The sequence below is a fragment of the Cyrtonyx montezumae genome, unplaced genomic scaffold (genome assembly GCF_038088225.1).
Source record: "Cyrtonyx montezumae isolate F1298 unplaced genomic scaffold, pur_monq_1.0 scaffold_59, whole genome shotgun sequence".
Lineage (NCBI taxonomy): Eukaryota > Metazoa > Chordata > Aves > Galliformes > Odontophoridae > Cyrtonyx > Cyrtonyx montezumae.
The window spans coordinates 150,994-220,569 of record NW_027072066.1 but is presented as its reverse complement, the minus strand read 5'-3'; the positions used below and the strand labels follow the sequence as shown (position 1 = coordinate 220,569).

The 69,576-nt window shown below is 54.3% G+C and overlaps 3 protein-coding genes across 3 annotated transcripts; all 3 read left to right on the top strand.

The window, feature by feature from the left end:
• The first annotated feature begins 13,300 nt into the window (after positions 1–13,300).
• Positions 13,301–21,750, top strand: LOC136056841 (uncharacterized). Its single transcript, XM_065749205.1, has 5 exons — positions 13,301–13,310; positions 13,427–13,518; positions 13,599–13,787; positions 14,612–14,697; positions 21,561–21,750. Exons 1-5 carry the CDS (start codon positions 13,301–13,303, stop codon positions 21,748–21,750), a joined length of 567 nt encoding a protein of 188 aa, XP_065605277.1.
• Positions 21,751–35,204: 13,454 nt separating this feature from the next.
• On the top strand, positions 35,205–43,988 carry LOC136056840 (uncharacterized). The gene is made up of 5 exons (XM_065749204.1): positions 35,205–35,214; positions 36,143–36,231; positions 36,312–36,500; positions 36,841–36,995; positions 43,799–43,988. The coding sequence occupies exons 1-5, from the start codon at positions 35,205–35,207 to the stop codon at positions 43,986–43,988; spliced, it is 633 nt and encodes a 210-aa protein (XP_065605276.1).
• Positions 43,989–57,577: 13,589 nt separating this feature from the next.
• Positions 57,578–66,568, top strand: LOC136056839 (14-3-3 protein zeta/delta-like). Its single transcript, XM_065749203.1, has 6 exons — positions 57,578–57,587; positions 58,457–58,545; positions 58,626–58,814; positions 58,895–59,083; positions 59,424–59,578; positions 66,379–66,568. The coding sequence occupies exons 1-6, from the start codon at positions 57,578–57,580 to the stop codon at positions 66,566–66,568; spliced, it is 822 nt and encodes a 273-aa protein (XP_065605275.1).
• The last annotated feature ends 3,008 nt before the right edge of the window (positions 66,569–69,576 follow it).

Below are 69,576 nucleotides of genomic sequence, written 5' to 3'. Positions count from 1 at the left end.
CAATGAATCAAACACGAAGAGGGAGAGTGTGGGAGCTGGTGGACTCTTGAAGGAAGGAACCTTAAAGCCCGCCCAGCTACTACCTGGTTTTCTGTGGAACTGAGGCATCCACGCAGCCCGGGCCCTAGCACACAGGTCACGCACAGATACAGAATGAAGAGCAGAGCTCTTCCACGGAGCTGAAGCTGGAGAAACGTCCAGTGTTTCCCCCTATTAGGAACAGTCTTTGGTGAAACTCGCGTCCAAGGGGGGTTCCAGAACCTTCTGTGTGCCTCCACGTCGGCTTCGTGCCGCATCACAGTGGCATCTAGAGACTTCTCCGAGCTTTGAACTTCTCTGAGCCTCGACGAGATCCGAATCTCACAGGTCCAGCAGGGCATCCACCAGGGCACACTGGGAATCCCACGGCCAGGGTGGGGGAAAGGCATTGTGACATCACAGGGCAGGGCGTGACATCATAAAGCACAGGGCAGCTTCCCCCAGCACAGACGCTTGGGGCAGCCGCTCCATCGGGTGCTCACTGCTGGAGCTCTGCTCTGGGTGACAGCCACTCGCGTGTTGACAATCTTGGCAAGAGAACAGGGCGAAGATCCACCTGCCTCTCTTAGAGCTCACCATCGTGGGCATGTTTCTGTTTTCTCTAGAGGCCCCTGACTCAGTCAGGATGGATCTGGAGATGGTAATCAGAATCCTCCTCGAGGTCCTTATGTGCTGTGTCCTTTCCTCCCTGCTGAGGCCTGGTTGCATCCGCCTCTACGGAAGAGTATGCCGACTACGGGGTCAGGTGAGCGAGTGAGATGCATCGCGCAGGGAGCGTAGTGCAGGGTAGGGTGTGGAGCAGGCAACCACAAAGGCCTTGTCCGTAAAGTGTTGCAAGGCAAGCAGACTCGCAGAGCTCCATTAGCTCTCCCCAGGGAGGGGAGGAGAAGGCAGTGGAGGGGAGAAGACGGGAGAGGAGGATAGGGGAGGGAGGAGGAGGAGAGGGAGGGGAGAGGAGGGAAGGGGAGGAGAGGGGAGGGGAAGGGACGGGAGGAGAGGATCAGGGAGGGGAGGGGATGGGAATAGAGGGTATGGAAATGGAGGGGAGGGGAGGGGATTGAAGAGGGAGGGGAGCGGAGGGGAGGATGGGGAGGGGAAGGGAGCGGAGGATGGGGAGGGGAGGGGAGGGGAACGGAGGGAGGATAGGTGAGGGGAGGGGAATGGAGGGGAGGATAGGGGAGGAGAGGGGAGGAGAGGGGAGGGGCAGGGAGAAGAGGTTAGGGGAGGAGGGGAGGGAAGGGGAGGGGAGTAGAGGGAATGGAGGGAAGGACAGGGGAGGGGAGGGGAATGGAGGGGAGGATAGGGGAGGGGAGGGGAATGGAGAGGAGGATAGGGGAGGGGAGGGGAGAGGAATGGAGGGGAGGATAGGGGAGGGGAGGAAAGGGGAGGGAAAGGGAGTGGAGGGGAGAGGAGGGGAGGGGAGGGGGAGGATGGGGAGGGGAAGGAAGAGGAGGGGGAGGGAAGAGGGAGGGGAGGGGAGGATGGGGCGGGGAGGGCATCTGGCTCTGCTGCAGCAGTGCAGCTGCCACCGTTGTTCACAGCTGCTGCAACTGGCACCAGCACGCTGTGGAGCTGGCAGCAGGAGTGCCTGAGACCCCCAGGAGGTGCCTGAGCACGCCCCCGGGGAGAGCTCTGCAACCAGCAGTCCGGTGCTGCTTGCTGACCAGAACTTGGACCAGCAGCACGTCTGTCCAGCCCCAGGCTCTGTCAGGGGCTGCAGGGCGGGATGACACCGGGTACCACTCACAGACACGAGACAGACATGGCTGCTCAGTGCAGAGGGCACAGGCTGCACTGTGTGAGTTCAATGACTGCAGCCACATGTGCCCTGCCCAGCCACTCCTGCTCACAGACCACACCTTCTTCATGCAGGAGGAGAAGAGTGAAGCCTATGAGGAAAAGCAGAAAGAGCTGCACGGGGCCAAGGAGCAGAGCCAGCAGGAGGTGAGCATGGCCCTAGCATTCCCTCTAGGTATCTGTGCTAAGCATGCGTGTCTCTCATCACCCCTCTGTGCCACTGGCAGATCTGCTCCCTCCAGGAGAGGGTGCAACAGCTGATCAGCCAAGCTGAGCACTGGGAGCAGTTGCACCAGGAGAGTGAGCAAACTCTGAGTACGTGCAGACAGGAGCTGGATGTTTGCAATGTGGAGCTGGCTTTCTTCAGACAAAATAGGCAGCAGCTTCTCTCAGAAATGAAGCAGAGCCGGCAGGAGGTGAGCATGGCCCAAGCCTTCCCAGTAGGCACCTGTGCCAAGCGTGCGTGTCTCTCATCACCCCTCTGTGCCACTGGCAGATCTGCTCTCTCCAGGAGAGGGTGCAACAGCTGAGCAGCCAAGCTGAGCACTGGGAGCAGTTGCAGTTTGACACACTGGAATCTCAGGCTGCACAAGAAAAGGAGCTGGCTTTGCTCAGACAAGATAAACAGCAGCTCCGCTCAGAAATGGAGCAGGGCCGGCAGGAGGTGAGCATGGCCCAAGCCTTCCCACTAGGCTCCTGTGCCAAGCGTGCGTGTCTCTCATCACCCCTCTGTGTCACTCGCAGATCTGCTCTCTCCAGGAGAGGGTGCAACAGCTGAGCAGCCAAGCTGAGCACTGGGAGCAGTTCCAGTTTGTCACACTGGAATCTCAGGCTGCACAAGAAAAGGAGCTGGCTTTGCTCAGACAAGATAAACAGAAGCTCTGCTCAGAAATGAAGCAGAGCCGGCAGGAGGTGAGCATGGCCCAAGCCTTCCCACTAGGCTCCTGTGCTAAGTGTGCCTGTCTCTCATCACCCCTCTGTGTCACTGGCAGATATGCTGCCTGCAGGAGAGGGTGCAACAGCCGAGCAGCCATGCTGAGCACTGGGAGCAGTTGCAGTTTGACCCACTGGAATCTCAGGCTGCACAAGAAAAGGAGCTGGCTTTGCTCAGACAAGATAAACAGCAGCTCCGCTCAGAAATGGAGCAGGGCCGGCAGGAGGTGAGCATGGCCCAAGCCTTCCCACTAGGCTCCTGTGCTAAGTGTGCCTGTCTCTCATCGCCCCTCTATTCCACTCGCAGATCCGCTCCCTCCAGGAGGAGCTGCTACAGCTGCGAGCCATGCTCAGCAGTGGCAGCAGTAGCACCGGGAGAGCGAGCAAACCCAGGTTGCGTGTGAAGTGGAGCTGTCTGTTTTCACGGTGGAGCTGTCTTTCTTCACGCACGTGCTCGGGAAGGTCTGCGAGCAGCAGCAGGACGCAAACAGAACGAGAACCAAAGACAGCCCAAGGGTAGAAGGAGCACAACCTGAGCCGCAGGCACCGCTGGAGGAGGTGATCTGACTGCCTGAAACTCACCTAGAGGATGAGAAGAGTGACAGAGCACAGGAAGTGTGAAAGGCACTTGCAACTTTCCTTATAATAAAATCAAATTAAAAAAAAACAAACTAATAAAAATATAAAAAATAAATAGAAATAAAAAATAAAAGGAGCTCCTCTCATCTCATTTCTCACCACTGCCACCTCAGTGCTCCTTTCCAATTTCTGAGACCCCGTTCCGTAGTTCCAGTGCCCCACTCTCTCACCCCAAACCGCCCCGCTTTTTGTCCCAGCTCTCCCAATCCCCTGTTCCCGGAGCTCCCTTCTCCCACTGCACTGCTCCGCACTCCCACCCCGGCTCTCTCCTTTCCGTCACCCCGGAGCTCTCTCCCCATCCCTATAACCCGATCCCCATTCCCAGCTCTCCCGCTGTGGCTCTCCCCGTTCCCTATTCCCGGTGCTATCCTCTCTCACTCCAGATTCCTCCTTCTTCTTCTTTGCTGCCTCCCATCGCTTCTCTACCCCACCCCGCCCTCAGTTCCCCCCTCTCCCACCTCAAACCTCCCCTCTTTCCATCCCGGCTCTCCCCATTCCCTACTCCCTGAGCTCGTTTCTGCCACATCCCGCTTTTCCCCTCTCCTCCGCCCCAAATCTCCCCTCTGTCCGTCCCAGACCTCTTTCTTTCTGCCTTCCCGACTCCTATTTATTGCTAAAGAAACTATCATGTGCATAAGGAGCACAACAGCACTATTTCACAAAGATCAGCAACAAAATGGAATGGAATACGATTGGGAAGGTTCACTGTTTACTGCCACACCACCGCCATCTGCTTTTGGAGCTGTGGGCCGACATCACAGAGTAGGAGGCATTACTTTCAGAGCAGCCTTCAAAATTATAGCTGATGTTTCTTGTGTGAAAGATGATAGTAAACCAACCATTTGGACACAACCGAGCAAAGAATTAAATCAAATCTAGAAATAAATGCTTTTCTGTTATTTATTTTCTTATTTGTTTATTTATTCATATGGTTTGTGGGTTGTTTTTTTTTTTTTTGCAAATGAGTAAAAAAAGATCGAGGAAGAGCAGATAAGTTCATAAGTTCATAAGTTCATAAGTTCATAAGGTTGGAAAGGACCTATAAGATCATCTAGTCCAACCATCCTCCTATCACTATCTCTACCCAACTACTAAATTAAGTCCTTTAGCACCTCATCTAAACGCTTCTTGAACAGCGCTAGGGATGGTGCCTCACCCACCTCCCTAGGCAGGCCATCCCAGTGCCTGACCACTCTTTCAGAAAAGAAATGTTTCCTCAGGTCTAATCTAAATCTTCCCTGGTGCAACTTGTGGCCATTCCCTCTCGTCCTGTCATTACTTATCAGGAAGAAGAGGCCTACCCCCTCCTCACCACAACCCCCCTTCAGGAAGTGGTAGAGTGCAATAAGGTCTCCTCTGAGCCTCCTCTTCTCCAGACTGAACAATCCCAGCTCCCTCAGCCGCTCCTCATAAGACTTGTGCTCCAGGCCCCTCACCAGTTTTGTTGCCCTTCTCTGAACACGCTCCAGGGCCTCAATGTCCTTCTTGTAGTGAGGGGCCCAAAACTGAACACAGTACTCGAGGTGCGGCCGTACCAGAGCTGAGTACAGGGGGATGATCACCTCCCTGCTCCTGCTGGCTACACTATTTCTAATACAGGCCAGGATGCTGTTGGCCTTCTTGGCCACCTGGGCACACTGCCGGCTCATGTTGAGCCGAGCATCAACCAACACCCCCAGGTCCTTTTCCTCTCTACATTCTTCAAGCCATTCTGCCCCAAGCCTATAGCATTGCATGGGGTTATTGTGGCCAAAGTGCAGGACCCGGCACTTGGTCTTATTGAACCTCATCCCATTTTGCTCAGCCCAGCTGTTCAGCCTATCCAAATCCCTCTGAAGGGCCTCCCTACCCTCAGGCAGTTTGACACATCCTCCCAGCTTTGTGTCATCTGCAAACTTACTGAGCGTACACTCAATTCCCTCGTCTAGGTCATCAATAAAGATATTAAACAAGATGGGCCCCAATACCGACCCTTGGGGGACACCACTCGTAACAGGACGCCAGCTGGACTTAAATCCATTAACCACTACCCTCTGGGCACGGCCCTCCAGCCAGTTCTCCACGCAGAGAAGAGTGAACCTGTCCACACCACAGGCTGCCAGTTTCCTCAGGAGAATACTGTGGGAGACCGTGTCAAAGGCCTTGCTGAAGTCCAGGTAGACTACATCAACAGCCTTTCCCTCATCTACCTGTCTGGTCACCCAGTCATAGAAGGAGATGAGGTTGGACAAGCACGACCTGCCCCTGGTGAACCCGTGCTGGCTGGGTCTGATCCCTTTATTGCCATGCACGTGTCGTGTGATCTCCCTCAATATCATCTGTTCCATAACTTTCCCTGATACCGAGGTCAGGCTGACAGGCCTGTAGTTCCCCGGGTCTTCCTTACGGCCTTTCTTGAAGATGGGAGTCACATCGGCAAGCCTCCAATCTTGTGGGACCTCTCCAGATAACCAGGAATGCTTCGGTACAGCACTTCTGGCACTCTCCCACAGATCTCAGCATGCAGGAGATGGTTTATTAACTGTGCTGTAAATAAGGCAGAGCATCACTCCCCGTCCCCACGTTTTCCCACCTCTCTCTCCCCTTTCCCTCCCCCCACCTTCACTGCACATTCCCACCTTCCCCTTTTCCCCGGATCCCACATCCCACCTTCCCGCACTCTCCATTACCCCACATGCCACCTTCCCTTTACCCCATTACTCCCACCCCACCCCACCCCACCCCGCGCTTTCCCTTTGCCCTCCATAACCCCTCACCTCATGGCTCATTGCGCTCATGGTCAGCGGTGCGCTGCTCCGCGCAGCGTCCATATGCTGCTATGGAAACGGACGCGCCGCAAGGCGCATGCGCCAGCAGCCCGAACCCGCGAATGCGCGCAAGCAGCGGACTGAAAGCCGCGCATGCGTAAAGGCGGCTATCCAAACGCGCATGCGCGCACGGTGCGACCCGACTTCTGCGCGTGCGCAGAGGCCGACTTCAGCCGCACAGTGCACGGTGGGGGCCGCGCACTTTGCGGCTCGGGGCGGGTGTTTGCGCCGCCGTTGTTGCGCTGCTGTCCGCCCGGCGCTGTGCTCGGCTCAGCGCTGTGCGGGGAGGCTGCGGGGCACTGCGTCCCGAGAGCCTGGGAGCGGTGCGCCGTTCTCAGCGGAGCTGTCCGAGCGCTGATTGTATGTCACGTGGTGCTTTACGTCCGCAAAGCCGCCAATTTGGAGCACTGCAGCACTCCGGAACAGTTGCAGCCAGTTGTGTTTTCTTTCGGCCCGCCCTACTCCTTCCGGCCCTCTCATTGGTTCCGCCTGCTGCCCGTTACGCGCACACCCCGCCCACCATGACCATTCTTCCGGTAGAGCCTTGCCGCCGTGATTGGCCGCCCGCGCGTATCCGCCCTCTGGTGCCTGCAGAGCCGACTGGCTACAGTGGCTGTCACTCAAAGACCGAGAGGCGGGACGAACGAAGCCACGGTTGCTCTCTATTGGTGCTCCCGTCCGAATGACGTGCTCGTGCGCTGTCCGGGCGGTGATGCCGGTCCCGCCATGCCGAGTGAGGGCAGTCCGGGCAAGGGGCTCACGGCGGTGAGACGTCGCTCGGAGCGACCCGCAGAGGACGGGGTGATTGTCACGTGACCCGGCCTGGGGGCTCCCGGAGCGTCCCAAGTACCCCCAGGGACTGACCCCAGGGATGGTGGAAATCCAGGACGAAGGTTCACTTTTCTCATTCCCCTGTACTGCAGCAAAGGGGAGAGGTTTTGTGAAGGGCACGGCGGCGGTGGATTCATTTTGTAAAGATTGCAGACCTCAGTTCCCTTCCTGCATCCAAATTGGAATGAGACGCGGGTGCCTGGACATGCTCTAGGGGCCCCACGGAGCTGGGAAGGGAGGAAAATGGGGCTCTCTCCCCCTCCTCCCTTTTGTTCCCCTCCCTCAGAACGTGGCTGCCCCCCATTGTCCCACACGTGTGCTGGGCAAGACCTCAGAGAGCGGCTCACCAGGGCAGAGCAGAGGGGGAGGTCCCCTCCTTCAACCTGCTGGCCACGCTCTCCTTCATGCACCCCGGGATCCCATTGTGCTCCGGTTTTAGGGCACCTCTCCCATACTCCAGGACCTCTCAGAGGTGACAGAGCAGCTCAGCAATCAGCTCTGGACTTAACTCCATTCACCGCTACCCGCTGGGAACGACCCTCCAGCCAGTTCTTCACCCAGAGAAGAGTGAACTTGTCCACACCACGGGCTGCCAGTTTCCTCAGGAGAATACTGTGGGAGACCGTGTCAAAGGCCTTGCTGAAGTCCAGGTAGACTACATCAACAGCCTTTCCCTCATCTACCAGGTCACCCAGTCATAGAAGGAGATGAGGTTGGACAAGCACGACCTGCCCTTTGTGAACCCGTGCTGGCTGGGCCTGATCTCCTGGTTGCCATGCACGTGCCGTGTGATCTCCCTCAAGATCATCTGCTCCATAACTTTCCCTGATACCGAGGTCAGGCCGACAGGCCTGTAGTTCCCCGGGTCTTCCTTACGGCCTTTCTTGTAGATGGGAGTCACATCGGCAAGCCTCCAATCTTGTGGGACCTCTCCAGATAACCAGGAATGCTGACAGATGGTAGAAAGCGGCTTGGCAATCACCTCTGCCAGCTCCCTCAGCACCACTGGGTGGATCCCATCTGGCCCCATGGACTTGTGGCAGTTCAGATGGAGGAGCATGTCTCTGACGGTCTCTGCTTGGATCACATGGGGTGTACTATGCGCTCCGTCCCGGACTTCCAGGTCAGGGCGAAAAGTACCCTGAGGATAACTGCTCTGTCTATTAAAGACAGATGTGAAGAAGGCATTGAGAACCTCAGCCTTTTCCTTATCCTCCGTGATTACAGTCCCTGCCTCATCAATTAAAGGAGAGAAATTCTCCCTAGTTCTTCTCTTGCTGTTAATATATTTGTAAAAGGATTGTCTGCTCTCCTTTACTGCAGTAGCCAGTCTAAGTTCGAGCTGGGCTTTTACATTTCTAACTTCCTGGCTGCAAATCTTGGCCAGTTCTCTGTAGTCTCCCCAAGTAGCCTATCCTATCTTTCAAAGGACATACACTCTTCTTTTCTCTCAGAGTCTCAACAAAAGTTCATCCACACCGGTCTTTTTCCCCTCCAGCTCAACTTACGGGACTCAGGGACAGCCAGCTCCTGTGCCTTGAAGATTTCCATCTTGAGGAGCATCCAGGCTTCCTGGACCCCTTTACCCCTCAGGAGCGAGTCCCAGGGGACCCTTGCAACAAGTGTCCTGAACAGGTCAAAGTCTGCCCTCCGGAAGTCCAAGGTAGCAGTTTTGCTAGTCACCCTCTTGACGTCACCCAGAATAGCAAACTCCACCATTTCATGGTCACTCTGGCCGAGACAATCTCCAACCTTCACATCTCCTACTGGTCCTTCCCTGTTAGTGAAGAGCAGGTCTAGCAAGGCATCTCCCCTGGTAGGTTCTTGCACCAGCTGTGTCAGGAAGCAATCCTCCACACACTCGAGAAATCTCACGGACTGCTTCCTCTGCACAGTATTATATTTCCAGCATATATCAGGGAAGTTGAAGTCCCCCATGAGAACGAGTGCTGGCCATCGTGCAACATCTACTAGTTGCTTGTAGAACACCTCATCTATCTCTTCATCCTGACTAGGCGGTCTAAAACAGACCCTCACCACGATGTCACCCCTACAGACCATCCCCCTGATCCTTATCCATAGACACTCTACTTTGTCATTTCCAACCTCAAGCTCTTCAACATCAAAACACTCTTTGATATAGAGAGCTATGCCACCACCCTTTCTTCCCTGTCTGTCCCTTCTGAAGAGCTTGCAGCCATCAATCCCAGTACTCCAGTTGTGGGAGGGGTCCCACCGTGTTTCTGTAATAGCCACAAGGTCATGGTTAGCCTGCCTCACAATGGCTTCGAGCTCTTCTTGTTTATTGCCCACGCTGCGTGCGTTGGTGTAGATGCACTTCAGCTGAGACATCTGCCTCACCCCTTCCTCCAGCACAGCCCCCCTGGACTCTTTACTGGTGAGCCCTGTTTTATCCCCTTCCCCCGTCACAGCTAGTTTCAAGCTCTCTCAATGAGTCCAGCTAGCTCCTGTGCTAGGATTCGTTTCCCCCTTTGAGACAGGGGCATTCTATCAACAGATAACAGGCCAGGAGTCGAGTAAACTGCCCCATGGTCAAAAAACCCCAAGTGTCTGTCTCTACACCAGCCTCTCAGCCAATGATTCATCACCTGTGTTTTCCTAGCCCATTCCGTGCCCTTCACCGCCCCAGAAGGTACGGAAGCAAACACCACTTGTGCTCCCACCCCTTGAACTAATCGCCCTAAGCCCCTGAAATCTCTTTTCATAGTTTGCAGGCTTCTCTGACTTATTTCATCGCTGTCTGCCCGAACTATGAGTAACGGATAGTAGTCAGTGGGGCGTATCAAATCCGGGAGTCTTCTAGCTATGTCCCTGATCCGGGCCCCAGGGAGACAGCACACTTCCCTACGGTTTGGGTTCGGTCTGCAAATGGGGCCCTCAGTTCCCTTGAGAAGGGAGTATGCTACTCTGTATTGTACTATGAAATTCTTAATTCTCCTGATCGTGCCTGCAGGTTGGCAAAAGCAGCTTTCGATGATGCTATTGCAGAACTGGATACGCCGAGTGAAGAAAGCTATAAGGACTCTATACTTATCATGCAGTTGTTACGTGATAACCTGACACTATGGACTTCAGACATGCAGGGTGATGGTGAAGAACAGAATAAAGAAGCGCTGCAGGATGTGGAAGATGAAAACCAGTGAGACACAAAGGCCAATAAGAGAACCCATCTTTGACCACCCTTCCCCTCCCCACAAAAACCCTCAGTGTCACTCTGAGAACCACCAAATCTGACTTACATTGGGTCTCAGAATTTAGGTTCCTGCCCTGTTGGGTTTCTTTCTTTCTTTATTTTTTTTTACACAGTTTAAAAGTTCTTTTCTTTCGCCCACTACCATCATCTTCCTTTCTTTCTTGGCAGCAGCAGTCTCAATGCGCGGAGTCGACCGCCTTGCCATTGGTGACCTCCTGGGGGAATCTTCCTGCACCTCCCCCTTTATCTCCCCTTCAACGTCCAGTGCTGCAAAGCTATTGCTTAGGGGGACCTGGGGACACGAGGTAGGCAGAGAGGGAGATTGCCCACGGTACCGAGCTGGGACTCTCTGCCAGCCCTCCCCATCCCTCAGATACCCCCCCTCTGTCCCATGGGGACAGGTCAGAGAGTCCACCACCAATTGTGGGGGATCTCCCCGGCGCCTTTCTCTCTGGCACTCGAGGGAGCTGCTCCACCAGTCAATCTCCCGCTCGCAGTCCCCGATGGCCCTCAGTCCCTCCACCTCCTCTTTCAGCTCTGTCACCGTGCTAAGCAGATCTTCCACCTGCTCACACCTCACACAGGAGAACTTTCCTTTGGCATCGACTCAGCAGTGGGTGCTCGCTGCCGTCTCTCCTTCAGCGTTAGCGTAAGGCCTTTGCTTTATCAGACACTCTCCCTTGCTCATTTTATTTGATTAATTAGCTTTATTTCCAACCATAGCATGGGAGGCATTACCTTCAGAGCAGCCCTCAGAACTACAGCTGCTGTTTCTTGTGTGTAAGGGGATAGTAAAACCTACCATTTGGACACAACCGAGCAAAGAATTAAATCAAATCCAGAAAGAAAAGTTGTGCTGTTATTTATATTCTTATTTATTTATTTATTTAGGGTTGGTTTCTTTGTTTTGCTTTTTTTTTTATCGCAAAGGAGTGAAACAGATCAAGTCAAAATGGAGGAAGTGAAGATGCTTTGGTACAGCACTTCTGGCACTCTCCCACAGATCTCTGCATGCAGGAGAGTTTAACTCAGCTGGAAATAAGCCGGAGCATCACTCCCGCATTTTCCCACCTCTGCCCTTAACCCCCCACCTTCCCTGCACGTTCCCTCCTTCCCCTTTGCCCCGGATCCCGCATCGCAACGGCAGCGGCAACGATCCGAGGAGGAGAACTCACTTCTGAAATAAGACACCGAATGCCAAAGAATACGGTATAACACCATTTAATTGGAATCGAAGCCAATGAATCAAACACGAAGAGGGAGAGTGTGGGAGCTGGTGGACTCTTGAAGGAAGGAACCTTAAAGCCCGCCCAGCTACTACCTGGTTTTCTGTGGAACTGAGGCATCCACGCAGCCCGGGCCCTAGCACACAGGTCACGCACAGATACAGAATGAAGAGCAGAGCTCTTCCACGGAGCTGAAGCTGGAGAAACGTCCAGTGTTTCCCCCTATTAGGAACAGTCTTTGGTGAAACTCGCGTCCAAGGGGGGTTCCAGAACCTTCTGTGTGCCTCCACGTCGGCTTCGTGCCGCATCACAGTGGCATCTAGAGACTTCTCCGAGCTTTGAACTTCTCTGAGCCTCGACGAGATCCGAATCTCACAGGTCCAGCAGGGCATCCACCAGGGCACACTGGGAATCCCACGGCCAGGGTGGGGGAAAGGCATTGTGACATCACAGGGCAGGGCGTGACATCATAAAGCACAGGGCAGCTTCCCCCAGCACAGACGCTTGGGGCAGCCGCTCCATCGGGTGCTCACTGCTGGAGCTCTGCTCTGGGTGACAGCCACTCGCGTGTTGACAATCTTGGCAAGAGAACAGGGCGAAGATCCACCTGCCTCTCTTAGAGCTCACCATCGTGGGCATGTTTCTGTTTTCTCTAGAGGCCCCTGACTCAGTCAGGATGGATCTGGAGATGGTAATCAGAATCCTCCTCGAGGTCCTTATGTGCTGTGTCCTTTCCTCCCTGCTGAGGCCTGGTTGCATCCGCCTCTACGGAAGAGTATGCCGACTACGGGGTCAGGTGAGCGAGTGAGATGCATCGCGCAGGGAGCGTAGTGCAGGGTAGGGTGTGGAGCAGGCAACCACAAAGGCCTTGTCCGTAAAGTGTTGCAAGGCAAGCAGACTCGCAGAGCTCCATTAGCTCTCCCCAGGGAGGGGAGGAGAAGGCAGTGGAGGGGAGAAGACGGGAGAGGAGGATAGGGGAGGGAGGAGGAGGAGAGGGGAGGGGAGAGGAGGGAAGGGGAGGAGAGGGGAGGGGAAGGGACGGGAGGAGAGGATCAGGGAGGGGAGGGGATGGGAATAGAGGGTATGGAAATGGAGGGGAGGGGAGGGGATTGAAGAGGGAGGGGAGCGGAGGGGAGGATGGGGAGGGGAAGGGAGCGGAGGATGGGGAGGGGAGGGGAGGGGAATGGAGGGGAGGATAGGTGAGGGGAGGGGAATGGAGGGGAGGATAGGGGAGGAGAGGGGAGGAGAGGGGAGGGGCAGGGAGAAGAGGTTAGGGGAGGAGGGGAGGGAAGGGGAGGGGAGTAGAGGGGAATGGAGGGAAGGACAGGGGAGGGGAGGGGAATGGAGGGGAGGATAGGGGAGGGGAGGGGAATGGAGAGGAGGATAGGGGAGGGGAGGGGAGAGGAATGGAGGGGAGGATAGGGGAGGGGAGGAAAGGGGAGGGAAAGGGAGTGGAGGGGAGAGGAGGGGAGGGGAGGGGAGGATGGGGAGGGGAAGGAAGAGGAGGGGAGGGAAGAGGGAGGAGAGGGGAGGAAGGGGAGGGGAGGGAAGAGGGAGGGGAGGGGAGGATGGGGCGGGGAGGGCATCCGGCTCTGCTGCAGCAGTGCAGCTGCCACCGTTGTTCACAGCTGCTGCAACTGGCACCAGCACGCTGTGGAGCTGGGCAGCAGGAGTGCCTGAGACCCCCAGGAGGTGCCTGAGCACGCCCCCGGGGAGAGCTCTGCAACCAGCAGTCCGGTGCTGCTTGCTGACCAGAACCTGGACCAGCAGCACGTCTGTCCAGCCCCAGGCTCTGTCAGGGGCTGCAGGGCGGGATGACACCGGGTACCACTCACAGACACGAGACAGACATGGCTGCTCAGTGCAGAGGGCACAGGCTGCACTGTGTGAGTTCAATGACTGCAGCCACATGTGCCCTGCCCATCCACTCCTGCTCACAGACCACACCTTCTTCATGCAGGAGGAGAAGAGTGAAGCCTATGAGGAAAAGCAGAAAGAGCTGCACGGGGCCAAGGAGCAGAGCCAGCAGGAGGTGAGCATGGCCCTAGACTTCCCTCTAGGTATCTGTGCTAAGCATGCGTGTCTCTCATCACCCCTCTGTGCCACTGGCAGATCTGCTCCCTCCAGGAGAGGGTGCAACAGCTGAGCAGCCAAGCTGAGCACTGGGAGCAGTTGCACCAGGAGAGTGAGCAAACTCTGAGTACGTGCAGACAGGAGCTGGATGTTTGCAATGTGGAGATGGCTTTCTTCAGACAAAATAGGCAGCAGCTTCTCTCAGAAATGAAGCAGAGCCGGCAGGAGGTGAGCATGGCCCAAGCCTTCCCAGTAGGCACCTGTGCCAAGCGTGCGTGTCTCTCATCACCCCTCTGTGCCACTGGCAGATCTGCTCTCTCCAGGAGAGGGTGCAACAGCTGAGCAGCCAAGCTGAGCACTGGGAGCAGTTGCAGTTTGACACACTGGAATCTCAGGCTGCACAAGAAAAGGAGCTGGCTTTGCTCAGACAAGATAAACAGCAGCTCCGCTCAGAAATGGAGCAGGGCCGGCAGGAGGTGAGCATGGCCCAAGCCTTCCCTCTAGGCTCCTGTGCTAAGTGTGCCTGTCTCTCATCGCCCCTCTATTCCACTCGCAGATCCGCTCCCTCCAGGACAGGGTGCAACAGCTGAGCAGCCAAGCTGAGCACTGGGAGCAGTTCCAGTTTGTCACACTGGAATCTCAGGCTGCACAAGAAAAGGAGCTGGCTTTGCTCAGACAAGATAAACAGCAGCTCTGCTCAGAAATGAAGCAGAGCCAGCAGGAGGTGAGCATGGCTCAAGCCTTCCCACTAGGCTCCTGTGCTAAGTGTGCCTGTCTCTCATCACCCCTCTGTGTCACTGGCAGATATGCTCCCTGCAGGAGAGGGTGCAACAGCTGAGCAGCCATGCTGAGCACTGGGAGCAGTTGCAGTTTGACCCACTGGAATCTCAGGCTGCACAAGAAAAGGAGCTGGCTTTGCTCAGACAAGATAAACAGCAGCTCCGCTCAGAAATGGAGCAGGGCCGGCAGGAGGTGAGCATGGCCCAAGCCTTCCCACTAGGCTCCTGTGCTAAGTGTGCCTGTCTCTCATCTCCCCTCTATTCCACTCGCAGATCCGCTCCCTCCAGGAGGAGCTGCTACAGCTGCGAGCCATGCTCAGCAGTGGCAGCAGTAGCACCGGGAGAGCGAGCAAACCCAGGTTGCGTGTGAAGTGGAGCTGTCTGTTTTCACGGTGGAGCTGTCTTTCTTCACGCACGTGCTCGGGAAGGTCTGCGAGCAGCAGCAGGACGCAAACAGAACGAGAACCAAAGACAGCCCAAGGGTAGAAGGAGCACAACCTGAGCCGCAGGCACCGCTGGAGGAGGTGATCTGACTGCCTGAAACTCACCTAGAGGATGAGAAGAGTGACAGAGCACAGGAAGTGTGAAAGGCACTTGCAACTTTCCTTATAATAAAATCAAATTAAAAAACAAACTAATAAAAATATTAAAAATAAATAGAAATAAAAAATAAAAGGAGCTCCTCTCATCTCATTTCTCACCACTGCCACCTCAGTGCTCCTTTCCAATTTCTGAGACCCCGTTCCGTAGTTCCAGTGCCTCACTCTCTCACCCCAAACCGCCCCGCTTTTTGTCCCAGCTCTCCCAGTCCCCTGTTCCCGGAGCTCCCTTCTCCCACTGCACTGCTCTGCTCTCCCACCCCGGCTCTCCCCTTTCCGTCACCCTGGAGCTCTCTCCCCATCCCTATAACCCGATCCCCATTCCCAGCTCTCCCGCTGTGGCTCTCCCCGTTCCCTATTCCCGGTGCTATCCTCTCTCACTCCAGATTCCTCCTTCTTCCTCTTTGCTGCCTCCCATCGCTTCTCTACCCCACCCCGCCCTCAGTTCCCCCCTCTCCCACCACAAACCTCCCCTCTTTCCATCCCGGCTCTCCCCATTCCCTACTCCCTGAGCTTTTTTCTGCCACATCCCGCTTTTCCCCTCTCCTCCGCCCCAAATCTCCCCTCTGTCCGTCCCAGACCTCTTTCTTTCTGCCTTCCCGACTCCTATTTATTGCTAAAGAAACTATCATGTGCATAAGGAGCACAACAGCACTATTTCACAAAGATCAGCAACAAAATGGAATGGAATACGATTGGGAAGGTTCACTGTTTACTGCCACACCACCGCCATCTGCTTTTGGAGCTGTGGGCCGACATCACAGAGTAGGAGGCATTACTTTCAGAGCAGCCTTCAAAATTATAGCTGATGTTTCTTGTGTGAAAGATGATAGTAAACCAACCATTTGGACACAACCGAGCAAAGAATTAAATCAAATCTAGAAATAAATGCTTTTCTGTTATTTATTTTCTTATTTGTTTATTTATTCATATGGTTTGTGGGTTGTTTTTTTTTTTTTTGCAAATGAGTAAAAAAAGATTGAGGAAGAGCAGATAAGTTCATAAGTTCATAAGTTCATAAGTTCATAAGTTCATAAGGTTGGAAAGGACCTATAAGATCATCTAGTCCAACCATCCTCCTATCACTATCTCTACCCAACTACTAAATTAAGTCCTTTAGCACCTCATCTAAACGCTTCTTGAACAGCGCTAGGGATGGTGCCTCACCCACCTCCCTAGGCAGGCCATTCCAGTGCCTGACCACTCTTTCAGAAAAGAAATGCTTCCTCAGGTCTAATCTAAATCTTCCCTGGTGCAACTTGTGGCCATTCCCTCTCGTCCTGTCATTACTTATCAGGAAGAAGAGGCCTACCCCCTCCTCACCACAACCCCCCTTCAGGAAGTGGTAGAGTGCAATAAGGTCTCCTCTGAGCCTCCTCTTCTCCAGACTGAACAATCCCAGCTCCCTCAGCCGCTCCTCATAAGACTTGTGCTCCAGGCCCCTCACCAGTTTTGTTGCCCTTCTCTGAACACGCTCCAGGGCCTCAATGTCCTTCTTGTAGTGAGGGGCCCAAAACTGAACACAGTACTCGAGGTGCGGCCGTACCAGAGCTGAGTACAGGGGGATGATCACCTCCCTGCTCCTGCTGGCTACACTATTTCTAATACAGGCCAGGATGCTGTTGGCCTTCTTGGCCACCTGGGCACACTGCCGGCTCATGTTGAGCCGAGCATCAACCAACACCCCCAGGTCCTTTTCCTCTCTACATTCTTCAAGCCATTCTGCCCCAAGCCTATAGCATTGCATGGGGTTATTGTGGCCAAAGTGCAGGACCCGGCACTTGGTCTTATTGAACCTCATCCCATTTTGCTCAGCCCAGCTGTTCAGCCTATCCAAATCCCTCTGAAGGGCCTCCCTACCCTCAGGCAGTTTGACACATCCTCCCAGCTTTGTGTCATCTGCAAACTTACTGAGCGTACACTCAATTCCCTCGTCTAGGTCATCAATAAAGATATTAAACAAGATGGGCCCCAATACCGACCCTTGGGGGACACCACTCGTAACAGGACGCCAGCTGGACTTAAATCCATTAACCACTACCCTCTGGGCACGGCCCTCCAGCCAGTTCTCCACGCAGAGAAGAGTGAACCTGTCCACACCACAGGCTGCCAGTTTCCTCAGGAGAATACTGTGGGAGACCGTGTCAAAGGCCTTGCTGAAGTCCAGGTAGACTACATCAACAGCCTTTCCCTCATCTACCTGTCTGGTCACCCAGTCATAGAAGGAGATGAGGTTGGACAAGCACGACCTGCCCCTGGTGAACCCGTGCTGGCTGGGTCTGATCCCTTTATTGCCATGCACGTGTCGTGTGATCTCCCTCAATATCATCTGTTCCATAACTTTCCCTGATACCGAGGTCAGGCTGACAGGCCTGTAGTTCCCCGGGTCTTCCTTACGGCCTTTCTTGAAGATGGGAGTCACATCGGCAAGCCTCCAATCTTGTGGGACCTCTCCAGATAACCAGGAATGCTTCGGTACAGCACTTCTGGCACTCTCCCACAGATCTCAGCATGCAGGAGATGGTTTATTAACTGTGCTGTAAATAAGGCAGAGCATCACTCCCCGTCCCCACGTTTTCCCACCTCTCTCTCCCCTTTCCCTCCCCCCACCTTCACTGCACATTCCCACCTTCCCCTTTTCCCCGGATCCCACATCCCACCTTCCCGCACTCTCCATTACCCCACATGCCACCTTCCCTTTACCCCATTACTCCCACCCCACCCCACCCCACCCCGCGCTTTCCCTTTGCCCTCCATAACCCCTCACCTCATGGCTCATTGCGCTCATGGTCAGCGGTGCGCTGCTCCGCGCAGCGTCCATATGCTGCTATGGAAACGGACGCGCCGCAAGGCGCATGCGCCAGCAGCCCGAACCCGCGAATGCGCGCAAGCAGCGGACTGAAAGCCGCGCATGCGTAAAGGCGGCTATCCAAACGCGCATGCGCGCACGGTGCGACCCGACTTCTGCGCGTGCGCAGAGGCCGACTTCAGCCGCACAGTGCACGGTGGGGGCCGCGCACTTTGCGGCTCGGGGCGGGTGTTTGCGCCGCCGTTGTTGCGCTGCTGTCCGCCCGGCGCTGTGCTCGGCTCAGCGCTGTGCGGGGAGGCTGCGGGGCACTGCGTCCCGAGAGCCTGGGAGCGGTGCGCCGTTCTCAGCGGAGCTGTCCGAGCGCTGATTGTATGTCACGTGGTGCTTTACGTCCGCAAAGCCGCCAATTTGGAGCACTGCAGCACTCAGGAACAGTTGTAGCCAGTTGTGTTTTCTTTCGGCCCGCCCTACTCCTTCCGGCCCTCTCATTGGTTCCGCCTGCTGCCCGTTACGCGCACACCCCGCCCACCATGACCATTCTTCCGGTAGAGCCTTGCCGCCGTGATTGGCCGCCCGCGCGTATCCGCCCTCTGGTGCCTGCAGAGCCGACTGGCTACAGTGGCTGTCACTCAAAGACCGAGAGGCGGGACGAACGAAGCCACGGTTGCTCTCTATTGGTGCTCCCGTCCGAATGACGTGCTCGTGCGCTGTCCGGGCGGTGATGCCGGTCCCGCCATGCCGAGTGAGGGCAGTCCGGGCAAGGGGCTCACGGCGGTGTGACGTCGCTCGGAGCGACCCGCAGAGGACGGGGTGATTGTCACGTGACCCGGCCTGGGGGCTCCCGGAGCGTCCCAGGTACCCCCAGGGACTGACCCCAGGGATGGTGGAAATCCAGGACGAAGGTTCACTTTTCTCATTCCCCTGTACTGCAGCAAAGGGGAGAGGTTTTGTGAAGGGCACGGCGGCGGTGGATTCATTTTGTAAAGATTGCAGACCTCAGTTCCCTTCCTGCATCCAAATTGGAATGAGACGCGGGTGCCTGGACATGCTCTAGGGGCCCCACGGAGCTGGGAAGGGAGGAAAATGGGGCTCTCTCCCCCTCCTCCCTTTTGTTCCCCTCCCTCAGAACGTGGCTGCCCCCCATTGTCCCACACGTGTGCTGGGCAAGACCTCAGAGAGCGGCTCACCAGGGCAGAGCAGAGGGGGAGGTCCCCTCCTTCAACCTGCTGGCCACGCTCTCCTTCATGCACCCCGGGATCCCATTGTGCTCCGGTTTTAGGGCACCTCTCCCATACTCCAGGACCTCTCAGAGGTGACAGAGCAGCTCAGCAATCAGCTCTGGACTTAACTCCATTCTCCGCTACCCGCTGGGAACGACCCTCCAGCCAGTTCTTCACCCAGAGAAGAGTGAACTTGTCCACACCACGGGCTGCCAGTTTCCTCAGGAGAATACTGTGGGAGACCGTGTCAAAGGCCTTGCTGAAGTCCAGGTAGACTACATCAACAGCCTTTCCCTCATCTACCAGGTCACCCAGTCATAGAAGGAGATGAGGTTGGACAAGCACGACCTGCCCTTTGTGAGCCCGTGCTGGCTGGGCCTGATCTCCTGGTTGCCATGCACGTGCCGTGTGATCTCCCTCAAGATCATCTGCTCCATAACTTTCCCTGATACCGAGGTCAGGCTGACAGGCCTGTAGTTCCCCGGGTCTTCCTTACGGCCTTTCTTGTAGATGGGAGTCACATCGGCAAGCCTCCAATCTTGTGGGACCTCTCCAGATAACCAGGAATGCTGACAGATGGTAGAAAGCGGCTTGGCAATCACCTCTGCCAGCTCCCTCAGCACCACTGGGTGGATCCCATCTGGCCCCATGGACTTGTGGCAGTTCAGATGGAGGAGCATGTCTCTGACGGTCTCTGCTTGGATCACATGGGGTGTACTATGCGCTCCGTCCCAGACTTCCAGGTCAGGGCGAAAAGTACCCTGAGGATAACTGCTCTGTCTATTAAAGACAGATGTGAAGAAGGCATTGAGAACCTCAGCCTTTTCCTTATCCTCCGTGATTACAGTCCCTGCCTCATCAATTAAAGGAGAGAAATTCTCCCTAGTTCTTCTCTTGCTGTTAATATATTTGTAAAAGGATTGTCTGCTCTCCTTTACTGCAGTAGCCAGTCTAAGTTCGAGCTGGGCTTTTACATTTCTAACTTCCTGGCTGCAAATCTTGGCCAGTTCTCTGTAGTCTCCCCAAGTAGCCTATCCTATCTTTCAAAGGACATACACTCTTCTTTTCTCTCAGAGTCTCAACAAAAGTTCATCCACACCGGTCTTTTTCCCCTCCAGCTCAACTTACGGGACTCAGGGACAGCCAGCTCCTGTGCCTTGAAGATTTCCATCTTGAGGAGCATCCAGGCTTCCTGGACCCCTTTACCCCTCAGGAGCGAGTCCCAGGGGACCCTTGCAACAAGTGTCCTGAACAGGTCAAAGTCTGCCCTCCGGAAGTCCAAGGTAGCAGTTTTGCTAGTCACCCTCTTGACGTCACCCAGAATAGCAAACTCCACCATTTCATGGTCACTCTGGCCGAGACAATCTCCAACCTTCACATCTCCTACTGGTCCTTCCCTGTTAGTGAAGAGCAGGTCTAGCAAGGCATCTCCCCTGGTAGGTTCTTGCACCAGCTGTGTCAGGAAGCAATCCTCCACACACTCGAGAAATCTCACGGACTGCTTCCTCTGCACAGTATTATATTTCCAGCATATATCAGGGAAGTTGAAGTCCCCCATGAGAACGAGTGCTGGCCATCGTGCAACATCTACTAGTTGCTTGTAGAACACCTCATCTATCTCTTCATCCTGACTAGGCGGTCTAAAACAGACCCTCACCACGATGTCACCCCTACAGACCATCCCCCTGATCCTTATCCATAGACACTCTACTTTGTCATTTCCAACCTCAAGCTCTTCAACATCAAAACACTCTTTGATATAGAGAGCTATGCCACCACCCTTTCTTCCCTGTCTGTCCCTTCTGAAGAGCTTGCAGCCATCAATCCCAGTACTCCAGTTGTGGGAGGGGTCCCACCGTGTTTCTGTAATAGCCACAAGGTCATGGTTAGCCTGCCTCACAATGGCTTCGAGCTCTTCTTGTTTATTGCCCACGCTGCGTGCGTTGGTGTAGATGCACTTCAGCTGAGACATCTGCCTCACCCCTTCCTCCAGCACAGCCCCCCTGGACTCTTTACTGGTGAGCCCTGTTTTATCCCCTTCCCCCGTCACAGCTAGTTTCAAGCTCTCTCAATGAGTCCAGCTAGCTCCTGTGCTAGGATTCGTTTCCCCCTTTGAGACAGGGGCATTCTATCAACAGATAACAGGCCAGGAGTCGAGTAAACTGCCCCATGGTCAAAAAACCCCAAGTGTCTGTCTCTACACCAGCCTCTCAGCCAATGATTCATCACCTGTGTTTTCCTAGCCCATTCCGTGCCCTTCACCGCCCCAGAAGGTACGGAAGCAAACACCACTTGTGCTCCCACCCCTTGAACTAATCGCCCTAAGCCCCTGAAATCTCTTTTCATAGTTTGCAGGCTTCTCTGACTTATTTCATCGCTGTCTGCCCGAACTATGAGTAACGGATAGTAGTCAGTGGGGCGTATCAAATCCGGGAGTCTTCTAGCTATGTCCCTGATCCGGGCCCCAGGGAGACAGCACACTTCCCTACGGTTTGGGTTCGGTCTGCAAATGGGGCCCTCAGTTCCCTTGAGAAGGGAGTATGCTACTCTGTATTGTACTATGAAATTCTTAATTCTCCTGATCGTGCCTGCAGGTTGGCAAAAGCAGCTTTCGATGATGCTATTGCAGAACTGGATACGCCGAGTGAAGAAAGCTATAAGGACTCTATACTTATCATGCAGTTGTTACGTGATAACCTGACACTATGGACTTCAGACATGCAGGGTGATGGTGAAGAACAGAATAAAGAAGCGCTGCAGGATGTGGAAGATGAAAACCAGTGAGACACAAAGGCCAATAAGAGAACCCATCTCTGACCACCCTTCCCCTCCCCACAAAAACCCTCAGTGTCACTCTGAGAACCACCAAATCTGACTTACATTGGGTCTCAGAATTTAGGTTCCTGCCCTGTTGGGTTTCTTTCTTTCTTTATTTTTTTTTACACAGTTTAAAAGTTCTTTTCTTTCGCCCACTACCATCATCTTCCTTTCTTTCTTGGCAGCAGCAGTCTCAATGCGCGGAGTCGACCGCCTTGCCATTGGTGACCTCCTGGGGGAATCTTCCTGCACCTCCCCCTTTATCTCCCCTTCAACGTCCAGTGCTGCAAAGCTATTGCTTAGGGGGACCTGGGGACACGAGGTAGGCAGAGAGGGAGATTGCCCACGGTACCGAGCTGGGACTCTCTGCCAGCCCTCCCCATCCCTCAGATACCCCCCCTCTGTCCCATGGGGACAGGTCAGAGAGTCCACCACCAATTGTGGGGGATCTCCCCGGCGCCTTTCTCTCTGGCACTCGAGGGAGCTGCTCCACCAGTCAATCTCCCGCTCGCAGTCCCCGATGGCCCTCAGTCCCTCCACCTCCTCTTTCAGCTCTGTCACCGTGCTAAGCAGATCTTCCACCTGCTCACACCTCACACAGGAGAACTTTCCTTTGGCATCGACTCAGCAGTGGGTGCTCGCTGCCGTCTCTCCTTCAGCGTTAGCGTAAGGCCTTTGCTTTATCAGACACTCTCCCTTGCTCATTTTATTTGATTAATTAGCTTTATTTCCAACCATAGCATGGGAGGCATTACCTTCAGAGCAGCCCTCAAAATTTTAGCTGATGTTTCTTGTGTGAAAGATGATAGTAAAACCTACCATTTGGACACAACCGAGCAAAGAATTAAATCAAATCCAGAAAGAAAAGTTGTGCTGTTATTTATATTCTTATTTATTTATTTATTTAGGGTTGGTTTCTTTGTTTTGCTTTTTTTTTTATCGCAAAGGAGTGAAACAGATCAAGTCAAAATGGAGGAAGTGAAGATGCTTTGGTACAGCACTTCTGGCACTCTCCCACAGATCTCTGCATGCAGGAGAGTTTAACTCAGCTGGAAATAAGCCGGAGCATCACTCCCGCATTTTCCCACCTCTGCCCTTAACCCCCCACCTTCCCTGCACGTTCCCTCCTTCCCCTTTGCCCCGGATCCCGCATCGCAACGGCAGCGGCAACGATCCGAGGAGGAGAACTCACTTCTGAAATAAGACACCGAATGCCAAAGAATACGGTATAACACCATTTAATTGGAATCGAAGCCAATGAATCAAACACGAAGAGGGAGAGTGTGGGAGCTGGTGGACTCTTGAAGGAAGGAACCTTAAAGCCCGCCCAGCTACTACCTGGTTTTCTGTGGAACTGAGGCATCCACGCAGCCCGGGCCCTAGCACACAGGTCACGCACAGATACAGAATGAAGAGCAGAGCTCTTCCACGGAGCTGAAGCTGGAGAAACGTCCAGTGTTTCCCCCTATTAGGAACAGTCTTTGGTGAAACTCGCGTCCAAGGGGGGTTCCAGAACCTTCTGTGTGCCTCCACGTCGGCTTCGTGCCGCATCACAGTGGCATCTAGAGACTTCTCCGAGCTTTGAACTTCTCTGAGCCTCGACGAGATCCGAATCTCACAGGTCCAGCAGGGCATCCACCAGGGCACACTGGGAATCCCACGGCCAGGGTGGGGGAAAGGCATTGTGACATCACAGGGCAGGGCGTGACATCATAAAGCACAGGGCAGCTTCCCCCAGCACAGACGCTTGGGGCAGCCGCTCCATCGGGTGCTCACTGCTGGAGCTCTGCTCTGGGTGACAGCCACTCGCGTGTTGACAATCTTGGCAAGAGAACAGGGCGAAGATCCACCTGCCTCTCTTAGAGCTCACCATCGTGGGCATGTTTCTGTTTTCTCTAGAGGCCCCTGACTCAGTCAGGATGGATCTGGAGATGGTAATCAGAATCCTCCTCGAGGTCCTTATGTGCTGTGTCCTTTCCTCCCTGCTGAGGCCTGGTTGCATCCGCCTCTACGGAAGAGTATGCCGACTATGGGGTCAGGTGAGCGAGTGAGATGCATCGCGCAGGGAGCGTAGTGCAGGGTAGGGTGTGGAGCAGGCAACCACAAAGGCCTTGTCCGTAAAGTGTTGCAAGGCAAGCAGACTCGCAGAGCTCCATTAGCTCTCCCCAGGGAGGGGAGGAGAGGGGAGGGGAGGGGAGAGGAGGATAGGGGAGGGGAGAGGAGGGAAGGTGAGGAGAGGGGATGGGAAGGATAGGGGAGGGAAGGGGATGGGAATGGAGGGGAGGATAGTGGAAGGGAGGGTAGGGGAGGGGAGGAGAGGGGAGGGGAGGGGAGGAGATTGGAGGGGAGGGGAGGGGAGGGGAGGGGAGGAGATTGGAGGGGAGGGGAGGGGAGGGGAGGGGAATGGAGGGGAGGATAGGGGAGGGGAGAGGAGGAGAAGATAGGGGAGAAGAGAGGAGGGGAGGGGAGGGGAGGGGAGGGGAGGGGAGGGGAGGGGAGGGGAGGGGAGGGGTATGGAGGGAAGGATAGGGGAGGGGAGGGGAGGATGGGGAGGGGAGGGGAGAGAAGGGGAGGTAAGAGGGAGGAGAGGGGAGGATGGGGAGGGGAGGTAAGAGGGAGGGGAGGGGAGGATGGGGAGGGGAGGATGGGGCGGGGAGGGCATCCGGCTCTGCTGCAGCAGTGCAGCTGCCACCGTTGTTCACAGCTGCTGCAACTGGCACCAGCACGCTGTGGAGCTGGGCAGCAGGAGTGCCTGAGACCCCCAGGAGGTGTCTGAGCACACGCCCGGGGATAGCTTTGCACCCAGCAGTCCCGTGCTGCTTGCTGACCAGAACCTGGACCAGCAGCACGTCTGTCCAGCCCCAGGCTCTGTCAGGGGCTGCAGGGCGGGATGACACCGGGTACCACTCACAGACACGAGACAGACATGGCTGCTCAGTGCAGAGGGCACAGGCTTCACTGTGTGAGTTCAATGCCTGCAGCCACATGTGCCCTGCCCTTCCACTCTTGCTCACAGACCACACCTTCTTCATGCAGGAGGAGAAGAGTGAAGCCTATGAGGAAAAGCAGAAAGAGCTGCACGGGGCCAAGGAGCAGAGCCAGCAGGAGGTGAGCATGGCACTAGCCTTCCCTCTAGGTATCTGTGCTAAGTGTGCCTGTCTCTCATCACCCCTCTGTGTCACTGGCAGATCTGCTCCCTCCAGGAGAGGGTGCAACAGCTGAGCAGCCAAGCTGAGCACTGGGAGCAGTTGCACCAGGAGAGTGAGCAAACTCTGAGTACGTGCAGACAGGAGCTGGATGTTTGCAATGTGGAGCTGGCTTTCTTCAGACAAAATAGGCAGCAGCTTCTCTCAGAAATGAAGCAGAGCCGGCAGGAGGTGAGCATGGCCCAAGCCTTCTGTTGTGGTTTTGTGGTTTTGATGCCGGTATTCCACATCAGAGCATCATGCAGCAGTTAAGGAGTTAATGCTGTGGGAGCAGCAGAGGGGAGGGGCGGAGCTCCGCACCGGATGCAGGCGGCGCTCGGTCTGGGCGCGTTGCTCTGGGCTGCCGTGGAGGTTCAGCACGTGTGCTTCCCCTGCGGGTCCTCCTTAGCGTAAGCTCACAGCTTTTGGTTTGGAAATTGTTATCTCTCTTTCAATTGTTCAATTTTATTAGATTTAGTAAAGTTACCGCTCCTTCTCAGATCGTGCCGTTGTTTTCTTGTAGACCCATCCCTTCCCGCCGTTTCCCCCTCCCCCTCCCGGAGCGCGGCTCTGCTCGGGCGGCCGCGCGGCCACTGACGCAGTTTCTTTTTTCTCTCCCCTCTCCCTTCTCGGTTTTCCCTTGGGTCACTGTCACGGACAACACCGTGACAATTATTGGTGGAGGATGCGGGCAGTGCAGTATTGGCACTCCATTGTACATCTGGTGCAGAGTGGACTAAGGTTTTTCATGTACCTCATAGCATGCTGGCGTCTCTTTAAGCTCCTCGCGTTCAGCACCGGAGTAGTGTGGATATACAGCTACTTTAGTGTGCTGAGGGGGTTACATGCCTCCTACCTAAACACCCTGGCTAACGTGACAGATTATGCGGCATTTGGAACGGTTTCCAATTACTCTTTTCAGGTCTTTACCTATATTCAGGATGTCAGCCCGGCAGTTGTGGCAGCTGTGTTATCTGTTTTTCTGAATGCACTCTCTGCAATAGTAATTTACATCATGTGGAGGGAGCGTTCCTCAAAACCAGAGAGTGTTGAATGGCAGGGAAGGTGGAAAAAATTAGGAAAGAAATTAGAAGCGTGGGGACCCCCGGTGGTATGCAATTTTGATCTTGAGCACCTGTGGGATCCTGAGAAATTCAGTGAGTGTTTAGGTAAGGAGTCATGTGACTCAGGACGATCTGAGAAGGAATGTATTGTTTGGGGTCTGGCTTGTGCTTATCGAGCCATAATTGATATTCTGGAGAGAAATGGTTTCCAAACCAAGGTCCAAAGCAAAAATGAAAACCTCGAAGTTAGACCTGACCAATCACAGGAAGCACCGGTATCAGTGTCGGTTGCCCCTGTGGAAGGCCAGAAATGGACACGGCCGTCCTCGCGCCTAGAACGGAAAGAAGAAGCAGAGAAAAAAAAGGAAGATCCAGGCGAGGGGCCCTCCTCAGCACCACCACCACCACCACCACCTAAAAAGGCCACTAAGAAAAGTGAGAGACATGGAGAAGACAGCGATGATGATGGAGTCACTGTTACCACTACTCGTCGGCCCCTAAAGATGACTGAAATACAAGGTTCAAGAAAGGAGTTTGTACGGCGCTCGGGTGAATCTATTGTCACCTGGTTGCTGCGGTGTTGGGACAGCGGTGCCAGCAGCGTGTCCCTAGATGGCAGTGAAGCCCGCCAACTGGCAAGCATTGCCCGAGACCCAGCTATCGACAGAGGAATTGGCAGATGTCTGAATGGAGTCGCTACCCTCTGGGAACGAGTACTAGTGGCTGTAAAGGATAGATACCCTTACAAAGATGATCTGGAGCCTAAGGTGGAAAGATGGAACACCGTGGAGAAAGGCATCCAATTTTTGAGAGAAACAGCCGTAGTAGAGATGCTGTATGATCCCAATTTCGTCCCTAACAATCCACACCAGGACCGTGATCCTGATAGAGTAAGGTGCACACCTGATGTATATCGCAAGCTCTCAAAAACAGCACCAGAGAGGTACGCAAGTACACTGGTAGCAATGTTCCATAGATTCGAGGGTCAAGACAGAAGACTCCCAGTTTATGAATTGACTATTACACTCCAAAACTTTGAACAACAGTTTCCACCATCACGTGCTTCCATTGCAGCTATAGTAGCAGAAGAAGTAGGTGAGATAAAGAAAACTATACTGGACGAACTGTCATTACTGATGAATAGGGATGAACCTGTGTCAGTATTGGAAACACCTGATGAAGACGAGCATGACGCAAAGAATCTGATGAAGCAATTTATCAAACTGTTGAAAGTCTCGGCCACCAAAGGCAACCGCCCCTCTGCACGAGCAAATGACGGCAGTAACATCATGTCACGTGTGGCCATGTGGAGCTTCTTACGAGAAAACGGAGAGGACATGAGGAAGTGGCATAAAAAACCCACTCCTGTACTGCGAGCACGGGTGAGAGAACTACAGCAGAGATCAGCCACCAATGAAATTGCTCCCGTCACTGCAGGTAACCAATAGAGGGGCCCTGCCCTCAGCCAGGGGAGGGAAAGGGATAACAGAGTGTATTGGACTGTGTGGATTAGATGGCCTGGCACATTAGAGCCACAAAGATATAAGGCACTGGTGGACACTGGTGCACAGTGCACTCTGATGCCCTCGAGTTATAAAGGGACAGAATTGATTCATATTTCTGGAGTGACTGGGGGTTCTCAGGAACTGTCTGTGTTGGAGGCAGAAATAAGCCTCACCGGTAAAACCTGGCAGAAGCATCCCATAGTGACTGGACAGGGGGCTCCATGCATACTCGGTATTGACTATCTCAGAAGGGGACATTTCAAGGATCCCAAGGGGTACCGATGGGCTTTTGGAATAGCTGCTGTAGATGCAGACAACATTCAGCAGCTGTCTGTTTTACCTGGCCTGTCAGAAGATCCGTCTGTTGTGGGGGTACTGAAAGTGAAAGAGCAGCAGGTACCTATCGCTACAAAAACAGTGCACAGACGGCAGTACCGCACCAACAGGGATTCCTTGCTCCCCATTCATAACTTGATCCGTCAGCTAGAGAGCCAGGGAGTGATCAGCAAGACTCACTCACCTTTTAACAGCCCCATATGGCCGGTGCGTAAAGCCAGTGGAGAATGGAGGCTGACGGTAGATTACCGTGGCCTGAATGAAGTCACACCCCCACTGAGTGCTGCTGTGCCAGATATGTTGGAGCTGCAGTATGAACTGGAGTCAAAAGCAGCCAAGTGGTATGCCACTATAGACATTGCCAATGCATTCTTTTCTATTCCTTTGGCCACAGAGTGCAGACCACAGTTTGCTTTCACCTGGAGGGGCGTTCAGTACACCTGGAACCGTTTGCCCCAGGGGTGGAAACACAGCCCAACCATCTGCCATGGGCTGATTCAAACCACACTGGAACAGGGTGGGGCACCTGAGCACCTCCAGTATATTGATGACATTGTTGTGTGGGGTGATACAGCAGAGGAAGTTTTTAAAAAAGGAGAGCAAATAATCCAAATTCTTCTGGGTGCTGGTTTTGCTATTAAACGGAACAAAGTGAAGGGACCTGCCCAAGAAATTCAATTCCTAGGAGTAAAATGGCAAGATGGACGTCGTCACATTCCAGGAGATGTGATTGACAAAATCACCAGTATGTCACCACCCACTAGCAAGAAAGAGACACAGTCTTTTCTGGGTGTAGTAGGTTTTTGGAGGATGCACATCCCAAACTACAGCCTCATAGTAAGCCCCCTCTATCAAGTGACTCGGAAAAAGAATAATTTTGCATGGGGTCCTGAACAGCAGCAGGCCTTTGAGCAAATCAAGCAGGAGATAGCCCGTGCTGTGGCCCTGGGGCCAGTTCGGTTGGGACAGGATGTGAAAAACATCCTCTACACTGCTGCTGGAGAGAAAGGTCCCACTTGGAGTCTGTGGCAAAGAGCCTCTGGGGAGACCCGAGGCCGACCCCTTGGATTTTGGAGCAGAGCGTACAGGGGTTCAGAGGAGTGCTACACTCCAACTGAGAAGGAGATTTTGGCCGCATACGAGGGGGTTCGGGCTGCCTCTGAAGTAATTGGTACTGAGACACAGCTCCTCCTGGCACCTCGACTGCCAGTGCTGAATTGGATGTTCAAAGGAAAGGTTCCCCCCACCCATCATGCTACCGATGCCACCTGGAGTAAGTGGATTGCACTGATTACACAGCGAGCTCGGATGGGGAACCTCAACCGTCCAGGAATCCTGGAGGTGATCATGGACTGGCCTGAAGGCAAGAAATTTGGAACATCCCCATCAGAGGAGATGCCACGTGCTAAAGAGGCCCCACCATATAACGAACTACTAGAGAATGAAAAGACGTATGCCCTCTTCACTGATGGATCGTGTCGTATTGTTGGGAAGCATCGCAGATGGAAGGCTGCTGTGTGGAGCCCCACACGACGAGTTGCAGAGGCCACCGAAGGAGAAGGAGAGTCAAGCCAATTTGCGGAGGTAAAGGCCGTCCAGCTGGCCTTAGATGTGGCTGAACGGGAGAGGTGGCCCATGCTATATCTTTATACTGACTCTTGGATGGTGGCAAATGCTTTATGGGGGTGGTTGCAGCAGTGGGAACAGGACAACTGGCAACGGAAGGGTAAACCTATTTGGGCTGCTGAACTGTGGAAAGACATTGCTGCCCGAACAAAAAGGTTGGGTGTAAAGGTGCGCCATGTAGATGCTCATGTGCCCAAGAATCGAGCTACTGAAGAGCAGAGAAATAACCATCAGGTAGATCGAGCTGCCAGAATTGAGGTGTCTCAGATCGATTTGGACTGGCAGAACAAAGGAGAGCTATTTTTAGCTCGGTGGGCCCATGAGACCTCTGGCCATCAAGGAAGGGATGCGACCTATAAGTGGGCTAGAGACCGAGGGGTGGACTTAACTATGGATGCCGTTGCACAGGTTATCCATGACTGTGACACATGTGCCATAATTAAACAGGCCAAGAGGATGAAACCCCTCTGGCAGGAAGGGCGATGGGAAAAGTATAAATATGGGGAGGCGTGGCAGGTTGATTATATCACCTTGCCACGAACTCGCGATGGTAAGCGTTACGTGCTCACCATGGTGGAGGCGACCACTGGGTGGCTTGAGACATACGCAGTACCCCATGCTACCGCCCGAAACACCATCTTAGGGCTCGAGAGACAAGTCCTATGGAGACATGGCACTCCAGAGAGAATTGAGTCCGATAATGGGGCTCATTTCAAAAATTCTCTTGTGGATATCTGGGCCAAAGAACACGGCATTGAATGGATCTACCATATCCCCTACCATGCACCAGCTGCTGGTAAGATCGAGCGCTACAACGGGTTGTTAAAAACCACGTTGAGAGCAATGGGTGGTGGGACATTCAAGCACTGGGAGAAGCATCTGGCAGAAGCCACCTGGCTGGTCAACACTAGGGGATCAGTCAACCGAGAGGGTCCTACACAGTCCGGCTCCCTACAGACCATAGAGGGAGATAAGGTCCCTGTGGTACATGTGAGGAGCATGTTGGGAAAAGCGGTGTGGGTCCTTCCAGCCTCTGGAAAGGGCAAACCCCTCCGTGGAACCGTTTTTGCGCAGGGACCTGGGTGCACCTGGTGGGTAATGGATAAAAATGGGGACGTCCAGTGTGTCCCACAAGGGAATTTGATGCTGGGGGAATGCAGTCTGTAATTACGTGTGTATGTATGTATATATATATATGTTTCTATGTAACTCATGTTATTACTGTTTGGTTATGTATAGATGTGTGTTAAGCATGATGTGATGATGTGGAATAAGGGGTGGAATGTTGTGGTTTTGTGGTTTTGATGCCGGTATTCCACATCAGAGCATCATGCAGCAGTTAAGGAGTTAATGCTGTGGGAGCAGCAGAGGGGAGGGGCGGAGCTCCGCACCGGATGCAGGCGGCGCTCGGTCTGGGCGCGTTGCTCTGGGCTGCCGTGGAGGTTCAGCACGTGTGCTTCCCCTGCGGGTCCTCCTTAGCGTAAGCTCACAGCTTTTGGTTTGGAAATTGTTATCTCTCTTTCAATTGTTCAATTTTATTAGATTTAGTAAAGTTACCGCTCCTTCTCAGATCGTGCCGTTGTTTTCTTGTAGACCCATCCCTTCCCGCCGTTTCCCCCTCCCCCTCCCGGAGCGCGGCTCTGCTCGGGCGGCCGCGCGGCCACTGACGCAGTTTCTTTTTTCTCTCCCCTCTCCCTTCTCGGTTTTCCCTTGGGTCACTGTCACGGACAACACCGTGACACCTTCCCAGTAGGCACCTGTGCCAAGCGTGCGTGTCTCTCATCACCCCTCTGTGCCACTGGCAGATCTGCTCTCTCCAGGAGAGGGTGCAACAGCTGAGCAGCCAAGCTGAGCACTGGGAGCAGTTGCAGTTTGACACACTGGAATCTCAGGCTGCACAAGAAAAGGAGCTGGCTTTGCTCAGACAAGATAAACAGCAGCTCCGCTCAGAAATGGAGCAGGGCCGGCAGGAGGTGAGCATGGCCCAAGCCTTCCCACTAGGCTCCTATGCTAAGTGTGCCTGTCTCTCATCACCCCTCTGTGTCACTGGCAGATCTGCTCCCTCCAGGAGAGGGTGCAACAGCTGAGCAGCCAAGCTGAGCACTGGGAGCAGTTGCACCAGGAGAGTGAGCAAACTCTGAGTACGTGCAGACAGGAGCTGGATGTTTGCAATGTGGAGCTGGCTTTCTTCAGACAAAATAGGCAGCAGCTCCTCTCAGAAATGAAGCAGAGCCAGCAGGAGGTGAGCATGGCCCAAGCCTTTCCTCTAGGTATCTGTGCTAAGTGTGCCTGTCTCTCATCACCCCTCTGTGTCACTGGCAGATCTGCTCCCTACAGGAGAGGGTGCAACAACTGAGCAGCCAAGCTGAGCACTGGGAGCAGTTCCAGTTTGACACACTGGAATCTCAGGCTGCACAAGAAAAGGAGCTGGCTTTGCTCAGACAAGATAAACAGCAGCTCCGCTCAGAAATGGAGCAGGGCCAGCAGGAGGTGAGCATGGCCCTAGCCTTCCCTCTAGGCTCCTGTGCTAAGTGTACCTGTCTCTCATCGCCCCTCTATTCCACTCGCAGATCCGCTCCCTCCAGGATAGGGTGCAACAGCTGAACAGCCAAGCTGAGCACTGGGAGCAGTTCCAGTTTGACTCACTGGAATCTCAGGATGCACAAGAAAAGGAGCTGGCTTTGCTCAGACAAGATAAACAGCAGCTCCGCTCAGAAATGGAGCAGGGCCGGCAGGAGGTGAGCATGGCTCAAGCCTTCCCTCTAGGCTCCTGTGCTAAGTGTGCCTGTCTCTCATCACCCCTCTATTCCACTCGCAGATCCGCTCCCTCCAGGAGAGGGTGCAACAGCTGAGCAGCCAAGCTGAGCACTGGGAGCAGTTCCTGTTTGTCACACTGGAATCTCTGACTTCACAAGAAAAGGAGCTGGCTTTGCTCGTACAAGATAAACAGCAGCTCCGCTCAGAAATGGAGCAGGGCCGGCAGGAGGTGAGCATGGCCCAAGCCTTCCCACTAGACACCTTTGCTAAGTGTGCCTGTCTCTCATCGCCCCTCTATTCCACTCGCAGATCCGCTCCCTCCAGGACAGGGTGCAACACCTGAGCTGCCAAGCTGAGCACTGGGAGCAGTTGCAGCAGAAGAGTGAGCAAACTCTGGCTACGTGCAGACAGGAGCTGTATGTTTGTAATGTGGAGCTGGCTTTGCTCAAACAAGATAAACAGCAGCTCCGCTCAGAAATGGAGCAGGGCCGGCAGGAGGTGAGCATGGCCCAAGCCTTCCCACTAGGCTCCTGTGCTAAGTGTGCCTGTCTCTCATCGCCCCTCTATTCCACTCGCAGATCCGCTCCCTCCAGGAGGAGCTGCTACAGCTGCGAGCCATGCTCAGCAGTGGCAGCAGTAGCACCGGGAGAGCGAGCAAACCATGGTTGCGTGTGAAGGGGAGCCGTCTGTTTTCATGGTGGAGCTGTCTTTCTTCACGCAAGAGCTCGGGAAGGTCAGCGAGCAGCAGCAGGACGGAAACAGAAGAAGAACCAAAGACAGCCCAAGGGCAGAAGGAGCACAACCTGAGCGGCAGGCACCGCTGGAGGAGGTTATCTGACTGCCTGAAACTCACCTAGAGGATGAGAAGAGTGACAGAGCACAGGAAGTGTTAAAGACACTTGCAACTTTCCTTATAATAAAATCAAATTAAAAAAATAAAATAAAAACGTAAACATATGAAAATATGAAAAATAAAAATAAAAAATAAAAGGAGCTCCTCTCACATCTCATTTCTCACCACTGCCACCTCAGTGCTCCTTCCCAATTTCTGAGACCCCGTTCCGTAGTTCCAGTACCCCACTCTCTCACCCCAAACCGCCCCGCTTTTTGTCCCAGCTCTCCCAATCCCCTGTTCCCGGAGCTCCCTTCTCCCACTGCACTGCTCCGCTCTCCCACCCCAGCTCTCCCCTTTCCGTCTCCCCGGAGCTCTCTCCCCATCCCTATAACCCGATCCCCATTCCCAGCTCTCCCGCTGTGGCTCTCCCCGTTCCCTATTCCCGGTGCTATCCTCTCTCACTCCAGATTCCTCCTTCTTCCTCTTTGCTGCCTCCCATCGCTCCTCTTCCCCTCCCCATCCTCAGTTGCCCCCTCTCCCACCACAAACCTCCCCTCTTTCCATCCCGGCTCTCTCCATTCCCTACTCGTTTCTGCCACATCCCGCTTTTCCCCTCTCCTCCACCCCATATCTCCTCTCTGTCTGTCCCAGACCTCTTTCTTTCTGCTTTCCCGACTCCTATTTATTGCTAAAGAAACTATCATGTGCATAAGGAGCACAACAGCACTATTTCACAAAGATCAGCAACAAAATGGAATGGAATACGATTGGGAAGGTTCACTGTTTACTGCCACACCACCGCCATCTGCTTTTGGAGCTGTGGGCCGACATCACAGAGTAGGAGGCATTACTTTCAGAGGAGCCCTCAAAATTTTAGCTGATGTTTCTTGTGTGAAAGATGATAGTAAACCTACCATTTGGACACAACCGAGCAAAGAATTAAATCCAGAAAGAAAAGTTGTGCTGTTATTTATATTCTTATTTATTTATTTATTTAGTGTTGGTTTCTTTATTTTTTTTTTATCGCAAAGGAGTGAAACAGATCAAGTCAAAATGGAGGAAGTGAAGATGCTTTGGTACAGCACTTCTGGCACTCTCCCACAGATCTCTGCATGCAGGAGAGTTTAACTCAGCTGGAAATAAGCCGGAGCATCACTCCCGCATTTTCCCACCTCTGCCCTTAACCCCCCACCTTCCCTGCACGTTCCCTCCTTCCCCTTTGCCCCGGATCCCGCATCGCAACGGCAGCGGCAACGATCCGAGGAGGAGAACTCACTTCTGAAATAAGACACCGAATGCCAAAGAATACGGTATAACACCATTTAATTGGAATCGAAGCCAATGAATCAAACACGAAGAGGGAGAGTGTGGGAGCTGGTGGACTCTTGAAGGAAGGAACCTTAAAGCCCGCCCAGCTACTACCTGGTTTTCTGTGGAACTGAGGCATCCACGCAGCCCGGGCCCTAGCACACAGGTCACGCACAGATACAGAATGAAGAGCAGAGCTCTTCCACGGAGCTGAAGCTGGAGAAACGTCCAGTGTTTCCCCCTATTAGGAACAGTCTTTGGTGAAACTCGCGTCCAAGGCGAGTTCCAGAACCTTCTGTGTGCCTCCACGTCGGCTTCGTGCCGCATCACAGTGGCATCTAGAGACTTCTCCGAGCTTTGAACTTCTCTGAGCCTCGACGAGATCCGAATCTCACAGGTCCAGCAGGGCATCCACCAGGGCACACTGGGAATCCCAAGGCCAGGGTGGGGGAAAGGCATTGTGACATCACAGGGCAGGGCGTGACATCATAAAGCACAGGGCAGCTTCCCCCAGCACAGACGCTTGGGGCAGCCGCTCCATCGGGTGCTCACTGCTGGAGCTCTGCTCTGGGTGACAGCCACTCGCGTGTTGACAATCTTGGCAAGAGAACAGGGCGAAGATCCACCTGCCTCTCTTAGAGCTCACCATCGTGGGCATGTTTCTGTTTTCTCTAGAGGCCCCTGACTCAGTCAGGATGGATCTGGAGATGGTAATCAGAATCCTCCTCGAGGTCCTTATGTGCTGTGTCCTTTCCTCCCTGCTGAGGCCTGGTTGCATCCGCCTCTACGGAAGAGTATGCCGACTATGGGGTCAGGTGAGCGAGTGAGATGCATCGCGCAGGGAGCGTAGTGCAGGGTAGGGTGTGGAGCAGGCAACCACAAAGGCCTTGTCCGTAAAGTGTTGCAAGGCAAGCAGACTCGCAGAGCTCCATTAGCTCTCCCCAGGGAGGGGAGGAGAGGGGAGGGGAGGGGAGAGGAGGATAGGGGAGGGGAGAGGAGGGAAGGTGAGGAGAGGGGATGGGAAGGATAGGGGAGGGAAGGGGATGGGAATGGAGGGGAGGATAGTGGAAGGGAGGGTAGGGGAGGGGAGGAGAGGGGAGGGGATGGGAATGGAGGGGAGGATAGGGGAGGGTAGGGGAGGAGATGGGAGGGGAGGGGAGGGGAGGAGAAGACAGGGGAGGGGAGGGGAGGGCAGGGGAGGGGAATGGAGGGGAGGACAGGGGAGGGGAGGGAAATTGTGGGGATGGTTAGGGGAGGGGAGGGAAGGGGAGGATGGGGAGGGGAGGGGAGAGAAGGGGAGGAAAGAGGGAGGAGAGGGGAGGATGGGGAGGGGAGGTAAGAGGGAGGGGAAGGGAGGATGGGGAGGGGAGGATGGGGCGGGGAGGGCATCCAGCTCTACTGCAGCAGTGCAGCAGCCACTGTTGTTCACATCTGCTGCAGCTGGCACCAGCACGCTGTGGAGCTGGGCAGCAGAAGTGCCTGAGAACCCCAGGAGGTGTCTGAGCACACGCCCGGGGAGAGCTCTGCAACCAGCAGTCCGGTGCTGCTTGCTGATCAGAACCTGGACCAGCAGCCCGTCTGTCCAGCCCCAGGCTCTGTCAGGGGCTGCAGGGCGGGATGACACCGGGTACCACTCACAGACACGAGACAGACATGGCTGCTCAGTGCAGAGGGCACAGGCTGCACTGTGTGAGTTCAATGCCCGCAGCCACATGTGCCCTGCCCAGCCACTCCTGCTCACAGACCACACCTTCTTCATGCAGGAGAAGAGTGCAGCCTATGAGGAAAAGCAGAAGGAGCTGCAGAGTGCCCAGGAGCAGAGCCGGCAGGAGGTGAGCATGGCCCAAGCCTTCCCTCTAGGTATCTGTGCCAAGCGTGCGTGTCTCTCATCACCCCTCTGTGCCACTGGCAGATCTGCTCTCTCCAGAAGAGCGTGAAACAGCTTAGCAGACAAGTTGAGCACTGGGAGCAGTTGCAGCAGAAGGGAGAGCAAACTCTGGCTACGTGCAGACAGGATCTGGATGTTTGCAATGTGGAGCTGGCTTTCATCAGACAAAATAGGCAGCAGCTCCTCTCAGAAATGGAGCAGAGCCGGCAGGAGGTGAGCATGGCCCAAGCCTTCCCACTAGGCACCCGTGCCAAGCGTACGTGTATCTCATCACCCCTCTGTGTCACTCGCAGATCCGCTCCCTCCAGGAGAGGGTGCAACAGCTGAGCAGCCAAGCTGAGCACTGGGAGCAGTTGCACTGCTCAGTTGCACCAGACCCACTGGAATCTCAGGCTGCACAAGAAAAGGAGCTGGCTTTGCTCAGACAAGATAAACAGCAGCTCCGCTCAGAAATGGAGCAGGGCCGGCAGGAGGTGAGCATGGCCCAAGCCTTCCCACTAGGCTCCTGTGCTAAGTGTGCCTGTCTCTCATCGCCCCTCTATTCCACTCGCAGATCCGCTCCCTCCAGGAGGAGCTGCTACAGCTGCGAGCCATGCTCAGCAGTGGCAGCAGTAGCACCGGGAGAGCGAGCAAACCCAGGTTGCGTGTGAAGGTGAGCCGTCTGTTTTCACGGTGGAGGTGTCTTTCTTCACGCAAGAGCTCGGGAACGTAAGCGAGCAGCAGCAGGACGCAAACAGAACGAGAACCAAAGACAGCCCAAGGGCAGAAGGAGCACAACCTGAGCCGCAGGAACCGCTGGAGGAGGTGATCTGACTGCCTGAAACTCACCTCCAGGATGAGAAGAGTGACAGAGCACAGGAAGTGTTAAAGACACTTGCAATTTTCCTTAAAATAAAATCAAATTAAAAACATTAAAGAAAAACCCAAACATATAAAAATATGAATAATAAAAAGAAATAAAAAATAAAAGGAGCTCCTCTCATCTCATTTCTCACCACTGCCACCCCAGTGCTCCTTTCCAATTTCTGAGACCCCGTTCCGTAGTTCCAGTGCCCCACTCTCTCACCCCAAACCGCCCCGCTTTTTGTCCCAGCTCTCCCAGTCCCCTGTTCCCGGAGCTCCCTTCTCCCACTGCACTGCTCCGCTCTCCCACCCCAGCTCTCCCCTTTCCGTCACCCCGGAGCTCTCTCCCCATCCCTATAACCCGATCCCCATTCCCAGCTCTCCCGCTGTGGCTCTCCCCGTTCCCTATTCCCGGTGCTATCCTCTCTCACTCCAGATTCCTCCTTCTTCTTCTTTGCTGCCTCCCATCGCTTCTCTACTCCACCCCGCCCTCAGTTCCCCCCTCTCCCACCCCAAACCTCCCCTCTTTCCATCCCGGCTCTCCCCATTCCCTACTCCCTGAGCTCGTTTCTGCCACATCCCGCTTTTCCCCTCTCCTCCGCCCCAAATCTCCCCTCTGTCCGTCCCAGACCTCTTTCTTTCTGCCTTCCCGACTCCTATTTATTGCTAAAGAAACTATCATGTGCATAAGGAGCACAACAGCACTATTTCACAAAGATCAGCAACAAAATGGAATGGAATACGATTGGGAAGGTTCACTGTTTACTGCCACACCACCACCATCTGCTTTTGGAGCTGTGGGCCGACATCACAGAGTAGGAGGCATTACTTTCAGAGCAGCCTTCAAAATTATAGCTGATGTTTCTTGTGTGAAAGATGATAGTAAACCAACCATTTGGACACAACCGAGCAAAGAATTAAATCAAATCTAGAAATAAATGCTTTTCTGTTATTTATTTTCTTATTTGTTTATTTATTCATATGGTTTGTGGGTTGTTTTTTTTTTTTTTGCAAATGAGTAAAAAAAGATCGAGGAAGAGCAGATAAGTTCATAAGTTCATAAGTTCATAAGTTCATAAGTTCATAAGGTTGGAAAGGACCTATAAGATCATCTAGTCCAACCATCCTCCTATCACTATCTCTACCCAACTACTAAATTAAGTCCTTTAGCACCTCATCTAAACGCTTCTTGAACAGCGCTAGGGATGGTGCCTCACCCACCTCCCTAGGCAGGCCATCCCAGTGCCTGACCACTCTTTCAGAAAAGAAATGCTTCCTCAGGTCTAATCTAAATCTTCCCTGGTGCAACTTGTGGCCATTCCCTCTCGTCCTGTCATTACTTATCAGGAAGAAGAGGCCTACCCCCTCCTCACCACATCCCCCCTTCAGGAAGTGGTAGAGTGCAATAAGGTCTCCTCTGAGCCTCCTCTTCTCCAGACTGAACAATCCCAGCTCCCTCAGCCGCTCCTCATAAGACTTGTGCTCCAGGCCCCTCACCAGTTTTGTTGCCCTTCTCTGAACACGCTCCAGGGCCTCAATGTCCTTCTTGTAGTGAGGGGCCCAAAACTGAACACAGTACTCGAGGTGCGGCCGTACCAGAGCTGAGTACAGGGGGATGATCACCTCCCTGCTCCTGCTGGCTACACTATTTCTAATACAGGCCAGGATGCCGTTGGCCTTCTTGGCCACCTGGGCACACTGCCGGCTCATGTTGAGCCGAGCATCAACCAACACCCCCAGGTCCTTTTCCTCTCTACATTCTTCAAGCCATTCTGCCCCAAGCCTATAGCATTGCATGGGGTTATTGTGGCCAAAGTGCAGGACCCGGCACTTGGTCTTATTGAACCTCATCCCATTTTGCTCAGCCCAGCTGTTCAGCCTATCCAAATCCCTCTGAAGGGCCTCCCTACCCTCAGGCAGTTTGACACATCCTCCCAGCTTTGTGTCATCTGCAAACTTACTGAGCGTACACTCAATTCCCTCGTCTAGGTCATCAATAAAGATATTAAACAAGATGGGCCCCAATACCGACCCTTGGGGGACACCACTCGTAACAGGACGCCAGCTGGACTTAAATCCATTAACCACTACCCTCTGGGCACGGCCCTCCAGCCAGTTCTCCACCCAGAGAAGAGTGAACCTGTCCACACCACAGGCTGCCAGTTTCCTCAGGAGAATACTGTGGGAGACCGTGTCAAAGGCCTTGCTGAAGTCCAGGTAGACTACATCAACAGCCTTTCCCTCATCTACCTGTCTGGTCACCCAGTCATAGAAGGAGATGAGGTTGGACAAGCACGACCTGCCCCTGGTGAACCCGTGCTGGCTGGGTCTGATCCCTTTATTGCCATGCACGTGTCGTGTGATCTCCCTCAATATCATCTGTTCCATAACTTTCCCTGATACCGAGGTCAGGCTGACAGGCCTGTAGTTCCCCGGGTCTTCCTTACGGCCTTTCTTGAAGATGGGAGTCACATCGGCAAGCCTCCAATCTTGTGGGACCTCTCCAGATAACCAGGAATGCTTCGGTACAGCACTTCTGGCACTCTCCCACAGATCTCAGCATGCAGGAGATGGTTTATTAACTGTGCTGTAAATAAGGCAGAGCATCACTCCCCGTCCCCACGTTTTCCCACCTCTCTCTCCCCTTTCCCTCCCCCCACCTTCACTGCACATTCCCACCTTCCCCTTTTCCCCGGATCCCACATCCCACCTTCCCGCACTCTCCATTACCCCACATGCCACCTTCCCTTTACCCCATTACTCCCACCCCACCCCACCCCGCGCTTTCCCTTTGCCCTCCATAACCCCTCACCTCATGGCTCATTGCGCTCATGGTCAGCGGTGCGCTGCTCCGCGCAGCGTCCATATGCTGCTATGGAAACGGACGCGCCGCAAGGCGCATGCGCCAGCAGCCCGAACCCGCGAATGCGCGCAAGCAGCGGACTGAAAGCCGCGCATGCGTAAAGGCGGCTATCCAAACGCGCATGCGCGCACGGTGCGACCCGACTTCTGCGCGTGCGCAGAGGCCGACTTCAGCCGCACAGTGCACGGTGGGGGCCGCGCACTTTGCGGCTCGGGGCGGGTGTTTGCGCCGCCGTTGTTGCGCTGCTGTCCGCCCGGCGCTGTGCTCGGCTCAGCGCTGTGCGGGGAGGCTGCGGGGCACTGCGTCCCGAGAGCCTGGGAGCGGTGCGCCGTTCTCAGCGGAGCTGTCCGAGCGCTGATTGTATGTCACGTGGTGCTTTACGTCCGCAAAGCCGCCAATTTGGAGCACTGCAGCACTCAGGAACAGTTGCAGCCAGTTGTGTTTTCTTTCGGCCCGCCCTACTCCTTCCGGCCCTCTCATTGGTTCCGCCTGCTGCCCGTTACGCGCACACCCCGCCCACCATGACCATTCTTCCGGTAGAGCCTTGCCGCCGTGATTGGCCGCCCGCGCGTATCCGCCCTCTGGTGCCTGCAGAGCCGACTGGCTACAGTGGCTGTCACTCAAAGACCGAGAGGCGGGACGAACGAAGCCACGGTTGCTCTCTATTGGTGCTCCCGTCCGAATGACGTGCTCGTGCGCTGTCCGGGCGGTGATGCCGGTCCCGCCATGCCGAGTGAGGGCAGTCCGGGCAAGGGGCTCACGGCGGTGTGACGTCGCTCGGAGCGACCCGCAGAGGACGGGGTGATTGTCACGTGACCCGGCCTGGGGGCTCCCGGAGCGTCCCAAGTACCCCCAGGGACTGACCCCAGGGATGGTGGAAATCCAGGACGAAGGTTCACTTTTCTCATTCCCCTGTACTGCAGCAAAGGGGAGAGGTTTTGTGAAGGGCACGGCGGCGGTGGATTCATTTTGTAAAGATTGCAGACCTCAGTTCCCTTCCTGCATCCAAATTGGAATGAGACGCGGGTGCCTGGACATGCTCTAGGGGCCCCACGGAGCTGGGAAGGGAGGAAAATGGGGCTCTCTCCCCCTCCTCCCTTTTGTTCCCCTCCCTCAGAACGTGGCTGCCCCCCATTGTCCCACACGTGTGCTGGGCAAGACCTCAGAGAGCGGCTCACCAGGGCAGAGCAGAGGGGGAGGTCCCCTCCTTCAACCTGCTGGCCACGCTCTCCTTCATGCACCCCGGGATCCCATTGTGCTCCGGTTTTAGGGCACCTCTCCCATACTCCAGGACCTCTCAGAGGTGACAGAGCAGCTCAGCAATCAGCTCTGGACTTAACTCCATTCACCGCTACCCGCTGGGAACGACCCTCCAGCCAGTTCTTCACCCAGAGAAGAGTGAACTTGTCCACACCACGGGCTGCCAGTTTCCTCAGGAGAATACTGTGGGAGACCGTGTCAAAGGCCTTGCTGAAGTCCAGGTAGACTACATCAACAGCCTTTCCCTCATCTACCAGGTCACCCAGTCATAGAAGGAGATGAGGTTGGACAAGCACGACCTGCCCTTTGTGAACCCGTGCTGGCTGGGCCTGATCTCCTGGTTGCCATGCACGTGCCGTGTGATCTCCCTCAAGATCATCTGCTCCATAACTTTCCCTGATACCGAGGTCAGGCTGACAGGCCTGTAGTTCCCCGGGTCTTCCTTACGGCCTTTCTTGTAGATGGGAGTCACATCGGCAAGCCTCCAATCTTGTGGGACCTCTCCAGATAACCAGGAATGCTGACAGATGGTAGAAAGCGGCTTGGCAATCACCTCTGCCAGCTCCCTCAGCACCACTGGGTGGATCCCATCTGGCCCCATGGACTTGTGGCAGTTCAGATGGAGGAGCATGTCTCTGACGGTCTCTGCTTGGATCACATGGGGTGTACTATGCGCTCCGTCCCGGACTTCCAGGTCAGGGCGAAAAGTACCCTGAGGATAACTGCTCTGTCTATTAAAGACAGATGTGAAGAAGGCATTGAGAACCTCAGCCTTTTCCTTATCCTCCGTGATTACAGTCCCTGCCTCATCAATTAAAGGAGAGAAATTCTCCCTAGTTCTTCTCTTGCTGTTAATATATTTGTAAAAGGATTGTCTGCTCTCCTTTACTGCAGTAGCCAGTCTAAGTTCGAGCTGGGCTTTTACATTTCTAACTTCCTGGCTGCAAATCTTGGCCAGTTCTCTGTAGTCTCCCCAAGTAGCCTATCCTATCTTTCAAAGGACATACACTCTTCTTTTCTCTCAGAGTCTCAACAAAAGTTCATCCACACCGGTCTTTTTCCCCTCCAGCTCAACTTACGGGACTCAGGGACAGCCAGCTCCTGTGCCTTGAAGATTTCCATCTTGAGGAGCATCCAGGCTTCCTGGACCCCTTTACCCCTCAGGAGCGAGTCCCAGGGGACCCTTGCAACAAGTGTCCTGAACAGGTCAAAGTCTGCCCTCCGGAAGTCCAAGGTAGCAGTTTTGCTAGTCACCCTCTTGACGTCACCCAGAATAGCAAACTCCACCATTTCATGGTCACTCTGGCCGAGACAATCTCCAACCTTCACATCTCCTACTGGTCCTTCCCTGTTAGTGAAGAGCAGGTCTAGCAAGGCATCTCCCCTGGTAGGTTCTTGCACCAGCTGTGTCAGGAAGCAATCCTCCACACACTCGAGAAATCTCACGGACTGCTTCCTCTGCACAGTATTATATTTCCAGCATATATCAGGGAAGTTGAAGTCCCCCATGAGAACGAGTGCTGGCCATCGTGCAACATCTACTAGTTGCTTGTAGAACACCTCATCTATCTCTTCATCCTGACTAGGCGGTCTAAAACAGACCCTCACCACGATGTCACCCCTACAGACCATCCCCCTGATCCTTATCCATAGACACTCTACTTTGTCATTTCCAACCTCAAGCTCTTCAACATCAAAACACTCTTTGATATAGAGAGCTATGCCACCACCCTTTCTTCCCTGTCTGTCCCTTCTGAAGAGCTTGCAGCCATCAATCCCAGTACTCCAGTTGTGGGAGGGGTCCCACCGTGTTTCTGTAATAGCGACAAGGTCATGGTTAGCCTGCCTCACAATGGCTTCGAGCTCTTCTTGTTTATTGCCCACGCTGCGTGCGTTGGTGTAGATGCACTTCAGCTGAGACATCTGCCTCACCCCTTCCTCCAGCACAGCCCCCCTGGACTCTTTACTGGTGAGCCCTGTTTTATCCCCTTCCCCCGTCACAGCTAGTTTCAAGCTCTCTCAATGAGTCCAGCTAGCTCCTGTGCTAGGATTCGTTTCCCCCTTTGAGACAGGGGCATTCTATCAACAGATAACAGGCCAGGAGCCGAGTAAACTGCCCCATGGTCAAAAAACCCCAAGTGTCTGTCTCTACACCAGCCTCTCAGCCAATGATTCATCACCTGTGTTTTCCTAGCCCATTCCGTGCCCTTCACCGCCCCAGAAGGTACGGAAGCAAACACCACTTGTGCTCCCACCCCTTGAACTAATCGCCCTAAGCCCCTGAAATCTCTTTTCATAGTTTGCAGGCTTCTCTGACTTATTTCATCGCTGTCTGCCCGAACTATGAGTAACGGATAGTAGTCAGTGGGGCGTATCAAATCCGGGAGTCTTCTAGCTATGTCCCTGATCCGGGCCCCAGGGAGACAGCACACTTCCCTACGGTTTGGGTTCGGTCTGCAAATGGGGCCCTCAGTTCCCTTGAGAAGGGAGTATGCTACTCTGTATTGTACTATGAAATTCTTAATTCTCCTGATCGTGCCTGCAGGTTGGCAAAAGCAGCTTTCGATGATGCTATTGCAGAACTGGATACGCCGAGTGAAGAAAGCTATAAGGACTCTATACTTATCATGCAGTTGTTACGTGATAACCTGACACTATGGACTTCAGACATGCAGGGTGATGGTGAAGAACAGAATAAAGAAGCGCTGCAGGATGTGGAAGATGAAAACCAGTGAGACACAAAGGCCAATAAGAGAACCCATCTCTGACCACCCTTCCCCTCCCCACAAAAACCCTCAGTGTCACTCTGAGAACCACCAAATCTGACTTACATTGGGTCTCAGAATTTAGGTTCCTGCCCTGTTGGGTTTCTTTCTTTCTTTATTTTTTTACACAGTTTAAAAGTTCTTTTCTTTCGCCCACTACCATCATCTTCCTTTCTTTCTTGGCAGCAGCAGTCTCAATGCGCGGAGTCGACCGCCTTGCCATTGGTGACCTCCTGGGGGAATCTTCCTGCACCTCCCCCTTTATCTCCCCTTCAACGTCCAGTGCTGCAAAGCTATTGCTTAGGGGACCTGGGGACACGAGGTAGGCAGAGATGGAGATTGCCCACGGTACTGAGCTGGGACTCTCTGCCAGCCCTCCCCATCCCTCAGATACCCCCCCTCTGTCCCATGGGGACAGGTCAGAGAGTCCACCACCAATTGTGGGGGATCTCCCCGGCGCCTTTCTCTCTGGCACTCGAGGGAGCTGCTCCACCAGTCAATCTCCCGCTCGCAGTCCCCGATGGCCCTCAGTCCCTCCACCTCCTCTTTCAGCTCTGTCACCGTGCTAAGCAGATCTTCCACCTGCTCACACCTCACACAGGAGAACTTTCCTTTGGCATCGACTCAGCAGTGGGTGCTCGCTGCCGTCTCTCCTTCAGCGTTAGCGTAAGGCCTTTGCTTTATCAGACACTCTCCCTTGCTCATTTTATTTGATTAATTAGCTTTATTTCCAACCATAGCATGGGAGGCATTACCTTCAGAGCAGCCCTCAAAATTTTAGCTGATGTTTCTTGTGTGAAAGATGATAGTAAAACCTACCATTTGGACACAACCGAGCAAAGAATTAAATCAAATCCAGAAAGAAAAGTTGTGCTGTTATTTATATTCTTATTTATTTATTTATTTAGGGTTGGTTTCTTTGTTTTGCTTTTTTTTTTATCGCAAAGGAGTGAAACAGATCAAGTCAAAATGGAGGAAGTGAAGATGCTTTGGTACAGCACTTCTGGCACTCTCCCACAGATCTCTGCATGCAGGAGAGTTTAACTCAGCTGGAAATAAGCCGGAGCATCACTCCCGCATTTTCCCACCTCTGCCCTTAACCCCCCACCTTCCCTGCACGTTCCCTCCTTCCCCTTTGCCCCGGATCCCGCATCGCAACGGCAGCGGCAACGATCCGAGGAGGAGAACTCACTTCTGAAATAAGACACCGAATGCCAAAGAATACGGTATAACACCATTTAATTGGAATCGAAGCCAATGAATCAAACACGAAGAGGGAGAGTGTGGGAGCTGGTGGACTCTTGAAGGAAGGAACCTTAAAGCCCGCCCAGCTACTACCTGGTTTTCTGTGGAACTGAGGCATCCACGCAGCCCGGGCCCTAGCACACAGGTCACGCACAGATACAGAATGAAGAGCAGAGCTCTTCCACGGAGCTGAAGCTGGAGAAACGTCCAGTGTTTCCCCCTATTAGGAACAGTCTTTGGTGAAACTCGCGTCCAAAGGGGGTTCCAGAACCTTCTGTGTGCCTCCACGTCGGCTTCGTGCCGCATCACAGTGGCATCTAGAGACTTCTCCGAGCTTTGAACTTCTCTGAGCCTCGACGAGATCCGAATCTCACAGGTCCAGCAGGGCACCAACAAGGCACACTGGGAATCCCACGGCCAGGGTGGGGGAAAGGCAATGTGACATCACAGGGCAGGGCGTGACATCATAAAGCACAGGGCAGCTTCCCCCAGCACAGACGCTTGGGGCAGCCGCTCCATCGGGTGCTCACTGCTGGAGCTCTGCTCTGGGTGACAGCCACTCGCGTGTTGACAATCTTGGCAAGAGAACAGGGCGAAGATACACCTGCCTCTCTTAGAGCTCACCATCGTGGGCATATTTCTGTTTTCTCTAGAGGCCCCTGACTCAGTCAGGATGGATCTGGAGATGGTAATCAGAATCCTCCTCGAGGTCCTTATGTGCTGTGTCCTTTCCTCCCTGCTGAGGCCTGGTTGCATCCGCCTCTACGGAAGAGTATGCCGACTATGGGGTCAGGTGAGCGAGTGAGATGCATCGCGCAGGGAGCGTAGTGCAGGGTAGGGTGTGGAGCAGGCAACCACAAAGGCCTTGTCCGTAAAGTGTTGCAAGGCAAGCAGACTCGCAGAGCTCCATTAGCTCTCCCCAGGGAGGGGAGGAGAAGGCAGTGGAGGGGAGAAGACGGGAGAGGAGGATAGGGGAGGGGAGAGGAGGGAAGGTGAGGAGAGGGGATGGGAAGGATAGGGGAGGGGAGGGGATGGGAATGGAGGGGAGGATAGTGGAGGGGAGGGGAATGGTGGGGAGGATAGGGGAAGGCAGGGGAGGAGATGGGAGGGGAGGAGAGGGAAGGGGAGGGGAGGGGAGGGAAGGGGATGGGATGGGAGGGTAGGGGAGGGGAGGAGAGGGGAGGGGAGGGGACGGAAGGGGACGGGAGGGGAGGGGACGGGAAGGGAGAGGTGAGGGGATGGGAAAGGAGGGGAGGGGAGGGGATGGGAAAGGAGGGGAGGGGATGGGAAAGGAGGGGAGGGGAGGGGAGGGGAGGGCATCCAGCTCTGCTGCAGCAGTGCAGCTGCCACCGTTGTTCACAGCTGCTGCAACTGGCACCAGCACGCTGTGGAGCTGGGCAGCAGGAGTGCCTGAGACCCCCAGGAGGTGTCTGAGCACACGCCCGGGGAGAGCTTTGCACCCAGCAGTCCCGTGCTGCTTGCTGATCAGAACCTGGACCAGCAGCACGTCTGTCCAGCCCCAGGCTCTGTCAGGGGCTGCAGGGCGGGATGACACCGGGTACCACTCACAGACACGAGACAGACATGGCTGCTCAGTGCAGTGGGCACAGGCTTCACTGTGTGAGTTCAATGCCTGCAGCCACATGTGCCCTGCCCAGCCACTCCTGCTCACAGACCCCACTTTCTTCATGCAGGAGGAGAAGAGTGAATCCTATGAGGAAAAGCAGAAGGAGCTGTACAGGGCCCAGGAGCCGAGCCAGCAGGAGGTGAGCATGGCCCTAGCCTTCCCTCTAGGTATCTGTGCTAAGCATGCGTGTCTCTCATAACCCCTCTGTGTCACTGGCAGATCCGCTCCCTCCAGGAGAGGGTGCAACAGCTGATCAGCCAAGCTGAGCACTGGGAGCAGTTCCAGTTTGTCACACTGGAATCTCAGGCTGCACAAGAAAAGGAGCTGGCTTTGCTCAGACAAGATAAACAGCAGCTCCGCTCAGAAATGGAGCAGGGCCGGCAGGAGGTGAGCATGGCCCAAGCCTTCCCACTAGGCTCCTGTGCTAAGTGTGCCTGTCTCTCATCGCCCCTCTATTCCACTCGCAGATCCAATCCCTCCAGGAGAGGGTGCAACAGCTGAGCAGCCAAACTGAGCACTGGGAGCAGTTGCAGCAGGAGAGTGAGCAAACTCTGGCTACGTGCAGGCAGGAGCTGGATGTTTGCAATGTGGAGCTGGCTTTCCTCAGAGAAAATAGACAGCAGCTCCTCTCAGAAATGAAGCAGAGCCAGCAGGAGGTGAGCATGGCCCAAGCCTTCCCACTAGGCTCCTGTGCCAAGCGTGCGTGTCTCTCATCACCCTTCTGTGCCACTGGCAGATCCGCTCCCTCCAGGAGAGGGTGCAACAGCTGAGCAGCCAAGCTGAGCACTGGGAGCAGTTGCAGTTTGACACACTGGAATCTCAGGCTGCACAAGAAAAGGAGCTGGCTTTGCTCAGACAAGATAAACAGCAGCTCCGCTCAGAAATGGAGCAGGGCCGGCAGGAGGTGAGCATGGCTCAAGCCTTTCCACTAGGCTCCTGTGCTAAGTGTGCCTGTCTCTCATCGCCTATCTATTCCACTCGCAGATCCAATCCCTCCAGAAGAGGGTGCAACAGCTGAGCAGCCAAGCTGAGCACTGGGAGCAGTTGCAGTTTGTCACACTGGAATCTCAGGCTGCACAAGAAAAGGAGCTGGCTTTGCTCAGACAAGATAAACAGCAGCTCCTCTCAGAAATGGAGCAGGGCCGGCAGGAGGTGAGCATGGCCCAAGCCTTCCCGCTAGGCTCCTGTGCTAAGTGTGCCTGTCTCTCATCGCCCCTCTATTCCACTCGCAGATCCAATCCCTCCAGGAGAGGGTGCAACAGCTGAGCAGCCAAGCTGAGCACTGGGAGCAGTTGCAGTCTGACCCACTGGAATCTCAGACTGCACAAGAAAAGGAGCTGGCTTTGCTCGTACAAGATAAACAGCAGCTCCGCTCAGAAATGGAGCAGGGCCGGCAGGAGGTGAGCATGGCCCAAGCCTTCCCACTAGGCTCCTGTGCTAAGTGTGCCTGTCTCTCATCGCCCCTCTATTCCACTCGCAGATCCACTCCCTCCAGGAGGAGCTGCTACAGCTGCGAGCCATGCTCAGCAGTGGCAGCAGTAGCACCGGGAGAGTGAGCAAACCATGGTTGCGTGTGAAGGGGAGCTGTCTGTTTTCACGGTGGAGCTGTCTTTCTTCATGCAAGTGCTCGGGAAGGTCAGCGAGCAGCAGCAGGACGCAAACAGAACGAGAACCAAAGACAGCCCAAGGGTAGAAGGAGCACAACCTGAGCCGCAGGAACCGCTGGAGGAGGTGATCTGACTGCCTGAAACTCACCTCCAGGGTGAGAAGAGTGACAGAACACAGGAAGTGTTAAAGGCACTTGCAACTTTCCTTAAAATAAAATCAAATTAAAAACATTAAAGAAAAACCCAAACATATAAAAATATGAATAATAAAAAGAAATAAAAAATAAAAGGAGCTCCTCTCATCTCATTTCTCACCACTGCCACCCCAGTGCTCCTTTCCAATTTCTGAGACCCCGTTCCGTAGTTCCAGTGCCCCACTCTCTCACCCCAAACCACCCCGCTTTTTGTCCCAGCTCTCCCAATCCCCTGTTCCCGGAGCTCCCTTCTCCCACTGCACTGCTCCGCTCTCCCACCCCGGCTCTCCCCTTTCCGTCACCCCGGAGCTCTCTCCCCATCCCTATAACCCGATCCCCATTCCCAGCTCTCCCGCTGTGGCTCTCCCCGTTCCCTATTCCCGGTGCTATCCTCTCTCACTCCAGATTCCTCCTTCTTCTTCTTTGCTGCCTCCCATCGCTTCTCTACCCCACCCCGCCCTCAGTTCCCCCCTCTCCCACCCCAAACCTCCCCTCTTTCCATCCCGGCTCTCCCCATTCCCTACTCCCTGAGCTCGTTTCTGCCACATCCCGCTTTTCCCCTCTCCTCCGCCCCAAATCTCCCCTCTGTCCGTCCCAGACCTCTTTCTTTCTGCCTTCCCGACTCCTATTTATTGCTAAAGAAACTATCATGTGCATAAGGAGCACAACAGCACTATTTCACAAAGATCAGCAACAAAATGGAATGGAATACGATTGGGAAGGTTCACTGTTTACTGCCACACCACCGCCATCTGCTTTTGGAGCTGTGGGCCGACATCACAGAGTAGGAGGCATTACTTTCAGAGCAGCCTTCAAAATTATAGCTGATGTTTCTTGTGTGAAAGATGATAGTAAACCAACCATTTGGACACAACCGAGCAAAGAATTAAATCAAATCTAGAAATAAATGCTTTTCTGTTATTTATTTTCTTATTTGTTTATTTATTCATATGGTTTGTGGGTTGTTTTTTTTTTTTTTGCAAATGAGTAAAAAAAGATCGAGGAAGAGCAGATAAGTTCATAAGTTCATAAGTTCATAAGTTCATAAGGTTGGAAAGGACCTATAAGATCATCTAGTCCAACCATCCTCCTATCACTATCTCTACCCAACTACTAAATTAAGTCCTTTAGCACCTCATCTAAACGCTTCTTGAACAGCGCTAGGGATGGTGCCTCACCCACCTCCCTAGGCAGGCCATCCCAGTGCCTGACCACTCTTTCAGAAAAGAAATGCTTCCTCAGGTCTAATCTAAATCTTCCCTGGTGCAACTTGTGGCCATTCCCTCTCGTCCTGTCATTACTTATCAGGAAGAAGAGGCCTACCCCCTCCTCACCACATCCCCCCTTCAGGAAGTGGTAGAGTGCAATAAGGTCTCCTCTGAGCCTCCTCTTCTCCAGACTGAACAATCCCAGCTCCCTCAGCCGCTCCTCATAAGACTTGTGCTCCAGGCCCCTCACCAGTTTTGTTGCCCTTCTCTGAACACGCTCCAGGGCCTCAATGTCCTTCTTGTAGTGAGGGGCCCAAAACTGAACACAGTACTCGAGGTGCGGCCGTACCAGAGCTGAGTACAGGGGGATGATCACCTCCCTGCTCCTGCTGGCTACACTATTTCTAATACAGGCCAGGATGCCGTTGGCCTTCTTGGCCACCTGGGCACACTGCCGGCTCATGTTGAGCCGAGCATCAACCAACACCCCCAGGTCCTTTTCCTCTCTACATTCTTCAAGCCATTCTGCCCCAAGCCTATAGCATTGCATGGGGTTATTGTGGCCAAAGTGCAGGACCCGGCACTTGGTCTTATTGAACCTCATCCCATTTTGCTCAGCCCAGCTGTTCAGCCTATCCAAATCCCTCTGAAGGGCCTCCCTACCCTCAGGCAGTTTGACACATCCTCCCAGCTTTGTGTCATCTGCAAACTTACTGAGCGTACACTCAATTCCCTCGTCTAGGTCATCAATAAAGATATTAAACAAGATGGGCCCCAATACCGACCCTTGGGGGACACCACTCGTAACAGGACGCCAGCTGGACTTAACTCCATTAACCACTACCCTCTGGGCACGCCCTCCAGCCAGTTCTCCACCCAGAGAAGAGTGAACCTGTCCACACCACAGGCTGCCAGTTTCCTCAGGAGAATACTGTGGGAGACCGTGTCAAAGGCCTTGCTGAAGTCCAGGTAGACTACATCAACAGCCTTTCCCTCATCTACCTGTCTGGTCACCCAGTCATAGAAGGAGATGAGGTTGGACAAGCACGACCTGCCCCTGGTGAACCCGTGCTGGCTGGGTCTGATCCCTTTATTGCCATGCACGTGTCGTGTGATCTCCCTCAATATCATCTGTTCCATAACTTTCCCTGATACCGAGGTCAGGCTGACAGGCCTGTAGTTCCCCGGGTCTTCCTTACGGCCTTTCTTGAAGATGGGAGTCACATCGGCAAGCCTCCAATCTTGTGGGACCTCTCCAGATAACCAGGAATGCTTCGGTACAGCACTTCTGGCACTCTCCCACAGATCTCAGCATGCAGGAGATGGTTTATTAACTGTGCTGTAAATAAGGCAGAGCATCACTCCCCGTCCCCACGTTTTCCCACCTCTCTCTCCCCTTTCCCTCCCCCCACCTTCACTGCACATTCCCACCTTCCCCTTTTCCCCGGATCCCACATCCCACCTTCCCGCACTCTCCATTACCCCACATGCACCTTCCCTTTACCCCATTACTCCCACCCCACCCCACCCCACCCCGCGCTTTCCCTTTGCCCTCCATAACCCCTCACCTCATGGCTCATTGCGCTCATGGTCAGCGGTGCGCTGCTCCGCGCAGCGTCCATATGCTGCTATGGAAACGGACGCGCCGCAAGGCGCATGCGCCAGCAGCCCGAACCCGCGAATGCGCGCAAGCAGCGGACTGAAAGCCGCGCATGCGTAAAGGCGGCTATCCAAACGCGCATGCGCGCACGGTGCGACCCGACTTCTGCGCGTGCGCAGAGGCCGACTTCAGCCGCACAGTGCACGGTGGGGGCCGCGCACTTTGCGGCTCGGGGCGGGTGTTTGCGCCGCCGTTGTTGCGCTGCTGTCCGCCCGGCGCTGTGCTCGGCTCAGCGCTGTGCGGGGAGGCTGCGGGGCACTGCGTCCCGAGAGCCTGGGAGCGGTGCGCCGTTCTCAGCGGAGCTGTCCGAGCGCTGATTGTATGTCACGTGGTGCTTTACGTCCGCAAAGCCGCCAATTTGGAGCACTGCAGCACTCAGGAACAGTTGCAGCCAGTTGTGTTTTCTTTCGGCCCGCCCTACTTCTTCCGGCCCTCTCATTGGTTCCGCCTGCTGCCCGTTACGCGCACACCCCGCCCACCATGACCATTCTTCCGGTAGAGCCTTGCCGCCGTGATTGGCCGCCCGCGCGTATCCGCCCTCTGGTGCCTGCAGAGCCGACTGGCTACAGTGGCTGTCACTCAAAGACCGAGAGGCGGGACGAACGAAGCCACGGTTGCTCTCTATTGGTGCTCCCGTCCGAATGACGTGCTCGTGCGCTGTCCGGGCGGTGATGCCGGTCCCGCCATGCCGAGTGAGGGCAGTCCGGGCAAGGGGCTCACGGCGGTGTGACGTCGCTCGGAGCGACCCGCAGAGGACGGGGTGATTGTCACGTGACCCGGCCTGGGGGCTCCCGGAGCGTCCCAAGTACCCCCAGGGACTGACCCCAGGGATGGTGGAAATCCAGGACGAAGGTTCACTTTTCTCATTCCCCTGTACTGCAGCAAAGGGGAGAGGTTTTGTGAAGGGCACGGCGGCGGTGGATTCATTTTGTAAAGATTGCAGACCTCAGTTCCCTTCCTGCATCCAAATTGGAATGAGACGCGGGTGCCTGGACATGCTCTAGGGGCCCCACTGGAGCTGGGAAGGGAGGAAAATGGGGCTCTCTCCCCCTCCTCCCTTTTGTTCCCCTCCCTCAGAACGTGGCTGCCCCCCATTGTCCCACACGTGTGCTGGGCAAGACCTCAGAGAGCGGCTCACCAGGGCAGAGCAGAGGGGGAGGTCCCCTCCTTCAACCTGCTGGCCACGCTCTCCTTCATGCACCCCGGGATCCCATTGTGCTCCGGTTTTAGGGCACCTCTCCCATACTCCAGGACCTCTCAGAGGTGACAGAGCAGCTCAGCAATCAGCTCTGGACTTAACTCCATTCACCGCTACCCGCTGGGAACGACCCTCCAGCCAGTTCTTCACCCAGAGAAGAGTGAACTTGTCCACACCACGGGCTTGCCAGTTTCCTCAGGAGAATACTGTGGGAGACCGTGTCAAAGGCCTTGCTGAAGTCCAGGTAGACTACATCAACAGCCTTTCCCTCATCTACCAGGTCACCCAGTCATAGAAGGAGATGAGGTTGGACAAGCACGACCTGCCCTTTGTGAACCCGTGCTGGCTGGGCCTGATCTCCTGGTTGCCATGCACGTGCCGTGTGATCTCCCTCAAGATCATCTGCTCCATAACTTTCCCTGATACCGAGGTCAGGCTGACAGGCCTGTAGTTCCCCGGGTCTTCCTTACGGCCTTTCTTGTAGATGGGAGTCACATCGGCAAGCCTCCAATCTTGTGGGACCTCTCCAGATAACTAGGAATGCTGACAGATGGTAGAAAGCGGCTTGGCAATCACCTCTGCCAGCTCCCTCAGCACCACTGGGTGGATCCCATCTGGCCCCATGGACTTGTGGCAGTTCAGATGGAGGAGCATGTCTCTGACGGTCTCTGCTTGGATCACATGGGGTGTACTATGCGCTCCGTCCCGGACTTCCAGGTCAGGGCGAAAAGTACCCTGAGGATAACTGCTCTGTCTATTAAAGACAGATGTGAAGAAGGCATTGAGAACCTCAGCCTTTTCCTTATCCTCCGTGATTACAGTCCCTGCCTCATCAATTAAAGGAGAGAAATTCTCCCTAGTTCTTCTCTTGCTGTTAATATATTTGTAAAAGGATTGTCTGCTCTCCTTTACTGCAGTAGCCAGTCTAAGTTCGAGCTGGGCTTTTACATTTCTAACTTCCTGGCTGCAAATCTTGGCCAGTTCTCTGTAGTCTCCCCAAGTAGCCTATCCTATCTTTCAAAGGACATACACTCTTCTTTTCTCTCAGAGTCTCAACAAAAGTTCATCCACACCGGTTCTTTTTCCCCTCCAGCTCAACTTACGGGACTCAGGGACAGCCAGCTCCTGTGCCTTGAAGATTTCCATCTTGAGGAGCATCCAGGCTTCCTGGACCCCTTTACCCCTCAGGAGCGAGTCTCAGGGGACCCTTGCAACAAGTGTCCTGAACAGGTCAAAGTCTGCCCTCCGGAAGTCCAAGGTAGCAGTTTTGCTAGTCACCCTCTTGACGTCACCCAGAATAGCAAACTCCACCATTTCATGGTCACTCTGGCCGAGACAATCTCCAACCTTCACATCTCCTACTGGTCCTTCCCTGTTAGTGAAGAGCAGGTCTAGCAAGGCATCTCCCCTGGTAGGTTCTTGCACCAGCTGTGTCAGGAAGCAATCCTCCACACACTCGAGAAATCTCACGGACTGCTTCCTCTGCACAGTATTATATTTCCAGCATATATCAGGGAAGTTGAAGTCCCCCATGAGAACGAGTGCTGGCCATCGTGCAACATCTACTAGTTGCTTGTAGAACACCTCATCTATCTCTTCATCCTGACTAGGCGGTCTAAAACAGACCCTCACCACGATGTCACCCCTACAGACCATCCCCCTGATCCTTATCCATAGACACTCTACTTTGTCATTTCCAACCTCAAGCTCTTCAACATCAAAACACTCTTTGATATAGAGAGCTATGCCACCACCCTTTCTTCCCTGTCTGTCCCTTCTGAAGAGCTTGCAGCCATCAATCCCAGTACTCCAGTCGTGGGAGGGGTCCCACCGTGTTTCTGTAATAGCCACAAGGTCATGGTTAGCCTGCCTCACAATGGCTTCGAGCTCTTCTTGTTTATTGCCCACGCTGCGTGCGTTGGTGTAGATGCACTTCAGCTGAGACATCTGCCTCACCCCTTCCTCCAGCACAGCCCCCCTGGACTCTTTACTGGTGAGCCCTGTTTTATCCCCTTCCCCCGTCACAGCTAGTTTCAAGCTCTCTCAATGAGTCCAGCTAGCTCCTGTGCTAGGATTCGTTTCCCCCTTTGAGACAGGGGCATTCTATCAACAGATAACAGGCCAGGAGTCGAGTAAACTGCCCCATGGTCAAAAAACCCCAAGTGTCTGTCTCTACACCAGCCTCTCAGCCAATGATTCATCACCTGTGTTTTCCTAGCCCATTCCGTGCCCTTCACCGCCCCAGAAGGTACGGAAGCAAACACCACTTGTGCTCCCACCCCTTGAACTAATCGCCCTAAGCCCCTGAAATCTCTTTTCATAGTTTGCAGGCTTCTCTGACTTATTTCATCGCTGTCTGCCCGAACTATGAGTAACGGATAGTAGTCAGTGGGGCGTATCAAATCCGGGAGTCTTCTAGCTATGTCCCTGATCCGGGCCCCAGGGAGACAGCACACTTCCCTACGGTTTGGGTTCGGTCTGCAAATGGGGCCCTCAGTTCCCTTGAGAAGGGAGTATGCTACTCTGTATTGTACTATGAAATTCTTAATTCTCCTGATCGTGCCTGCAGGTTGGCAAAAGCAGCTTTCGATGATGCTATTGCAGAACTGGATACGCCGAGTGAAGAAAGCTATAAGGACTCTATACTTATCATGCAGTTGTTACGTGATAACCTGACACTATGGACTTCAGACATGCAGGGTGATGGTGAAGAACAGAATAAAGAAGCGCTGCAGGATGTGGAAGATGAAAACCAGTGAGACACAAAGGCCAATAAGAGAACCCATCTCTGACCACCCTTCCCCTCCCCACAAAAACCCTCAGTGTCACTCTGAGAACCACCAAATCTGACTTACATTGGGTCTCAGAATTTAGGTTCCTGCCCTGTTGGGTTTCTTTCTTTCTTTATTTTTTTTTACACAGTTTAAAAGTTCTTTTCTTTCGCCCACTACCATCATCTTCCTTTCTTTCTTGGCAGCAGCAGTCTCAATGCGCGGAGTCGACCGCCTTGCCATTGGTGACCTCCTGGGGGAATCTTCCTGCACCTCCCCCTTTATCTCCCCTTCAACGTCCAGTGCTGCAAAGCTATTGCTTAGGGGGACCTGGGGACACGAGGTAGGCAGAGATGGAGATTGCCCAAGGTACTGAGCTGGGACTCTCTGCCAGCCCTCCCCATCCCTCAGATACCCCCCCTCTGTCCCATGGGGACAGGTCAGAGAGTCCACCACCAATTGTAGGGGATCTCCCCGGCGCCTTTCTCTCTGGCACTCGAGGGAGCTGCTCCACCAGTCAATCTCCCGCTCGCAGTCCCCGATGGCCCTCAGTCCCTCCACCTCCTCTTTCAGCTCTGTCACCATGCTAAGCAGATCTTCCACCTGCTCACACCTCACACAGGAGAACTTTCCTTTGGCATCGACTCAGCAGTGGGTGCTCGCTGCCGTCTCTCCTTCAGCGTTAGCGTAAGGCCTTTGCTTTATCAGACACTCTCCCTTGCTCATTTTATTTGATTAATTAGCTTTATTTCCAACCATAGCATGGGAGGCATTACCTTCAGAGCAGCCCTCAGAACTACAGCTGCTGTTTCTTGTGTGTAAGGGGATAGTAAAACCTACCATTTGGACACAACCGAGCAAAGAATTAAATCAAATCCAGAAAGAAAAGTTGTGCTGTTATTTATATTCTTATTTATTTATTTATTTAGGGAAGGTTTCTTTGTTTTGCTTTTTTTTTTATCGCAAAGGAGTGAAACAGATCAAGTCAAAATGGAGGAAGTGAAGATGCTTTGGTACAGCACTTCTGGCACTCTCCCACAGATCTCTGCATGCAGGAGAGTTTAACTCAGCTGGAAATAAGCCGGAGCATCACTCCCGCATTTTCCCACCTCTGCCCTTAACCCCCCACCTTCCCTGCACGTTCCCTCCTTCCCCTTTGCCCCGGATCCCGCATCGCAACGGCAGCGGCAACGATCCGAGGAGGAGAACTCACTTCTGAAATAAGACACCGAATGCCAAAGAATACGGTATAACACCATTTAATTGGAATCGAAGCCAATGAATCAAACACGAAGAGGGAGAGTGTGGGAGCTGGTGGACTCTTGAAGGAAGGAACCTTAAAGCCCGCCCAGCTACTACCTGGTTTTCTGTGGAACTGAGGCATCCACGCAGCCCGGGCCCTAGCACACAGGTCACGCACAGATACAGAATGAAGAGCAGAGCTCTTCCACGGAGCTGAAGCTGGAGAAACGTCCAGTGTTTCCCCCTATTAGGAACAGTCTTTGGTGAAACTCGCGTCCAAGGGGGGTTCCAGAACCTTCTGTGTGCCTCCACGTCGGCTTCGTGCCGCATCACAGTGGCATCTAGAGACTTCTCCGAGCTTTGAACTTCTCTGAGCCTCGATGAGATCCGAATCTCACAGGTCCAGCAGGGCACCAACAAGGCACACTGGGAATCCCACGGCCAGGGTGGGGGAAAGGCAATGTGACATCACAGGGCAGGGCGTGACATCATAAAGCACAGGGCAGCTTCCCCCAGCACAGACGCTTGGGGCAGCCGCTCCATCGGGTGCTCACTGCTGGAGCTCTGCTCTGGGTGACAGCCACTCGCGTGTTGACAATCTTGGCAAGAGAACAGGGCGAAGATCCACCTGCCTCTCTTAGAGCTCACCATCGTGGGCATGTTTCTGTTTTCTCTAGAGGCCCCTGACTCAGTCAGGATGGATCTGGAGATGGTAATCAGAATCCTCCTCGAGGTCTTTATGTGCTGTGTCCTTTCCTCCCTGCTGAGGCCTGGTTGCATCTGCCTCTACGGAAGAGTATGCCGACTATGGGGTCAGGTGAGCGAGTGAGATGCATCGCGCAGGGAGCGTAGTGCAGGGTAGGGTGTGGAGCAGGCAACCACAAAGGCCTTGTCCGTAAAGTGTTGCAAGGCAAGCAGACTCGCAGAGCTCCATTAGCTCTCCCCAGGGAGGGGAGGAGAGGGGAGGGGAGGGGAGAGGAGGATAGGGGAGGGGAGAGGAGGGAAGGTGAGGAGAGGGGATGGGAAGGATAGGGGAGGGAAGGGGATGGGAATGGAGGGGAGGATAGGGGAGGGTAGGGGAGGAGATGGGAGGGGAGGGGAGGGGAGGAGAAGATAGGGGAGGGGAGGGGAGGGCAGGGGAGGGGAATGGAGGGGAGGACAGGGGAGGGGAGGGAAATTGTGGGGATGGTTAGGGGAGGGGAGGGAAAGGGGAGGATGGGGAGGGGAGGGGAGAGAAGGAGAGGAAAGAGGGAGGAGAGGGGAGGATGGGGAGGGGAGGTAAGAGGGAGGGGAAGGGAGGATGGGGAGGGGAGGATGGGGCGGGGAGGGCATCCAGCTCTACTGCAGCAGTGCAGCAGCCACTGTTGTTCACATCTGCTGCAACTGGCACCAGCACGCTGTGGAGCTGGGCAGCAAAAGTGCCTGAGAACCCCAGGAGGTGTCTGAGCACACGCCCGGGGAGAGCTCTGCACCCAGCAGTCCGGTGCTGCTTGCTGATCAGAACCTGGACCAGCAGCACGTCTGTCCAGCCCCAGGCTCTGTCAGGGGCTGCAGGGCGGGATGACACCGGGTACCACTCACAGACACGAGACAGACATGGCTGCTCAGTGCAGAGGGCACAGGCTGCACTGTGTGAGTTCAATGCCCGCAGCCACATGTGCCCTGCCCAACCACTCCTGCTCACAGACCACACCTTCTTCATGCAGGAGAAGAGTGCAGCCTATGAGGAAAAGCAGAAGGAGCTGCAGAGTGCCCAGGAGCAGAGCCAGCAGGAGGTGAGCATGGCCCTAGCCTTCCCTCTAGGTATCTGTGCTAAGCATGCGTGTCTCTCATCACCCCTCTGTGCCACTGGCAGATTCGCTCCCTCCAGGAGAGGGTGCAACAGCTGAACAGCCAAGCTGAGCACTGGGAGCAGTTGCACCAGGAGAGTGAGCAAACTCTGGCTACGTGCAGACAGGAACTGTATGTTTACAATGTGGACCTGGCTTTACTCATACAAAATAGGCAGCAGCTCCTGTCAGAAATGAAGCAGAGCCGGCAGGAGGTGAGCATGGCCCAAGCCTTCCCTCTAGGTATCTGTGCCAAGCGTGCGTGTCTCTCATCACCCCTCTGTGCCACTGGCAGATCTGCTCTCTCCAGAAGAGCGTGAAACAGCTTAGCAGACAAGTTGAGCACTGGGAGCAGTTGCAGCAGAAGAGAGAGCAAACTCTGGCTACGTGCAGACAGGATCTGGATGTTTGCAAGGTGGAGCTGGCTTTCATCAGACAAAATAGGCAGCAGCTCCTCTCAGAAATGGAGCAGAGCCAGCAGGAGGTGAGCATGGCCCAAGCCTTCCCACTAGGCACCTGTGCCAAGCGTGCGTGTCTCTCATCACCCCTCTGTGTCACACGCAGATCCGCTCCCTCCAGGAGAGGGTGCAACAGCTGAGCAGCCAAGCTGAGCACTGGGAGCAGTTGCACTGCTCAGTTGCACCAGACCCACTGGAATCTCAGGCTGCACAAGAAAAGGAGCTGGCTTTGCTCAGACCAGATAAACAGCAGCTCCGCTCAGAAATGGAGCAGGGCCGGCAGGAGGTGAGCATGGCCCAAGCCTTCCCACTAGGCTCCTGTGCTAAGTGTGCCTGTCTCTCATCGCCCCTCTATTCCACTCGCAGATCCACTCCCTCCAGGAGGAGCTGCTACAGCTGCGAGCCATGCTCAGCAGTGGCAGCAGTAGCACCGGGAGAGCGAGCAAACCCAGGTTGCGTGTGAAGGAGAGCAGTCTGTTTTCACGGTGGAGGTGTCTTTCTTCACGCAAGAGCTCGGGAACGTAAGCGAGCAGCAGCAGGACGCAAACAGAACAAGAACCAAAGGCAGCCCAAGGGCAGAAGGAGCACAACCTGAGCCGCAGGAACCGCTGGAGGAGGTGATCTGACTGCCTGAAACTCACCTCCAGGGTGAGAAGAGTCACAGAGCACAGGAAGTGTTAAAGACACTTGCAATTTTCCTTAAAATAAAATCAAATTAAAAACATTAAAGAAAAACCCAAACATATAAAAATATGAATAATAAAAATAAATAAAAAATAAAAGGAGCTCCTCTCATCTCATTTCTCACCACTGCCACCTCAGTGCTCCTTTCCAATTTCTGAGACCCTGTTCCGTAGTTCCAGTACCCCACTCTCTCACCCCAAACCGCCCCGCTTTTTGTCCCAGCTCTCCCAGTCCCCTGTTCCCGGAGCTCCCTTCTCCCACTGCACTGCTCCGCTCTCCCACCCCGGCTCTCCCCTTTCCGTCACCCCGGAGCTCTCTCCCCATCCCTATAACCCGATCCCCATTCCCAGCTCTCCCGCTGTGGCTCTCCCCGTTCCCTATTCCCGGTGCTATCCTCTCTCACTCCAGATTCCTCCTTCTTCTTCTTTGCTGCCTCCCATCGCTTCTCTACCCCACCCCGCCCTCAGTTCCCCCCTCTCCCACCACAAACCTCCCCTCTTTCCATCCCGGCTCTCTCCATTCCCTACTCCCTGAGCTCGTTTCTGCCACATCCCGCTTTTCCCCTCTCCTCCACCCCATATCTCCCCTCTGTCCGTCCCAGACCTCTTTCTTTCTGCCTTCCCGACTCCTATTTATTGCTAAAGAAACTATCATGTGCATAAGGAGCACAACAGCACTATTTCACAAAGATCAGCAACAAAATGGAATGGAATACGATTGGGAAGGTTCACTGTTTACTGCCACACCACCGCCATCTGCTTTTGGAGCTGTGGGCCGACATCACAGAGTAGGAGGCATTACTTTCAGAGCAGCCCTCAAAATTTTAGCTGATGTTTCTTGTGTGAAAGATGATAGTAAACCAACCATTTGGACACAACCGAGCAAAGAATTAAATCAAATCTAGAAATAAATGCTTTTCTGTTATTTATTTTCTTATTTGTTTATTTATTCATATGGTTTGTGGGTTGTTTTTTTTTTTTTTGCAAATGAGTAAAAAAAGATCGAGGAAGAGCAGATAAGTTCATAAGTTCATAAGTTCATAAGTTCATAAGGTTGGAAAGGACCTATAAGATCATCTAGTCCAACCATCCTCCTATCACTATCTCTACCCAACTACTAAATTAAGTCCTTTAGCACCTCATCTAAACGCTTCTTGAACAGCGCTAGGGATGGTGCCTCACCCACCTCCCTAGGCAGGCCATTCCAGTGCCTGACCACTCTTTCAGAAAAGAAATGCTTCCTCAGGTCTAATCTAAATCTTCCCTGGTGCAACTTGTGGCCATTCCCTCTCGTCCTGTCATTACTTATCAGGAAGAAGAGGCCTACCCCCTCCTCACCACATCCCCCCTTCAGGAAGTGGTAGAGTGCAATAAGGTCTCCTCTGAGCCTCCTCTTCTCCAGACTGAACAATCCCAGCTCCCTCAGCCGCTCCTCATAAGACTTGTGCTCCAGGCCCCTCACCAGTTTTGTTGCCCTTCTCTGAACACGCTCCAGGGCCTCAATGTCCTTCTTGTAGTGAGGGGCCCAAAACTGAACACAGTACTCGAGGTGCGGCCGTACCAGAGCTGAGTACAGGGGGATGATCACCTCCCTGCTCCTGCTGGCTACACTATTTCTAATACAGGCCAGGATGCTGTTGGCCTTCTTGGCCACCTGGGCACACTGCCGGCTCATGTTGAGCCGAGCATCAACCAACACCCCCAGGTCCTTTTCCTCTCTACATTCTTCAAGCCATTCTGCCCCAAGCCTATAGCATTGCATGGGGTTATTGTGGCCAAAGTGCAGGACCCGGCACTTGGTCTTATTGAACCTCATCCCATTTTGCTCAGCCCAGCTGTTCAGCCTATCCAAATCCCTCTGAAGGGCCTCCCTACCCTCAGGCAGTTTGACACATCCTCCCAGCTTTGTGTCATCTGCAAACTTACTGAGCGTACACTCAATTCCCTCGTCTAGGTCATCAATAAAGATATTAAACAAGATGGGCCCCAATACCGACCCTTGGGGGACACCACTCGTAACAGGACGCCAGCTGGACTTAAATCCATTAACCACTACCCTCTGGGCACGGCCCTCCAGCCAGTTCTCCACGCAGAGAAGAGTGAACCTGTCCACACCACAGGCTGCCAGTTTCCTCAGGAGAATACTGTGGGAGACCGTGTCAAAGGCCTTGCTGAAGTCCAGGTAGACTACATCAACAGCCTTTCCCTCATCTACCTGTCTGGTCACCCAGTCATAGAAGGAGATGAGGTTGGACAAGCACGACCTGCCCCTGGTGAACCCGTGCTGGCTGGGTCTGATCCCTTTATTGCCATGCACGTGTCGTGTGATCTCCCTCAATATCATCTGTTCCATAACTTTCCCTGATACCGAGGTCAGGCTGACAGGCCTGTAGTTCCCCGGGTCTTCCTTACGGCCTTTCTTGAAGATGGGAGTCACATCGGCAAGCCTCCAATCTTGTGGGACCTCTCCAGATAACCAGGAATGCTTCGGTACAGCACTTCTGGCACTCTCCCACAGATCTCAGCATGCAGGAGATGGTTTATTAACTGTGCTGTAAATAAGGCAGAGCATCACTCCCCGTCCCCACGTTTTCCCACCTCTCTCTCCCCTTTCCCTCCCCCCACCTTCACTGCACATTCCCACCTTCCCCTTTTCCCCGGATCCCACATCCCACCTTCCCGCACTCTCCATTACCCCACATGCCACCTTCCCTTTACCCCATTACTCCCACCCCACCCCACCCCACCCCGCGCTTTCCCTTTGCCCTCCATAACCCCTCACCTCATGGCTCATTGCGCTCATGGTCAGCGGTGCGCTGCTCCGCGCAGCGTCCATATGCTGCTATGGAAACGGACGCGCCGCAAGGCGCATGCGCCAGCAGCCCGAACCCGCGAATGCGCGCAAGCAGCGGACTGAAAGCCGCGCATGCGTAAAGGCGGCTATCCAAACGCGCATGCGCGCACGGTGCGACCCGACTTCTGCGCGTGCGCAGAGGCCGACTTCAGCCGCACAGTGCACGGTGGGGGCCGCGCACTTTGCGGCTCGGGGCGGGTGTTTGCGCCGCCGTTGTTGCGCTGCTGTCCGCCCGGCGCTGTGCTCGGCTCAGCGCTGTGCGGGGAGGCTGCGGGGCACTGCGTCCCGAGAGCCTGGGAGCGGTGCGCCGTTCTCAGCGGAGCTGTCCGAGCGCTGATTGTATGTCACGTGGTGCTTTACGTCCGCAAAGCCGCCAATTTGGAGCACTGCAGCACTCAGGAACAGTTGCAGCCAGTTGTGTTTTCTTTCGGCCCGCCCTACTCCTTCCGGCCCTCTCATTGGTTCCGCCTGCTGCCCGTTACGCGCACACCCCGCCCACCATGACCATTCTTCCGGTAGAGCCTTGCCGCCGTGATTGGCCGCCCGCGCGTATCCGCCCTCTGGTGCCTGCAGAGCCGACTGGCTACAGTGGCTGTCACTCAAAGACCGAGAGGCGGGACGAACGAAGCCACGGTTGCTCTCTATTGGTGCTCCCGTCCGAATGACGTGCTCGTGCGCTGTCCGGGCGGTGATGCCGGTCCCGCCATGCCGAGTGAGGGCAGTCCGGGCAAGGGGCTCACGGCGGTGTGACGTCGCTCGGAGCGACCCGCAGAGGACGGGGTGATTGTCACGTGACCCGGCCTGGGGGCTCCCGGAGCGTCCCAAGTACCCCCAGGGACTGACACCAGGGATGGTGGAAATCCAGGACGAAGGTTCACTTTTCTCATTCCCCTGTACTGCAGCAAAGGGGAGAGGTTTTGTGAAGGGCACGGCGGCGGTGGATTCATTTTGTAAAGATTGCAGACCTCAGTTCCCTTCCTGCATCCAAATTGGAATGAGACGCGGGTGCCTGGACATGCTCTAGGGGCCCCACGGAGCTGGGAAGGGAGGAAAATGGGGCTCTCTCCCCCTCCTCCCTTTTGTTCCCCTCCCTCAGAACGTGGCTGCCCCCCATTGTCCCACACGTGTGCTGGGCAAGACCTCAGAGAGCGGCTCACCAGGGCAGAGCAGAGGGGGAGGTCCCCTCCTTCAACCTGCTGGCCACGCTCTCCTTCATGCACCCCGGGATCCCATTGTGCTCCGGTTTTAGGGCACCTCTCCCATACTCCAGGACCTCTCAGAGGTGACAGAGCAGCTCAGCAATCAGCTCTGGACTTAACTCCATTCACCGCTACCCGCTGGGAACGACCCTCCAGCCAGTTCTTCACCCAGAGAAGAGTGAACTTGTCCACACCACGGGCTGCCAGTTTCCTCAGGAGAATACTGTGGGAGACCGTGTCAAAGGCCTTGCTGAAGTCCAGGTAGACTACATCAACAGCCTTTCCCTCATCTACCAGGTCACCCAGTCATAGAAGGAGATGAGGTTGGACAAGCACGACCTGCCCTTTGTGAACCCGTGCTGGCTGGGCCTGATCTCCTGGTTGCCATGCACGTGCCGTGTGATCTCCCTCAAGATCATCTGCTCCATAACTTTCCCTGATACCGAGGTCAGGCTGACAGGCCTGTAGTTCCCCGGGTCTTCCTTACGGCCTTTCTTGTAGATGGGAGTCACATCGGCAAGCCTCCAATCTTGTGGGACCTCTCCAGATAACCAGGAATGCTGACAGATGGTAGAAAGCGGCTTGGCAATCACCTCTGCCAGCTCCCTCAGCACCACTGGGTGGATCCCATCTGGCCCCATGGACTTGTGGCAGTTCAGATGGAGGAGCATGTCTCTGACGGTCTCTGCTTGGATCACATGGGGTGTACTATGCGCTCCGTCCCGGACTTCCAGGTCAGGGCAAAAAGTACCCTGAGGATAACTGCTCTGTCTATTAAAGACAGATGTGAAGAAGGCATTGAGAACCTCAGCCTTTTCCTTATCCTCCGTGATTACAGTCCCTGCCTCATCAATTAAAGGAGAGAAATTCTCCCTAGTTCTTCTCTTGCTGTTAATATATTTGTAAAAGGATTGTCTGCTCTCCTTTACTGCAGTAGCCAGTCTAAGTTCGAGCTGGGCTTTTACATTTCTAACTTCCTGGCTGCAAATCTTGGCCAGTTCTCTGTAGTCTCCCCAAGTAGCCTATCCTATCTTTCAAAGGACATACACTCTTCTTTTCTCTCAGAGTCTCAACAAAAGTTCATCCACACCGGTCTTTTTCCCCTCCAGCTCAACTTACGGGACTCAGGGACAGCCAGCTCCTGTGCCTTGAAGATTTCCATCTTGAGGAGCATCCAGGCTTCCTGGACCCCTTTACCCCTCAGGAGCGAGTCCCAGGGGACCCTTGCAACAAGTGTCCTGAACAGGTCAAAGTCTGCCCTCCGGAAGTCCAAGGTAGCAGTTTTGCTAGTCACCCTCTTGACGTCACCCAGAATAGCAAACTCCACCATTTCATGGTCACTCTGGCCGAGACAATCTCCAACCTTCACATCTCCTACTGGTCCTTCCCTGTTAGTGAAGAGCAGGTCTAGCAAGGCATCTCCCCTGGTAGGTTCTTGCACCAGCTGTGTCAGGAAGCAATCCTCCACACACTCGAGAAATCTCACGGACTGCTTCCTCTGCACAGTATTATATTTCCAGCATATATCAGGGAAGTTGAAGTCCCCCATGAGAACGAGTGCTGGCCATCGTGCAACATCTACTAGTTGCTTGTAGAACACCTCATCTATCTCTTCATCCTGACTAGGCGGTCTAAAACAGACCCTCACCACGATGTCACCCCTACAGACCATCCCCCTGATCCTTATCCATAGACACTCTACTTTGTCATTTCCAACCTCAAGCTCTTCAACATCAAAACACTCTTTGATATAGAGAGCTATGCCACCACCCTTTCTTCCCTGTCTGTCCCTTCTGAAGAGCTTGCAGCCATCAATCCCAGTACTCCATTCGTGGGAGGGGTCCCACCGTGTTTCTGTAATAGCGACAAGGTCATGGTTAGCCTGCCTCACAATGGCTTCGAGCTCTTCTTGTTTATTGCCCACGCTGCGTGCGTTGGTGTAGATGCACTTCAGCTGAGACATCTGCCTCACCCCTTCCTCCAGCACAGCCCCCCTGGACTCTTTACTGGTGAGCCCTGTTTTATCCCCTTCCCCCGTCACAGCTAGTTTCAAGCTCTCTCAATGAGTCCAGCTAGCTCCTGTGCTAGGATTCGTTTCCCCCTTTGAGACAGGGGCATTCTTTCAACAGATAACAGGCCAGGAGCCGAGTAAACTGCCCCATGGTCAAAAAACCCCAAGTGTCTGTCTCTACACCAGCCTCTCAGCCAATGATTCATCACCTGTGTTTTCCTAGCCCATTCCGTGCCCTTCACCGCCCCAGAAGGTACGGAAGCAAACACCACTTGTGCTCCCACCCCTTGAACTAATCGCCCTAAGCCCCTGAAATCTCTTTTCATAGTTTGCAGGCTTCTCTGACTTATTTCATCGCTGTCTGCCCGAACTATGAGTAACGGATAGTAGTCAGTGGGGCGTATCAAATCCGGGAGTCTTCTAGCTATGTCCCTGATCCGGGCCCCAGGGAGACAGCACACTTCCCTACGGTTTGGGTTCGGTCTGCAAATGGGGCCCTCAGTTCCCTTGAGAAGGGAGTATGCTACTCTGTATTGTACTATGAAATTCTTAATTCTCCTGATCGTGCCTGCAGGTTGGCAAAAGCAGCTTTCGATGATGCTATTGCAGAACTGGATACGCCGAGTGAAGAAAGCTATAAGGACTCTATACTTATCATGCAGTTGTTACGTGATAACCTGACACTATGGACTTCAGACATGCAGGGTGATGGTGAAGAACAGAATAAAGAAGCGCTGCAGGATGTGGAAGATGAAAACCAGTGAGACACAAAGGCCAATAAGAGAACCCATCTCTGACCACCCTTCCCCTCCCCACAAAAACCCTCAGTGTCACTCTGAGAACCACCAAATCTGACTTACATTGGGTCTCAGAATTTAGGTTCCTGCCCTGTTGGGTTTCTTTCTTTCTTTATTTTTTTACACAGTTTAAAAGTTCTTTTCTTTCGCCCACTACCATCATCTTCCTTTCTTTCTTGGCAGCAGCAGTCTCAATGCGCGGAGTCGACCGCCTTGCCATTGGTGACCTCCTGGGGGAATCTTCCTGCACCTCCCCCTTTATCTCCCCTTCAACGTCCAGTGCTGCAAAGCTATTGCTTAGGGGGACCTGGGGACACGAGGTAGGCAGAGATGGAGATTGCCCACGGTACTGAGCTGGGACTCTCTGCCAGCCCTCCCCATCCCTCAGATACCCCCCCTCTGTCCCATGGGGACAGGTCAGAGAGTCCACCACCAATTGTGGGGGATCTCCCCGGCGCCTTTCTCTCTGGCACTCGAGGGAGCTGCTCCACCAGTCAATCTCCCGCTCGCAGTCCCCGATGGCCCTCAGTCCCTCCACCTCCTCTTTCAGCTCTGTCACCATGCTAAGCAGATCTTCCACCTGCTCACACCTCACACAGGAGAACTTTCCTTTGGCATCGACTCAGCAGTGGGTGCTCGCTGCCGTCTCTCCTTCAGCGTTAGCGTAAGGCCTTTGCTTTATCAGACACTCTCCCTTGCTCATTTTATTTGATTAATTAGCTTTATTTCCAACCATAGCATGGGAGGCATTACCTTCAGAGCAGCCCTCAGAACTACAGCTGCTGTTTCTTGTGTGTAAGGGGATAGTAAAACCTACCATTTGGACACAACCGAGCAAAGAATTAAATCAAATCCAGAAAGAAAAGTTGTGCTGTTATTTATATTCTTATTTATTTATTTATTTAGGGTTGGTTTCTTTGTTTTGCTTTTTTTTTTATCGCAAAGGAGTGAAACAGATCAAGTCAAAATGGAGGAAGTGAAGATGCTTTGGTACAGCACTTCTGGCACTCTCCCACAGATCTCTGCATGCAGGAGAGTTTAACTCAGCTGGAAATAAGCCGGAGCATCACTCCCGCATTTTCCCACCTCTGCCCTTAACCCCCCACCTTCCCTGCACGTTCCCTCCTTCCCCTTTGCCCCGGATCCCGCATCGCAACGGCAGCGGCAACGATCCGAGGAGGAGAACTCACTTCTGAAATAAGACACCGAATGCCAAAGAATACAGTATAACACCATTTAATTGGAATCGAAGCCAATGAATCAAACACGAAGAGGGAGAGTGTGGGAGCTGGTGGACTCTTGAAGGAAGGAACCTTAAAGCCCGCCCAGCTACTACCTGGTTTTCTGTGGAACTGAGGCATCCACGCAGCCCGGGCCCTAGCACACAGGTCACGCACAGATACAGAATGAAGAGCAGAGCTCTTCCACGGAGCTGAAGCTGGAGAAACGTCCAGTGTTTCCCCCTATTAGGAACAGTCTTTGGTGAAACTCGCGTCCAAAGGGGGTTCCAGAACCTTCTGTGTGCCTCCACGTCGGCTTCGTGCCGCATCACAGTGGCATCTAGAGACTTCTCTGAGCTTTGAACTTCTCTGAGCCTCGACGAGATCCGAATCTCACAAGTCCAGCAGGGCATCCACCAGGGCACACTGGGAATCCCACAGCCAGGGTGGGGGAAAGGCAATGTGACATCACAGGGCAGGGCGTGACATCATAAAGCACAGGGCAGCTTCCCCCAGCACAGACGCTTGGGGCAGCCGCTCCATCGGGTGCTCACTGCTGGAGCTCTGCTCTGGGTGACAGCCACTCGCGTGTTGACAATCTTGGCAAGAGAACAGGGCGAAGATCCACCTGCCTCTCTTAGAGCTCACCATCGTGGGCATATTTCTGTTTTCTCTAGAGGCCCCTGACTCAGTCAGGATGGATCTGGAGATGGTAATCAGAATCCTTCTCGAGGTCTTTATGTGCTGTGTCCTTTCCTCCCTGCTGAGGCCTGGTTGCATCCGCCTCTACGGAAGAGTATGCCGACTATGGGGTCAGGTGAGCGAGTGAGATGCATCGCGCAGGGAGCGTAGTGCAGGGTAGGGTGTGGAGCAGGCAACCACAAAGGCCTTGTCCGTAAAGTGTTGCAAGGCAAACAGACTCGTAGAGCTCCATTAGCTCTCCCCAGGGAGGGGAGGAGAGGGGAGGGGAGGGGAGAGGAGGATAGGGGAAGGGAGAGGAGGGAAGGTGAGGAGAGGGGATGGGAAGGATAGGGGAGGGGAGGGGATGGGAATGGAGGGGAGGATAGTGGAGGTGAGGGTAGGGGAGGGGAGGGGAGGGGAGGGGATGGGATGGGAATGGAGGGGAGGATAGGGGAGGGGAGGACATGGGAGGGGAGGGGAGGAGAAGATAGGGGAGGGGAGTGGAAGGGCAGGGGAGGGCATCCGGCTCTGCTGCTGCAGTGCAGCTGCCACCGTTGTTCACAGCTGCTGCAACTGGCACCAGCACGCTGTGGAGCTGGGCAGCAGGAGTGCCTGAGACCCCCAGGAGGTGTCTGAGCGCACGCCCGGGGAGAGCTTTGCACCCAGCAGTCCCGTGCTGCTTGCTGACCAGAACCTGGACCAGCAGCACGTCTGTCCAGCCCCAGGCTCTGTCAGGGGCTGCAGGGCGGGATGACACCGGGTACCACTCACAGACACGAGACAGACATGGCTGCTCAGTGCAGAGGGCACAGGCTTCACTGTTCAAGTTCAATGACTGCAGCCACATGTGCCCTGCCCTTCCACTCTTGCTCACAGACCACACCTTCTTCATGCAGGAGGAGAAGAGTGAAGCCTATGAGGAAAAGCAGAAAGAGCTGCACGGGGCCAAGGAGCAGAGCCAGCAGGAGGTGAGCATGGCACTAGCCTTCCCTCTAGGTATCTGTGCTAAGCATGCGTGTCTCTCATCACCCCTCTGTGCCACTGGCAGATCTGCTCCCTCCAGGAGAGGGTGCA

Coding starts and splice junctions, on each gene's coding strand:
- LOC136056841 (XM_065749205.1), top strand. Junction 13,519..13,598: donor AGGAGCAGAGCCAGCAGGAG/GTGAGCATGGCC, acceptor TGCCACTGGCAG/ATCTGCTCCCTCCAGGAGAG. Junction 14,698..21,560: donor GGGAGAGCGAGCAAACCCAG/GTTGCGTGTGAA, acceptor TCGTGCCTGCAG/GTTGGCAAAAGCAGCTTTCG.
- LOC136056840 (XM_065749204.1), top strand. Junction 36,232..36,311: donor AGGAGCAGAGCCGGCAGGAG/GTGAGCATGGCC, acceptor TGCCACTGGCAG/ATCTGCTCTCTCCAGAAGAG. Junction 36,996..43,798: donor TCACGCAAGAGCTCGGGAAC/GTAAGCGAGCAG, acceptor TCGTGCCTGCAG/GTTGGCAAAAGCAGCTTTCG.
- LOC136056839 (XM_065749203.1), top strand. Junction 58,815..58,894: donor TGAAGCAGAGCCGGCAGGAG/GTGAGCATGGCC, acceptor TGCCACTGGCAG/ATCTGCTCTCTCCAGAAGAG. Junction 59,084..59,423: donor TGGAGCAGAGCCAGCAGGAG/GTGAGCATGGCC, acceptor TTCCACTCGCAG/ATCCACTCCCTCCAGGAGGA.